The sequence below is a fragment of the Magnolia sinica genome, chromosome 1 (genome assembly GCF_029962835.1).
Source record: "Magnolia sinica isolate HGM2019 chromosome 1, MsV1, whole genome shotgun sequence".
Classification (NCBI taxonomy): Eukaryota; Viridiplantae; Streptophyta; class Magnoliopsida; order Magnoliales; family Magnoliaceae; genus Magnolia; species Magnolia sinica.
The window spans coordinates 126,576,566-126,648,654 of NC_080573.1; the positions used below are offsets into that span (position 1 = coordinate 126,576,566).

General features: G+C 39.2%; 3 protein-coding genes and 1 pseudogene across 6 annotated transcripts in view; 3 read left to right on the plus strand and 1 right to left on the minus strand.

Moving 5' to 3' along the window:
* Window positions 1–14,291: 14,291 nt before the first annotated feature.
* LOC131257716 (E3 ubiquitin-protein ligase ATL42-like) lies at window positions 14,292–15,985 on the plus strand. The gene has a single exon (XM_058258530.1). It carries the CDS (start codon window positions 14,418–14,420, stop codon window positions 15,711–15,713), a length of 1,296 nt encoding a protein of 431 aa, XP_058114513.1. The 5' UTR covers window positions 14,292–14,417; the 3' UTR covers window positions 15,714–15,985.
* A 14,535-nt stretch (window positions 15,986–30,520) lies between these two features.
* Window positions 30,521–37,360, minus strand: LOC131257719 (ninja-family protein mc410). 2 transcript variants are annotated; one of them, XM_058258541.1, is made up of 3 exons: window positions 37,212–37,360; window positions 32,912–34,150; window positions 30,521–31,176 (listed from the first exon to the last, which is right to left on the minus strand). In XM_058258541.1, exons 2-3 carry the CDS (start codon window positions 34,026–34,028, stop codon window positions 30,731–30,733), a joined length of 1,563 nt encoding a protein of 520 aa, XP_058114524.1. In that variant the 5' UTR covers window positions 34,029–34,150; window positions 37,212–37,360; the 3' UTR covers window positions 30,521–30,730. The 2 variants fall into 2 exon arrangements, with proteins under 2 accessions (XP_058114524.1, XP_058114533.1); XM_058258550.1 differs by having other exon boundaries at window positions 37,094–37,244.
* Window positions 37,361–51,603: 14,243 nt separating this feature from the next.
* Window positions 51,604–65,456, plus strand: LOC131257726 (protein MODIFIED TRANSPORT TO THE VACUOLE 1-like; annotated as a pseudogene).
* A 5,376-nt stretch (window positions 65,457–70,832) lies between these two features.
* The window catches only part of LOC131257742 (probable glycosyltransferase At3g07620), an 8,282-nt gene continuing 7,025 nt past the window's right edge, over window positions 70,833–72,089 (plus strand). Inside the window, exons 1-3 of one of the 3 annotated variants that reach the window (XM_058258580.1) lie at window positions 70,981–71,074; window positions 71,628–71,701; window positions 72,054–72,089. The exon at window positions 72,054–72,089 is cut by the window's right edge and continues 990 nt beyond it. The gene's annotated coding sequence lies outside the window, so the exon portion shown is untranslated. Of the gene's footprint in view, window positions 70,895–70,962; window positions 71,075–71,627; window positions 71,702–72,053 lie in introns of those variants that run through there. The other 2 variants (XM_058258586.1, XM_058258572.1) reach the window with 2 other exon arrangements.

Here is a 72,089-nt window from a genome sequence, read left to right on the forward strand (position 1 = left end):
TGGTTATCAAATCCAGCCCATCCATTATGTGTGTCCCACCTGGATGAGGGGTCAGACCAAGTTTCAGCTGCATCCAAACTCAAGTCGACCCCACCAACTGCTTTTATATATTTTTGGCATGTCTTCACATGATTTTATATGGTGTGGCCCATTTGAGCTCTATATATGGCTGATTTTTGGCATATATGATAACTGAGAGGGGACCCATCAAATGCACGGTGTTGATTTTCGACACACATCACGGTGGGGCCCACATAGATCAACCTTATGGGAAGCTTCCATGAGGTCGACCTTACCGTGTGTGTGCGCGTGTGTGTGCATATATATATATATATATATATATATATATATATATATATATATATATATATATATATATATATAAGGTCGAGCTGTGTGGGCCCCACTGTGATGCGTGTCAAACATCAACATTGTGAATTTGATAGGTCCCCTTTAAATGATTGGGATCGATATCTCAAAAATCAGCGTACAAGGAACTCAGGTGGGCCATACCATCTAAAATAATGTGAAGATATGTCTAAAACATATAAAAGTACTTGGTGGGACTCACCTAAAATTTGAATGCGTCTGAAACTTTGTCTGATCCCTTGTCCAAGTGGGACACACGTAATAGATGGGCTGGATTTGTGAACCACACCTCATTGGGCCCAACAAATATATATAGGGAAATGGTTGGAGCTCATGGGAACTTCCCATGAGGTCGAGCTGTGTGGGCCCCACCATGATGTGTGCCGAATATCTACCCCATCAGTCAGATGTAGCATTCCATGGTGGGCCTCAGGCTTAAAAATCAAGTCAATCGATGACTTTTGTGGGCCACACTACATCCAAAAGTTGAGAGGGGTTACCTTCCCAGTAAAACATTCATAATCATTTGTTGGGCCCACAGAGGTGTGGTTCACAAATCCAGCCCATCCATTATGTGTGTCCCACTTGGATGAGGGGTCAAACCAAGTTTCAGATGCATCCAAATTTTAGGTGGGCCCCACCAAATGCTTTTATATTTTTTAGGCATGTCTTTACATGATTTTCGATGGTATGGTCCACCTGAGTTCCGTATATGGCTGATTTTTGGGATATCATATAATTTAAAGGGGACCCATCAAATTCACGGTAGAGCCCACACAGCTGGACCTCATGGGAAGTTCCCATGAGCTCGACCGCATACAGCCATTTCTACCGTCAAACTTCATATTCATATGCCTATTAAATACAATCGGGTTATAGACGATCATTAACTAGGGCCATTTCTTGTTTAATAATCCAGACAATCGGTCTTTGGGTCACAACTGTGGATGGACCTGTACAGTGCGTTCTTGCAAACCTACGGTCTGGGTTGCTCAGCCATGAGGCCCACTTGTAATAAACTAAAACCTGAGTACGCTGTCGAGATTAGAAATTACCGAATACAAGAAACACATGAATATATAAAGAGAGAACTGGGATCTGGTCCACCATAAGGCAACAGTTACCACAACTGGTGAGGCTTTCTGCCAACATGCCACCTTTTTCTTGAATTCTGTACCATGAAAACGGTAGGCCCCACCATCAATGTAACCTGGAACAAAAATAAGATGGCTCAGCTAATAAGATATATAGGCCACACTATTGGAATCTATGGACAACCGAAGGTCTAACTCAAAATTCAGTTCTAGTCGACACAGTCAGTTTATCAGCCTGATTCTCGAGGAAGGTGATCTTGTAGTGGGGCCCAAGTTTTCTGTCGTACAGATCTCTTGATCATTCGTCATATTAGCAGGAACGACGGCACGTAACTGCAAGTGAAACCGCGTGCCGTAGGTGATCAGTTATCAAATTATAATTATTTTTAAAAAATAAAATAAAATGAAGGAATGATTCAGTGGAGCTTGTAGAACCGGAATGTTGTAAAGCTCTCCTCAAAAATTAAATAGGCAGTGCAATCTATAGACCAAGACCATGTAATCAATGAGGATCCATCATGGATGGACTACTTTTCAAAAGTGACCACCTATCAGAGAATCCTATCCATCAATATTCTGCACCCTTCAGTGATGATTGTAGACCTTTAAGGAAATTTGATTTTTTCTGCAGATCGATCAACGTCTAGGATCATCAATGGGGATGTGGTTGTTGGAAAATTTTCTATCCGCTTTATAGGTGACTAGAGAGACGGCTCCATCATTATATACATTTCCCCACCACTGTATGGGGGAGAGAAAACTCTGGTACACCAGGATCTACTGTATCATTTCCCATAAATTACTCTCTTGCTAAAAAAAATAACAAGAGAAAAGGTTTTATATATATATATATATATATATATATATATATATACTGGCAGAACGCGGCAGATGATACACATGCACTTGGAAATTGCATAAAAAATTGAACTTTTTTTATTTTGTGACTATTAGATTGGTGGAACATTTATTGGATAGTTAGGGGCTGTTTAGTCAGCTGTAAATCCATGTAAGTAAATAAATAGTTATAAATATTGCTCCATATTTGGTTTAGCCAACATTATAATAGGTGGGCCCACTATGATGTATATGTTATATCTACACTTTCTATTTATTTTTTTTCTTATCATCTTAGGGATGAACCAAATTAAAGAAAAGGTAAATTCAAATCTCAAATGGACCACACTGATGGGATTTTCTCCACAGGCTTGACCGGTCAGGGGTGCTGGTCGATCAGTTGAGGATTGACTCGACTCAAACTCCAGTGAGTTTGGTTGGAATTTTCCTGTGGTGCTCGACCAATTGAGGGAGGTGCTTGATCGATCGAGTGGGCCGTTCGACCGGTTGAGGACTCTGCTCAACCAGTCGAGCTTACGCAGATTCGTTCAGCAATTTTACGCGAATTGCGAAAATTTGAGGTGATTTTTACACCCATGCGAAAGGGAGTTTCTTAAACTATAAATAGGAGGTACCTAGGGCTTTCTAGGTAATGCAAGAGGATTTTCTAAAGCTTTACAAGGGTTTGTTAAAGAGTTTAGGGCTATCAAAGGTATGAGAGAGAGGAAGCTTGTAGAATAGAGGTTATACTCATATAGGTGATCTATTATGCACTCGACATCTCAGCGCTTATACGTCCTTGTAATCGGTGAGATCTCTCCATTTTTTTCTTTATTCTCTTACTGTTTATCCACTCCTACGTGAGTAAAGAATATTTGATCCAAGCGGTGTGTGCTTGTGATTGGTTGTAATGTTCTACTTCATAGTGAATTATTGATCTGGACGAGGTCCCGTGGTTTTTACCTCTTTAAGGGTTTTCCACGTAAAATTCTCTTGTGTTGTGTGGTTTGTGTTTTGATTTATTTCATTGTTTTATTATCCCATAATTCTAGTGTTTTTGGGAGGCTAGATCCTAAGGTTTTGTGCAACGGCCCCCTAACAAAGTGGTATCAAAGCTAAGTTCATTGAACAGAGTAGGATCAGTTCTGAATTATGGAATGTGGCTCATCAAAAATGATCAGCCTCAATGGTTCTAACTGGACCATATAGAAAGCTAAGATGGAGGACTTGCTTTATTAAAAGAACTTATATTCTCCAATTTAAGGCAGATCAGCAAAGTCAAAGGATATGACAGATGATGATTGAAAAAAATTGAACTAAAAAACGGTGGGGTTTATTAGACAGTAGCTGAATGATTCCGTGTTCCACCATGTGTCTACTGAGACCTCTGCCGCTAGCTTATAGCTGAAACTGTAAGGGCTGTATGAGAGGAAGACAATCGGTAATAAGATTTTTCTGATAAGGCGACTTATGAATCTCAAGTTCAAAGATGGTGGTTCTGTGGCTAAGCACATGAAGTCAATAATATTTTGAACCAACTCCGCTATGAAGATAGTCTTGGATGATGAATTACAGACATTACTATTGCTTAGCTCATTGCCTGATAGTTGGGAGACATTGGTGGTGTCTCTAAGTAACTCTGCGTCAGACAGAAAGCTATCCATGTAACAGGTAATTAGCTGTCTCTTCAATGAGGAGACAATAAGGAAGTCTCAGGGATCCACGCAGCAAGAGGCCCTTATGACACAAGAATGGATGAGAGGAAAGAACAAAAAAGGCAGGAAGACCCGAGATAAATCAAGAGGCAAGTCGAGCATCAGGAAGGATGTTTAATGCTGGAATTATTGCAAGAAGGGCCACTATAAACATGAATGTCGTAAGAATAAGAACGATAAGAAAGGAAAAGAAAAGGAGAAGGAAAATGAATCAGATTCCACTGCAGTCGCTTCAGATGGCGACGTTGTATTTATTCTTTCAGCAGATCATGATGTTTGTCTCACAGCTACGAGTCAGAACACTGGCTGGGTGATAGACTCGGGAGTCTTGTTTCATGCGACTTCACGTAGGGACTTCTTCACAAGCTGTAAGTCAGGTGACTTTGGGACCGTGAAGATGAGAAATTCCGGCGTATCGAAGATCGTAGGAGTCGATGATATTTGTGTGAAGACCGATATGGGCTGCATATTGGTTCTCAGGGATGTGAGGCATATCCCAAACCTTCGCCTCAACTTAATATCGACGGGAAGGTTGGATGATGATGACTATGAAAGCCATTTTGCTAGTGGGCGTTGGAAGCTTATCAAGGGTTCGTTGATCGCAGCCAGAGGAAAGAAGTGCTCCATTCTTTACAAGGCAAGTGTTAGTGTGCGTAAGGGTGGGTTGAATGTAGTAGAATATTCAGCTATTAACATGTAGCACAGGCGTCTAGGCCACATGAGTAAAAAAGGGCTTCAGGTACTAGCGAGGAAGCGGCTCCTTCTAGACGTGACAGGTATACCTCTCAAAACCTGTATTGATTGTTTAACATGGAAACAGCATAGAATTTCATTTGTTAAAACTGATTCTCATGTTAATAAGATGTATACATTAAATTTGGTTTATTCTGATGTTTGTGGTCCTATGAGGATAAAACCTTGGGTGAGGCATTGTATTTTGTCACTTTTATAGATGATACATCTAGGAGGGTTTATGTTTATGCTTTAAAATTCAAGGACTAGGTCTTTGATGTGTTTAAATTGTTTCATGCTATGGTCGAGAAAGAGACAGGTAGATCATTGAAGTGCATCTGCACTGACAATAGTGGTAAATACATCGGTGACTTTTATGAGTATTGTAAGTTCTTAATTATACGACATGAACAGACAGTTCCCAAGACCCCCCCGTATAATGGTGTGGAGTTGAATGAATCACACCATTGTAAAGGGAATCAGATGCATGTTATCCCATGTAAAGTTGCTCAAGATATTCTGGGGAAAAGCAATACACACAGCAGTGTATTTGATAAACATGTCTTCATCAGCCCCGTTGAATGGAGAAGTACCCGAGAAGGTGTGGACTGGACAGGATCCATCGTGCAGTCATCTCAAGGTGTTTGGATGCAGGGCATCCACTCACGTACCAAAGGACGAGAGGTTCAAGCTCGATATGAAGATCAGGCAGTGTGTATTCTTAGGGTACGATGATGAAAAGTTCGGTTACAGATTATGGGATCTGACCGAGAAGAAGCTCGTCAGGAGCAGAGGGTTTTCTTTGAAGACCAGTATATAGAAGACATTGGTAAGCCAGAGAAGAACCAGCCTAGTTCAGGTGAGCTAGATGACATGGATCTGGTTATTCCTCCCGTGGTGCCTGATAACGGGAGATTACAACAAGGTACAGAGGATGAGCGAGTTCCTACAGAAGATGGACCGGGGGAGCAGCCCCAACTTGATCCACCTGTTGAGCCACAGGTGAGGAGGTTATCTAGGGACAAACAGCCATACAAGAGGTACTCTCCGTATGAGTACATTATGCTCATTGATTGGGGAGAGACAGAAGACTATTCTGAGACCCTAGCCGACGAGCATAAGGGAGAGTGGTTGAAAGCTATGCAAGAGGAGATTGAATCCTTACATAAGAACCACACTTATAATATGGTGAAATTACCTAAGGGTAAGAAATCTCTGAGCAACAAGTGGGTGTTCAGAAAAAAAAATTGAACAGAAAAATTCACAAATGAGGTTCAAGGCCAAATTTGTGGTGAAAGGGTTTGGTTAAAGGAAATGTATAAACTTCAATGAGATATTCTCACCAGTGGTGAAGATGACATCCATACGGGTGTTGCTTGGGTTGGTGGCTAGCATGAATCTGAAGATAGATATTAAAACTGTCTTTCTCTATGGTGACTTAGAAGAAGAGATCTATATGCACCAACCAGAGAGGTTCGAAATCAAGGACAAAAAGCATATGGTGTGTAGGCTGAGGAAGAGCTTGTATGTGCTGAAACAAGCTCCATGACAATGGTACAAGAAGTTTGACTCGTTCATGTTAAAGCATGGGTATGATAGAACGGAGTCGGACTACTGTGTGTTCACTAGTAAGTTCTCAGATTGTGATTTCTTAGTTCTGCTATTATACATTGATGACATGCTCATCATGGAAAAAGACATCAAGAAGATTGACAGGCTGAAACAGGAGTTGAGCAAGTCGTTTACAATGAAAGACTTAGGCCCAGCTAAGCAGATCCTAGGAATGAAGATAAACCATAATACAAGCAGCAAGAAGCTTTGGTTGTCACAAGAGCAGGATATTGAGAAAGTCATAGAGCGGTTCAATATGAATGCAGCGAAGCCGGTCAGTACTCCACTGGATGGTCACTTCAGATTGAGCGACATGCAGTGTCCTAAGACAAAGGCAGAGGTGGATGAGATCTAGAAGATACCTTATGCGTCAGCAGAAGGAAGTTTAATGTATGTTATGGTGTGTACACACCCAAACATAGCATATGCGGTTGGTGTTGTCAGCCAGTATCTTGTCAATCCTGGTAAAAAGCATTGGACAGCGGTGAAGTGGATACTGAGGCATGTAAGAGGTTCATCCAGGTTGAGCTTATGCTATGTTGACGGAAAACCTGGGTTAGAGGGTTACACAGATGCAAATATGGCAAGTGACAGACTCCAAGAAGTTTACATCGGGGTTCATGTTCATGTCTGAAGGGGGAGCGGTCTCTTAGCAGAGCAGGCTACAGAAGGTCGTAGCATTGTCGATGACAGAGGCCGAGTACATTGCGGTCACAAAAGCATGTAATTAAAGAGATCTTTTGGATGAAGAGGTTCCTATGGGAACTTAGCTTGAAGCAGGAATAGCACGTAGTCTAGTGCGATATTCAAAGTGTTATACACTTGAGCAAGAATCCAAGTCACCATTTCAAGTCAAAACACATAGAGATTCGGTATCATTGGATTAGGGATACTTTGGAACAGAAGGTATTATAGCTTGAAAAGGTCCACACGGATGATAATGGGTCAAACATAATGACCAAGGCACTGCTTAAGGGCAAGTTTGAGGTTTGTATAAACCTGACTGGCTTGAAGAAGGTGGATCTTTCCTAAATAGAAAAGGGAGAGATTTGATGGGGTTTTCTCCCTAGGCTTGACCGGTCCGGTCGAGCGTGCTAGTCGACCAGTCGAGGACTGGTTCGACTCAAACTCTAGCGAGCTTGGTTAGAAATTTTCCATGGTGCTCGACTAGTCGAGGGAGGTGCTTGACCGGTCGAGTGGGCCGCTCGACCGGTTGAGGACTCTGCTCGACCAATCAAGCTTACGCGGATTCATTCTGCAATTTTGTGTGGATTGCGAAAATTTAAGGCGGTTTTCGCACCCATCGAAAGGGAGTTTCCTAAACTATAAATAGGAGGTACCTATGACTTTCTAGGTAATGCAAAAAGATTTTCTAAAGCTTTACATGGGTTTGTTAAAGGGTTTAGGGCTATCAAAGGTGTAAGAGAGAGAGAGAAAGAAAGAGAGGAAGCTTGTGGAAGGGATGTTATGCTCATATAGGTGATTTATTGTGCACTGGACATCTCAGCGCTTCTACGTCCTCGTAATCGGTGAGATCTCTCTATTTTTTTTTATTCTCTTATTGTTTATCCACTTCTGCATGAGTTAATAAGGTTTGATCCAGGCAGTGTGTATTTGTGATTGATTGTAACATTCTACTTCATAGTGGATTGTTGATCTGGACGATGTCCCGTAGTTTTTACCTCTTTGAGGGTTTTCTACGTAAAATTCTCTTGTGTTGTGTGGTTTGTGATTTGATTTATTTCATTGCTTTATTATTCCAAAATTCTGATGTTTTTGGGAGGCTAGATCCTAAGGTTTTGTGTAACGGCCCCCAACAAATACTACAAAATATAATGAGAATTAAATATTTACTATTGAAAACTTCTCGAGGACCGTGGAAGATATGGATCTACTTCATTTTTAGCCCATGCCTTAAAATGATACGAGAAAATGAATGGACAGTGAAGATGAAACACATAGATTGTAGTGAAGTATATATAACTTATGTGAGATTCTTTCAAAAATTGTATTTAGTAAATATCAACTAAGTCATCATTACTTATTTATCATATTTTACATGCATTTATAGCTAATTAAATGAGCTCTTAGGAATTAAAAATAAAAAAATAAAAAATCTATTCTATTTCTATAAACAAGTGTCCATTAGCTGTTCCGAACTTGGGAGACAGTGTGCCCCACACTCCAATGAATTTTGTTTGAGTGTCTATCCATCAAGCGTCAAACGGAGCCCTAGGAATTTTATAGCTCCTCAGCTAACAAGAAATTGTTTTAAAAAATCAGCAAAATTAGAGAATCTTGGCAAGTTTTATTCTGCCATGGAATCTAAGCTTTGGAGTAAAAAAAAAAAAAAAAAAGTCTTTTATACTATGGAAGAATATGCTTAATCATGCGCAGGACCTTGGAAATTAATTGCATAAGAAGCATACAAATAATTAAAACTACTGTCCAGATAATGGGCCCCAATTTCTATCATGAACCAAAAATTAATAATACTTGATTACCTAACCATCATATCAGGGACATTCATTAGACGGTCGAAGAGTAAAATTATCCTTGTCCCATTTTAATAAACACGTGTCCACAACTCAGAGGCTGTGATTGTTCAACCAACCTTATTCTGGAAAGGTGAATTATAGACTGTGAGTGCTACATTGAGGGCTTGTTCGGTAAAAATATTCAGTTATTTTTCTTAATTTAGATTGTTCGATAAATCTAAAAAATCAAGCATTTAATTTTGATTTCATTGAAAAAAATAAAAATATTCGCCTTCCCTTGTTTTACTTAACATGCAACGCAAAATGTGAATGACTTTGAGTTAAATTTTTATGTAAACGGCAACTTTAGTCTTTTTCCAATAACCTCCTGGCACGATTAGGCAGGGCTAATTGGTAGGGTGGAAGACTTGTTGATGTGGCAAAGTTCTTTTACCCCCATTATGATGTGTGTTATATCCATGTTGTTCATCCATTTTGCCAAATCAGCTGCCCCAAAGCTGGAGTGGACCGCACCAAAGAAAGTTGTGGGGATGATGACGCCCACCATTGAAACCTTCCTAAGGCCATCATGATATTTATTTGACATTAAATCTCTTCATAAGACATTCAATCCCCACTGTTTTTTGAGATGTGGTTCATTGAGCTTTGGATTTGTCTCATTTTTTGGCTCATTACCTAATTGATCAGAAAACATTGATGTACGGTATGGATATAACACATACATCATGGTGGGGCCCACCATGATGTCTGTGAGAAATTTAATATGTCCATCCAATTTTTAGCTTGTTTTAAGACTTGAGACAAAAAATGAGGTAGATATAACGCGTGCTTAAGTCGGCCATACAAGAGGGAAAAAGTGGCGAGAGAAATGTCTACCATTGAGCTTTAGGATCTACCTCATTTTTTAAGCTCATGATCTATAATGATCTAAAAAAATGGATGGATAGTGTGGATCTAACACAAACATCATGGCGGGACCCACAAAACTTTAGAGTTGGCTAGATTGCGAACCAGAAAGTTTTGCACGGTATGCTAGGTGGGGCCATCATAATGTTTGTGAGAAATCCACCCCATCCATCTATTTTTCCATATCATTTTAGTACAGGAAACAAAAAATGAGGTGGATCCAAAACTCGAGTGAGCCACACGAGAGGAAAAATTGGGGATTCAATGTCCACCAATGAAATATTCATATGGCCACAAAAGTTTTGTATTAGGCTAAGTTTTTGGCGTTTTCACTTCATTCCTGTGGGAATGACCTAATAAACGGTTTGGATGGCATATAATCATCAAGGTGGAGGAGCCTAAGAAGGTTCCAACGGTTGGCATTTCTTTCCCCAAATTTCCCTCATGAATGGCCTTGTTCAATTTTAAATCCACCACCTTATTTTTGGTCCCATGTCTTAAAATAATCTCCCAAAAAGGATGGATGCGGTGGATTTCTCTCAAACATGCATCAGGATGGGCCCACATAACTTCTCAGCATGGGAATTTTTTTTGAATGAAATCTCCCTTCGATTGGAGGTGTTACCTAAGTAAAACTTTTGCAAGCGTTACCCTAACTGTATGGGGCCCACCTTGATGAATGTATTATATATTCATGCTATCCATCTATTTTTACATCTTATTTTAGGACTTTATCTATAAACTTAAGCATATCCAATTTTTATATAATCTCTTCAGCATGGTTTATTTGACCTTATCAATAGGATGGATGAAAAATGAACATTACATTGGACCCTAGGTAGTTTTTAATGTTCGGGAATTCAATCATCACTATTTCATGTGGTGTGGTCTACCTGAGATTTGGATCTGCTTAATTTTTAGGACCACAACCTTAAATGATTTGAAAAAATAAAAATTTGATGAACAACGTGGATATATAACACATTAATTGAAGTGGGCCCTATGGTCAAAGTAACACCCACTAACATATTACTCGAATAACACCTAATCCTCTCCCATTAATGTGAGTCATCTTTCAGCAAGAGAGTTATACGATGCATCACCTAAGTATGAGTTATACCTTAGGTTATGTACTTATAAGTGGGCTTATTGATTTCATGATCAATAATGTTGTCAACATGAGCTCGCTATGGATGGACTGTGTAATCAAGGACACCAATGAAAAGGTTATAATTATTTTATTAAAAAAATATAGTACACAGTTTATCAATTGAAAACTTATGTTTAAGGGATATATATATATATATATATATATATATATATAGAGAGAGAGAGAGAGAGAGAGAGAGAGAGAGAGAGAGATTGTCATGCTCACTTGTGCACCGACCCACGTGCACACCTTTGCACACGTGGCATGGGCGTCTAATTCGAACAGTCCATGTGATGCAAAATCCCATGAAACCGAAGAGACAAGTTTTCACCATAATCTAAAATTTTGGTGGTCCATAGTAACGAGAAATGCAAATCAAAAGACGAGACTGTTTTCATTTTCATGGCTCACCAATGTTTTGGATCAAAGTAAAAATTGAGCTCGGGAGGTTTCATGAGGTGGTGCTTTACATGGACCGTTTAGATTTTTGATTTCACATCACTAATTATGAGTACTCAAAAAAGTTGGCACGAGTTGTCTACGAAGTTGTGCACGGATATATATATATATATATATATATATATATATATATAAAAGTTTGGTGTAGGTGTGCCAAATTTAGTGGCATGAAAATAACAAGTTTTATCTCATACTATAAAATATAGGAATTGAGACAGCGTAGACAAATTACTAACTTTTAGATATCTATAGTTTTTATTTATGGAATATTTTTTCTTACAAGTGTTTAATTTTGCACATCCCTTTTTCTAGACAAATTACTAAATAAAATTTTCAATACTTTTTAAGTATTTAAATTATTATTTTTGCTTTAATTTTCAGTTTATCAAACAGCGCCTCAGTTGGTCTACTTTGAATTAATGTATGACACGTGTATAATTTTTTATTCCTGCCAGAGTATGAAGGAACTCCTCACCGTATTTGTAAACGCCTCAAATCTTATATAAAATTACCACTATACCAGTTGACAAAAGCCGCGCCCAAAATGTTTGTTAAAGATGCATTGTTTAGATCTTTTGGCATGAAATGGCTAGTTCTCATCTCTGGTGAGGCACGGCATAAAAACAAATGAATAGCCAGAAAAAAAAAATTTCAACCGTCAAATTTACTGTCTGCATTGTGGCCCACCTCAATAGTGAAACTGCCTTATTTTCTAGGCAGAAGATTTGAGCATTATTTTCAACCATATGGGAAGCTAGATCTACCAAATGTGTTTTAATTTGCACTTGTCATGAACATGTGTGAATGTACAAGGATCTACACGTGGAATTAGCAAAGCTCATCACTGAAGCATGATTATTGAACAATACTTGTTTATGATAGTACCGGGAGAATGGACGGTTGAAATCACTAACCATCTCAGCATGTGGGCCACAATGGAGCGACAGGCAAAACGAAGTAACGAATTCATGATAGCTAGTATGCTAAGCATATCAAAATCTCAGGTGGACCACACCACAAGAAATAATAATGATTGAATAGTCACCCTTAAAAACTAACCAGGGCCTACTTTAAGCATATCTATAATATTTATCTTCCATCTAACTTATTGATAAGGTCAATAAAAAATTAATGAAAAAAAGAAATACAAAGATGATCTTGATCCAAAACTTGTGTGGCCTACAATAAAGTGTTTAATGATTATTCACCACTTTTTTTCAGTTGTATGGTCCACGAGATTTGGATCTAGTTAAATTTTGGGATAACCACCTTAAATGAGCTGAGAACGGATAGACAGCATGAATGTTATAAACGAACTCATCAAGGTGGGCCTAAACGATAAGGAAAAAATATACCCACTAAGCTGCTACCCAAATAACAGCTAATCTGCTCCCAATTCCAAAATATTCAACTTTCTTCATGTGGCCCCATGCTGGGTATCCTAAGTTGCCACGTAGGCAAAATGAAATCTTCAGTGAACCAAAAGTCTTGGGAGGAACTTCATACCAGGCAGTTTTGAGCGGATGACAAGCAAGCACTTAAAATTTACTTACGGCCCATTTGAAATGACTGATTAGGTGAACTTAGATGACATTAAATTGTATTTGGTCTATGTAAATTCTATCGATGAGAAGAATTGAATTAATTCAAGTATCATTCCATCCCGTTCTGCTATAAGATGTGAGATACATTCACTATATCTGCGAGCCTCATGTACTTGTATATATTTTTTTTTTCATGCTATCCATCCATATACACTGCTAATATGTGACTTACAATCAAGTTGTATATACATATAAGTGATTAACATGATTGTGAAATCTTGTCCATTGATTATAATTGGATGGTCCAACAAGAACAGATATTACTTAATACAGTTTTTTTTTTCTTTCCCTGAGAAATAAGAATTTTATTAAAAACTAGGATTAGACTATCAAAACACCGTGGTATTTACAAAGATGTAATCATTGTGCATCAATGATCGTTAATTCTACCTGATGCAATTTATATTAATATCATTAGTCCCCCCTTCTAAAAAGGCTCAGAAATTACATTAGTGACATCATTTCATTCTTATTAAGCTGTACAAACTATGGGTATCAGTTTAGATGTACAGTAGAAGATTATTCTTACTTGATTTATCAGATTAGTGGACACTTGTTGGACAGTTTTTTTTTTTTTTAAATAATAATAATAATCAATGATCCTATTCCAACAAACTAGTGTCTATGAATCAGACTTCATGATTATTCAGCAAATCTCACTTTTGAATGTAACTTAGTCAAGGTGGGTTCCACAATTTAGATGGTCTGATTTAAGTTATTATCGATCCAACGTAAGATATATAAATGCATGCGTGTCAAGCGTCATATGCCGCCAGCGTATCAAATGATATTTCAAATTAATTTTTTATACGACATTTTCTATCCATCGAGATGGATAGATACTCATCCATTCCATCCCTCATGAGGTGTCCTGCTATAAGCTTATCTGATACTTCCATCCGGCTCGACCCACCAGTAATGCGCGTAAACAAGAAATATCACTGAGCGGACAATCCTAACCGTTCACTAGTTGGTCCGCCAATAGCACCATCGTAAATTAAAAATAGCCGTTCGATGGGCAAGAATCCACATTATCTGAAAACCTTACAGTTAGAATAATCCAATGGTTGGATTCTCGGGAATTTCCGGTGGACAATCCTAACCGTTCATTAGTTGGTCCTGCGATGTATCGATAGTCCACCAAGTTAGCAGTTTTATTTAAATTCCCCCTATTCCACCACTTTCCGCCATTTGATTAATGAATTCAGCAAAAATAATAATAAATAGAAAATAGAAACTCACAACGACCCGCAAAAAACAAGAAGGAAGAAGCCCCAAAAAACCGACAGACCAGATGAACCCAACCATGTGGGGCCCACTTTCCTTCCATTTAAAACCATAATCCTAACAAACCCAGATCCGCCCATCATTCCCAGGAAAAAACAACTCGTCGGAGGAGCTGTCTGAAATTTCCGGCACCGTCTCACTCGATCCATCCACCGATGAATCCGCTCGATCTCTTCCTCTTTCTAATCATCTTCTTCATCTCCGACGTAGAAGCTCAGAACAATCAACTAGCTACACCCAGCAATAGCGACGACATCGCGACGGCCTTCCGTCCAAGCATGGCTGTTGTAATCGGAGTCCTCTCCATCTTCTTCTCTCTCACCTGCATCCTCCTCATGTATGCGAAATTCTGCCACACCACTACTTCCGATCTCTTCAACCGAGGCGTGGATCCACATCACCAGCTAGGCCTACTACAGCCAAGATCACGGTTCTCAGGCATCGATAAAACAGTCATCGAATCCCTTCCTTTCTTCACATTCTCTTCCCTAAAAGGATCGAAAGAAGGTCTCGAATGCTCCGTCTGTCTATCGAAATTCGAAGATACCGAAATCCTCCGCCTTCTACCTAAGTGTAAGCACGCATTCCACATAAACTGCGTCGACCAATGGCTGGAAAGCCACTCAAGCTGCCCGTTGTGCCGATGCAAGGTCAACGCAAACGATCCAACTATATTTACATACTCAAACAGCCTTCGATTCTCGAACGTCGACCCGTCCGATCTAAGGGAGGATCCCGATCTAGAGCTCTTTGTCCATAGGGAGCCTGACAACGAGGGTTCATCGCGGTTTAGTATCGGAGGCAGCTTTCGGAAGGCCTATAAGGGTAAGAAGGACGAATTGCTTGTGGCGGAGAGGAGCGAAGATCAACGACTATTGCATAAATTCAAGCATCGTATCATAGTCTCCGATGTGGTTTTCAAGAACCGATGGAGTGATGTGAATTCTTCCGATCTGATGTTCTTGAATTCAGAAATGCTTAATGTTTCTTCGAGTAAGAGATTTTCTTGCTTGGATTCAAATAGCGAGCGGTTTAGCACGAGAAAAACGGGCTTCGATGGTAATGGATCTTCTTCAAGTGATCGGATTATGACTCTCAAGGAAGAAATGGAGAAGAAGCGATCACTCGAAAGTAAGGCTAGTAAGATGAGAAGAAGTCTTTCAGTTTCGGTTCCTGGTTTTCCTTCTACTTCGGATTCGGATGCGAATTCAAGGGCTGAATTCTTGATACCGCCGGGGAAGCGATCTATGTCGGAGATTACGAATTTTTCAAGGTTTGCTGATTTTGGAGGTAAGAACAGGATTAAGGAATCGTCAATGGCAGGAAATAATGGCAAGGAGGAGAAGATGAGGAAGCTTTGGCTGCCGATCGCTCGGCGGACTGTCATGTGGTTGGCGGGCCGTGAAAGAAGATCGCAATCTCATCATGCAAGACAGGCTTCGAACGTCTGAAGTCGTTTAGGTATCTGTTGATGCTGCAATTTTCTGCCATTAATGCTGCAGTCTTGAAGATCTTGAGCAATGCCTGCTGGAGTTTTAACGGCGGAGATGGTGAATGTAGAAAACTCTCCGTTACACTTTCATGTAGATATATCTCCTCGCAAGACTGACTCTAATCCGGTGATCCAGACCTTAGATCTGATGGGGCCCACTGTATATGACGGGTGGTTCAAAATTCTTCAGATTGAAAGACAAGTGGCGGAGTAAATATCACGGTCGAGGAACTCAAGCAATGGCCCACATTCAATGGGATCATCCAATCTTTTTTTTTCTTTTTCCTTTTTTTTAAAAGAGGTATCCCACACCCAATGTGGGGTTCATCAGATCAACGGTCCAGATCATCAAACCATGGCCCACATGCACGTAGACTAAGGACTCAATACCTCCTTATCTTTAGAAATAAATTATTTACCTGTAATTCATTCTGTATTTTCTGAAATTACATAAATGCCCTTATTGAATGGATTTTACACTACTCGGAAGTTATTTCATCAGCTATAAAATAGCCAATTTCCTTCAAAATCAAGCAATTTTTCATGTGATGATCTTCAAGGAAAAACATGCCAGTATGCTACACAGCGCATGAGCCATCAGGTGGGCAATAAAGTTTAAATCTTGGTGGGCCACGATGTACAACATAAATGGATGGCTAGAAAATCTATTTTAACCGTCCGTTTGTTCACTACACGGTGGCCCACGTTATGGTTTTTTAATTTGACAGAGTAGTTGATTGTTTGTATGTTTTACACCGTATAATCATCAAACGATTTACACCCAGATCCATAGCTCAACTGCCAGACTGAGTGGAGATACCTCGTTTCAATACTTGAGGTCATGGGATCGATCCGTAGCGGGGGTGGCTAACATGGAGTGTGTGTACTGACATGGGTGTGTGCTAACAAGCTAACCTAAAAAAAAAAAAAAATTCAAACGATTTTTAAAAAATAAAAATAAAAATAAAAATTTCTTGCTTAAAAGCATATGTTTTGCGTATTTGATGAGTTCTTCCCTATGACTTTTCTATTTTATATTATTTTCCATCTTATTTATTCAGTGTGCTACACCTACTGTTGATGATTTGCATACAAGTGGATCATTTGCCATACCTGTTGCAGGGACAGCGTGCAACAAAAAGGACAGTGGGGCCCACTGTGATGTATGTGTGACGTCCACTCTATTCATCAATTACGCCAGCTGATATTAGGACTTTCTCTGGATGATTAAAAATTCAAGTTGCGACAACTTACGTAACAGCTGGACTTGGAGCAACCACTTTCCTGGGTCCACATCTTATGGTGTTTATATGCCATCGTGATTTGCAGCTGGATGAAAGGAAAATCAAAATATCATACTGATTCAAAACTTCAGTGGGCCCTAATAAGGTTTCAATGGTAGGATGTGGACGTCCCTACATAGACTCTTAGCTATGGTGTGACCAACTTGATTTTTGGACCGACCTATTTTTAGGATCTGCCAGCTATTGCAAACGATGGAATGGATGTCATACACACGTCAGTGGCCCTACAAAGCAAATGGTGCACAGGGATGCGTCTTAGGTGAAGGCGGGGTAATATCTTATTGGACGAGGAACCTGACCGTGGGGCCCACCTTAATGTATTTGTTGTATATCCACGCCATCCATCCGTTTTTTCATATCATTTTAATGCATGAGACAGAGAAAAAATAAAATAAAATGAAGAAGGCGGTCCACACGGAAGGTAGTGGTGATTGACAATTAAAAACTTCTTGTGGGCCAAAGAAGTTTTGGATCGAGCTTATATCTGAGTTTTCCCTTCATCAAGGTCTATGTGAGATTATCAACTGGTTGGATGGAAAACAAACATTACAGTGGCCCTAGGAAGTTTTCAATGGTGGGCGTTCACTCACCACTCAATCAGGATCTTCACCCACTAAGCTGTCACTCCGCCCTCACCTAATCCGCGTCCGGTATGCAGATGATTCCATTCGCATCCAATCTCCATGAAATTCAAACAGTACACTTCTGTTCGATATCAATTCTCAAGAGTCGAATATGTGGAATATGCAATTGAATAGGACGGGCGTAGATATCAACTCGTTTGTTTATTTCCGTTGCGACTGAAGTATCGAAGATACCTTCCTTGTTGCTAACATCACCGGGCGGTCGGTGTATCATCATATAGGTTGCTTATGATTAGTTGATTTTGTTAGAAAATCCTAACCATCCCATCCATGGCCCAGAAAAAGGATGGCTATAAAATTAAGGAGAAATCAGGGATGAATTCTATCAATGTGATTTTTTGCATGATAATTAACCCATAGAATGTGCTGTGGACTCAATAGACGGTTTAGATCCATTGATTGGACTGCCTAAGTAAAAGATGCAACTAGGAAAACATTTTTCCAAATCACTGCTCCTATTGCATTGCTACACTTAGACAATCCAATCGCTTGATCTGCACCGTAGATTTTATGGCTACCTTGCAAATATCATACCAATCTGACAATCGTAACTATCTAATCATTAGCCTTTAATTTGGACGGTCCAAATCATTTATACAAAACTACTTCCAATATCTATCTGTTGGACCTCATTATAGGTTGCTTATGACTCTAAAAGTCACTTTGTCGGGAAATCCAGACCATCCCATCCATAGCTACAAAAATAAGGACAAATCAGGGATAGATTGGAACCTCTGATCAGTGTATTTTTGCATAATAACCTATAAATGTGTTGTGGAGTTAATAGACGGTTCAGATCAATCCATTGTACTGTCTTAGGTGACCGATGCAACTAGGAGGCTAGGAGCGATATAACTCCGAGAGCACCGGAGGATTTCTCTTCCTAAATAAATAGGTTAGAATCTTACAGTTCAGGTGCTATTTTATAAATCATGGTGACTCCCAATCCGGTCACACGGCATAGTTGTATGGAAATCCAGACCGTAAAAATCGCTGTCCCATATATTGATGGACCACAAGTAGAAATTTACTATGTTGACCATCTGATTTTATCCTTGGAATTTTGAATACTCAATATTTTACTATTGACCATCCATTTGATAGAAACATCAATTGGATGGTTAGGATTTCTTGAACAGATTAAATTTTTAAAATTGGTTCATCCACAATGTATCCTACTATTAGATGTCTGGATAGCTCTAAGTTCGATATATGAAGGCTGGTATTCTGCCTTTTCTCTTTAAAACCAGGGAAGTGCAATTTGTGGTTGTGCCACAATTTAATAAATGGTGGCAACCACCGGTCAACGTACATCGCCAATACATCAAATACACATCAATCAGACAACTTCAACCTTGTGATTTTATCAGTTGAATTTGAATTTGGACCATTTATTTTTAACTGTCCACTTAATTGATACCAATTGGATGATTAATTAGGACTTTCCAAATATTTGTACTCCATATGGGTTGCCAAGGGCCCAGCTAGGGTCCGGTGATGATCAGATATCCCGGATTGATGCAGATCTATGACACATGTACGGTGGAGCCATCACCACGTATTAACGAACATTGACAAACACACCCCTTTCAGTTCGTGAGATTACGGCCCATCTATAATTCAATAATCAAGGCCCTTTCGGTAATCATCGCCCATTTTTTTTATGTAGAAGAAATTCCAAAGCGTGGATTCTAGCTTGCCTCGATATCTCATGTACAGACCAGCCATACAACACAAGCATTTCCACACGTGACTACATGTGCCAACTTGGACGAGTACATAAAATCTGAGCCATTCATCAGGTGGGGACGACTAGAGATGGATAATATGACCAAAAACTCAGGCGGTTAAACCATCAGGTGAGCCACGCAAGAAACAAAGATTGGACGGTCTAAAAAAATGGAAAATCTTATAGAGCGTCCGTTGTTTTTATTCATGTGTGGTCTGTCCATCAATTGAACGGTCCGATGCAATTGGCATGTGCAGTGATGGAACTTTAAAGATGGTTTATGCACCCAGCTTCAGTGCTGTTTACACTACCGGCATTACCCTCGGAAATAATTTCATGGATCTAGATGAGAAGTGAGTGGCCCACATCATTGAAGTGTGGCCCATCTGATGAGTGGATCCGTCTGATTTTAGTAGCTGGTAATCTTCATGATGTGGCCCACCTTTTTAAATGGCTCAGATTTCCTACACACACGGAACATTGGCTGGATAGTTGAGGCTGCATGTCTGTCTGTGAACGTTCAAATGCAGTGGTTGTTTGTGATCATTTCGCGTACGTATGTGACTTCGTCAATGTCCGCATTTTTTGTGGGTCACTTGAATGGGTGTTGTCTTTTCCACCATTTCTTAGATGGTGGTGACTCATTGACCTTACATGTGGCATGCACGTACGTCACCCCAAACCACCAAATGGTTCGCTCGTTCGTAGGACAATATCATCCGTTGAATTTGGATCAGTGGGGCATTTTAAATGTCCATATGATGGCCACAATTGGATACTTAGGACCGTCCAGTCAATGTGATTTTTGGGGAAACACTCATAACGCAGTAGGGCCAACATTTTGAACGCTCTGGATTGAAGTATAATGCCACGTTTAACAACCTAGAAATTGTGATGAAAAAAAATATATATGTATATAGTTCATCTTGCCATTTTTCCTATGTCATGGCCCAAGATCATCAGCATGTGTGGCTTCATGGGTGCCACGTGAAGAGATGGTCCGATGATCTGAACTGTCCATCCTATTGCCACTACTTTGACTGGCCCATGATCTAATAACAACGCTGAAAATATGACCACAACCGCTTGATTTTCAGGGTTAAATGTAGGCCATGGAACATTTTTTTTTTTTTTTTTTTTACAGTGGTCCATATTCAACTATATCAAAGGTACGTAAAAACCATCCGTTTAGCATAAGTTTCTGGTATTGAGAACTGTAAGTTATTTCCCATGACATGGACGGTTCAGATCAATGTAACATCTCTGCAGCTGGGCGCTACCGTGGGGTGGTGACACATGCTGATGATCACGTGTATGGACGTAAGCAAAACGAACTAAGTGGATGAAAAACGCACAGCCATCTTAGCTGGAACCGAATTTCCTCATGAAGTAGTTGTTGTAGGGAGTCTGTGAAACAAAAGGTAAAGTTCCGTGGGCCCACCATAGTTTGTATGACATCCACTCCATCCAAAAATTTCCACCTCACTTTGAGGACGTAAGAGCAAACATAAGGTAATCCAAACCTTTGATCAGTTGGCCACACCAGAGGTTAAAATGGGATGAGAACGCTAATAAAACCCTTTTTAGGCCAACCGAAGTCCCGGTTCATGCTGGCATTTGGTTTTTTCCTTTCATCATGGTGGAACACACCATATGAACGGGTTGGATGGCATATAAACATCAGTCCGGCCCCAAGAAGGTTTCAATGGTGGATGTCCCCTGCCCCACTTTTCCTGTGGTGTGGCCTATAGGCGTATTAGATCACCCTGATTTTTGGAATCATGCCCTAAAATTACGTAGCTCAAATGATGGACAGAATAGATTTCACCCACGGATTATGGTGGGCCCCACAAGGCTTTTTTCGCACAGGCTCGGTTTGTTGCAGGAAATTCGCTTCCCCAATAGGGAAACATGGGAAGTGGATGTCATCAATCCAATTACAAGCTTATCTTCGTAATTTAAAATTAATCATGTCTAAGTCATGTCACATGCGTGAAGCCATCGTGCTCAGCTTTACAATATAGAGCTTTGCTAATTCCACACGCAAGTCCAAGTACACCACCATCATATATCCCACTGCACCGTATAGGATGCAATATCCAAGCCATCCATCAGAAGGGTACTACTATGGAGATTTCTCATTTCATGAATTAGGTTGGCCCACTAGTTACGTGGGCCACAATTAATTGAACAAATGTACACTTGTGAAAAATCAGCCAATGTTTTTTAACCTGTTAGCTTATTTCTAATATCATGGCACGCCTATGAAATGGACCATGTTTATTTTTGGGTAGTGATGTCTAAACGGTGAGACCTACCTGATGGATGGCCTGGATATTTCACCAATCTGCCACGCTGGAATATGTGGCGTGATTTCCATGAGCTGACTTGTACACGCGTATGGGCTTAGCAAAGCCCTGGTATATAAGACAGTTAGAAATTAAGTGGTCCACTTCAACACAGAGACATATTAATTGGGACGTCCCCTAGATAAATAAGCAAGGACATGTTTGTCAGGCCATGACCCATCTCTCTTTGTATAAGAAAATGAGTTTTGCAGCCCTGTGCATTGCCCAATCCCAATATCTACACCGTTGCATGGGCCAGATTAGCCCAGATGGATGGACAACAACTAATATTGGACATATTAGAATAACTAGGCAGGCCTGTTTGGAAGCATGGATTTGGAACCTCTGGATTCAGAACCCCCTGATTTCAAATCCAGAAATCTTCCTGTTTGCACCTTGGATTCCGAATCCCTGTAATCCAAAAGTAGCTATGTATAGTGATTTATAGGGTTTGAATTTAATTACTAAATCAACTTTAATATCTTTAATTTGTGTAAATATACAATGTTTGACAAAATGGTTGTAATAAGCCCATTGAAATATATACTTTGCCAGAAAATAATTAAATTTCTTGTCTCAGATGGGCCACAAGCACAAGATCACATCCAAATGGCTAACCAACGATTTTTAACCATTGATCTATATGGTCAATGTTTGGACAGTGTAGATCATCATATTAAAGTAATTATAGTGATGCAATTGATAATTTGATTGTTTTGGGATATCATCAGTGGGCCATGTCCCCAACAACATGTTACACATGCCACTCTTGGGGGGGATTTGAGGTGCCAAAGGGATTTGAAATCTCCTCAAATCGCTTCATACTCCAAATCCATGGTGCCAAACGACCCTAAGTTTTTATTCATTGGTTCTCTTTTGAATGTTGTACAAGTAAATCTACACCATTCATTGGGTGCCGTCTTAGTTTCTAGGGAAGCATGTGGTGGGGTTGGGTTGTACTCAGATACAGCATTAGCAAATCTGTCCAATAGGAATGCTGTCTTTAATCAAGGCTAGTGAAGTTCTTCCTGAGCCATTACTCTGCTGTTGCTAAGATATCTGACTATTCCTTGTGGAGAATTTTAATTTCCAGATCATCGTTTGGGGGCAGCAATGGAGTTGAACTTAGTAAGCATGGAATTCAAAATAAATAAATGTAATATAATATTATATAAACATTAGCTTAATTGTTTTCGATATGTGTATACTGTAAGAAACCTAGATTAATGAAAAACCGGTATTCCTAACCCCGTGCATGGACGACCAGCTCAATAACCATCTGTTAGGTGGGCCCAACTTGTGGATTCCCTAGCCAAAGTATTAACATGATCTGCTGTACACATGCCTAGGTGGAATATCTACCTTTGACTTTCTTTCAGCCATCCTTTTGTTGCGTCTAATATCTACTCATTGTAGTCCACCTAATGGACGGGTTGGACCTCAAACGTGTGGACCAAATTGGCACATGATGAGGCAGGTATAAGGAGTGAATCAGTAGGCCTCATCGATCCTTACTCTTGCCCCGACTCACTAGAGTTTCAACACAGAGGTCAAGGGTTCGAATACTCCCCAATGAAGCAGACCGAGTAAACTCTATGGGGCCACCATCATGTATGTATCTTATCCACACTATTCATTTGTTTTTCCATACCATTTTAAAGCATAGGCCCTAAATTGAAGCATACAAAGCTCAGGTGACCACATCAGAGGAAACAATGGGAATTGAACGCCTATTGTTGAAAACTTTTTGGGGGACCACGGATCAAGCTGATATTTGAGTTTTCCCTTCATTCATGTCTCTACCTTATGAATGAGTTGGATAAAAAAATAAACGTCACTGTGGGCCCTAAAAAGGTTTCAACGGTGGAGGTCATTATCCCCACTATTTCGTGTGGTGTAGTCTACTTAAGATTTGGATATGCTTCTATTTTGGGCTAAGACCCTAAAATAAGCTGGTAGAATGAATGAACGGCGTGGATAACACACATACATTACTTGTTGCATTGAGACACTTTGTCTAATCCATTAATGCAATGACCAGGACTTTTTTTTTTTTTTAATTTAAATTGAGATAGAGAGTGGATACCCTTATCTCTCTTACCTAACAACTCCTTAGAGAAGGCGACCTGAGAAGGAAAGAGTCCTAAACTTAACTAAAAGAGAGCTAAGAAAACCTTACGCAAAAGGGGAGAGAGAGAGAGAGAGAGAGAGAGAGAGAGTAAACGATGGGAGGCTTTGATGGATAGTTGATTTCAATCGATCAAGGTTAATAGGATGGTTATTTTCCTTTGTTCTTTTTGAAATACGAGTACATTTGTGCTGATTTACACGATGGACGGCTTAGATTAGCCTAACGTCCATAGTGTACAACTACATTATCCTTCCAGAGAGATCTAAATACCTGCACAATGATTTTTTTGGCTTTGTGCAAAGAATTGATTCTTGTGGCATGGACAATGACTGATTTGATATATAGGATCCATAGGCTTTTTCGGCCAAAATATGCAGAGACCTCAGGCCAATCCAATCATTCAATGGACGGCAGTGATCAATAGAGGACCAAGAGTTCTTCCTTTATTTTAATCATATAAATTAATTACTACCAGATTGTTTCGGATTAGCTGCCCGTATGTTATGTTGAAGTAATTGAAATTTAAAGTAGGAAGTACAATCCTCTATGCAAGTGTTCTTGCGACTTGGCACAAAGAATCATATTGGGCTGTTCTAAGTAGTATGATTAAATCCACACCGATTAACATCTTTGTAAGATCTAAATATGCTAGAACCTCAAATTTCATATCGATCGGACCATCGGATGGGTCACATCGATCTAAGGAGGTTCTAGATAGTGAATCATGTAATGAATGTTGTGTGGAATCATGTAACGAATGTTGCGTGGGATCATGGAGCAAACTACATTGAGATCCCAACAATCATATCCACGTAACCGTCTGTTGGGCTGCATTGATCGAGTTGATTAGCAGTCGTCTCTTTTAATTGAGTAAGAGAAGATCAATAATTGGTTTGCATCCATTCATCAAGTTTAATTGAACTATGAATCATTAAAATAGAAAGATTCTCAATTTTCTGAATCAATCTGTCGAAAACATATCGAATCCGACTTCTATCGATTCGACTTTCGATCGGAGTCAATTCGATCGAAAGAGTCGAAAACTATATCGAATCCAACTTCTGTCGATTCGACTTTCGGTCGGAGTCAATTCGATCGAAAGAGTCGAAACCTATATCGAATCCAACTTCTGTCGATTCGACTTTCGATTGGAGTCAATTCGATCAAAAGAGTCCAAAATTGTCCAGAGACTAGAACCTCGAATTTCTGATTTTATCGATTCAATCAAAAGGTGATTGATTCGATCGACAATCCAATTAATTTGATTGACAGTGTTGTTGATCCGATTCACATACACTTGGACAGATCCGTTTAATTATGAACCTTAATATTTGGATAAATAAACTTAGAATACATATACGTTAGACCAATTATAATTTTTTGGAAAGTGATCAACCACTTTAATGTGATCAAGTGGGTCCTACACTGACTTATAATGATTGAAAACCCTATGTTAAGGGTTGGGGTTGAAAGAATTTAATTTGACAACGTACGGTCTTGCTTGTGAACCCCACTGTGGGAACTTGATCAATCAAAGGTGGGCCAGACCGCGTGAATCAATAGGATCAGTCAATGAATTCATTTAAATGATCATTAAGGAACTCTAATTCTAACTAATCCAACTGTTTTACAGAATCATTTCCACCAGATACAGGTGACTAATCCCAACATGTTTGCCCTCCATTAGAATTAAAGTAGTTAATTGTTTTAATGCGCTTACTTTGATCTTACTATCATATTCTTTTATTTTAAAATTATTTGATTTAACGATGGTTGAATTCATTATTTGACTTGCTATATTGATGTAACTCATAAATTGATTTGTTGTATTGATGCCATCGGATCACATGTAATTTGCATTGACTTAAATTTGAGAATCATAATGATGTATACAATCCATAGTTTACAACTACGTTGCTATAATTGTGCATTCATCTCTTCCTTGCACAATATGTGCCTAGAGGATCTTCTCCTGGAAGGTGTACCTAGTAGAATCATTACAGGATGCCTATCATTTGGTGGAAGCCTACTCAAAGAGTAGATGCGGGCCTTTCTCATGCCTACCAAATTGGTAAAAGCCTGCCAAGCAACACGTGCGAGTTGACGAGTTTTCAACTCAAGCAAATGGATGGTTTCCCACTTAATGTATCCATCCATTCACGCATTACACAATGTGTGTGTGTGTGTGTGCGTTCATCTTCTACATTCACATTATCAGATGATTATTTGTGTGTTATTGCATTGTTCTATTAAAATTTTTGATGCGACAAACCATGTTAAGAATTCTATATAGGCATGGTCAGCTTACCCTCTATTGATGAAAAACCATACAAATGTTATTGAGACTGAACCATTGGTACAAAAACAAGAAGAAACAATCGAGTCAATGAATGACCCACAGAATATGTGGCCCTAGTTGATTGAGGAAGAGTTAGCTGCTTTAGACTAAATGTTGATTTCACTACTTTATTTCATAGGATTTTATTTAATTATTCGGAATGGGTTGGATATTAACTTTGATAATTGTTGAGTTTATTAATTATTATTTACTTTGAGTAAGACCCCAAATGGATGGATCCTTAGTTAAATTTAATTTTGATGAGTTACAATGGGTATTGCTTTCATATATATGGTTTGTGAGTGTGTTTGAACTTAGAGCTTGCATTACAAAGATTAAAATTATATCTAAGAGCTTGCATTAAAAAGATTAAAATTATATCTATGCGTAAATGCATTGAGTAGATTAAGTACACTTCATGTACAAGTCACTATGCAAATCTCGGGTCCAAAATGTGCGCTTGGTAACTGAAATTAGGGTCGTGAACAATTGATCTAGGCTGTTCATCAGGTCAGGCATACACTTAGTAGACTACCTCGAGCACAAATATCAAACTCATCCGGCAAATGTTAGCCATTTGATCAATGGCCTTTAATATGGATGACTGAGATCATTTTTATAAAAATAGACCCAACCAACAAGTGCATCCATCTATTTTGTTTAGGACCCATCATGAATTGCTTTTTATTTTAAAGAATCAATTTTCATAGGCAATTGTAACCATCCCCATTCATGGCTTCGAAAACATACATCTATAGAAAATAAGGTAAAATTGAGAATAGATTGGATCATCCCATCAGTGTAATATTTCCACAGTAGCCTATGAAATTTGTTCTAGACTTAATGGACAGTTCAGATTGATGGATTAGACGGTCCAAGTGAACCTATGCAACTAGGAGCACTCCTGAGCAATGGAGCATCTCTCTTTAAGTGAGACCTTCCCTTTTCTCTTTCTCATATTTAAGATTGATATTATTGATGAGATTTCTGATTTGTAAGACTTGAAAAGGTCTTCGGCAGAACGTGGGGTCCGCGTCACATCTTATGAAACAAATAAAACAAACGGTCCAAATTCAAAGTGCATATATGGCTCACTTGATGCGCACTACCTTTATTTTTGGTATATGAAATGTTATGAGTGTGAGTTAACTGATGAATGGTTCGATGGATCAAAAATCCACAAACGATGGGAGGGACGGAGACTGACCCAGACAGGGGTGTCAACGGGCCGAGCAAGCTCTGTCCAAGAGCTGCTCGCATTATTCAAAGTAGACCTGAGTCCAGTCAGGCCCATGACCGGCTAAAATAGTTCAGCTCCGAGTGCTTCTCTGATAGAGGAGGGAGGAGGGGAGTGGATTAGGTACAGCCGCGTCTCACCGAACACGATGTGGCACTGATCGTGGGGCCCACCTTGATATATGTGTAATATATCCATGCCGACCATCCGTTTTGCCCCTCATTTTAAGGCACGACTTGCAAAATCAAGCATATACAAATCTCAGGTGGACTGCAGTAGAGGAAACAACGGTGATTGAACGCCCAACCTAATTGTTGATAAGGTCATGCAGACTTGGATGAAGGAAAAAGTAAAACAAATATCATCTTGATCTAAAACTTTTATGGCCCTCAAAAAATTTTTAATGGTCAGTGGTTTCGATCTGCTTCGTTTGTTTTGTTTTGTTTTTTTTCTCTCACGCCCTAAAATAATCTAGAAAAATGGACAGATGGTGTTGACATAATTCACATACATTAAGGTCGCCCCAGGGTTAGAGCTGCTCTATACTGGGTGAGACCAGGCCACACCTATGGAGACGTGAGTGATCCTTTGGATGCCTATAAAGTTTTTTAGTTGTAATCTGATTACAGGGGCTGTAAACATTTTACAGCTTTTAGTTGTAATCTAAACCCGGTAAAAAGTCATATTTCATATTATAGGTAAATTCTTGACGGCTAGAAAGGCATTATATATGTTAGAATACAATAGTTAATATACACTCATGATATGTGGGGTCCACTTTAATGTGCATGGTACATCCAATCTATCCATCATGTTCTTCCCTTGATGCTCTTTTGTGGCCCTAGAAAAATAGTTATCTATTATCTAATGGATCACACAGGGGAAGGATAGGACGTCCACCATTAAAAACTTTTAGATTTTAATGGTGATAGGTAGAAGACATTCAATCATTTTAGTGTGCGCATGCTTTAATGCTATCTTAGGGCCTTAAAAAAATCAAGTCAATTTTATGTAATTGTGGAATTTGGAAAGTTCACCACCCAAGACCTATGGTATGAATACCTACTTTATTCATCGTAAGCTAGCTAAACACAATTTATTTACCTGTAAAAAATTTATCACTGAAAGCCAAACGAAATATCTTGTAAACCGAGGTGTAATATGTTTACAACTAAAAAATTACAGGCATCCAAATGACCCCTAAGGATCTATGGAAGGCAGGAATGGCATAAGATTCGGCGTGAATTCTGGCCAATATCTGGCAAAGGTGATGATTGAAGTAAGGTGGGAAGAGACTAAAGAGCTCCCAAGAGAGACAGAGAGAGAGAGAGAGAGAGAGATTTGGGAGCTTGAAAGATGAGAAAGAGAGTGGGTTACAGCTTGGAAGATGAGAGAGATGTGAGTATGCTAACAAAGGAGTCTGCGGCACAAGTGGGCCCCACCAAAATATTTAGGAGAGACTTACACCCTTGATTTTTATAGAGCTCAACTCCAACCATTAAATGCCACACCAAAATTTAGGCATGGAGCCGAAATTCAGGCCGGTATGTGATTCATGTGTGCCACACCATGGGAAGCAGTTTAGAGGGCAAATGTTGCCCTCTACAACGTGTGGTCCACCTAAATCATGGATGGGACCAATATTTGGGCTCTGGGCCTGAAATGGGGAGATGCACCTAGTGATCAGGGTGGATTTCACATATAAATTACAACCTGCCAATCATTAGTCTCCCTTACAGTAGTTTTTCCTTTAAATAAATTCCCCTGCAAACCTAATGGCTGGGTTGTATAGGGTTAAAGCCCCGCCGCCCAATCCCAGCCCGTTGACAACCCTATACCGAGTCCAACCCATCCTCCTGTTAGGCTTGAAAAGTAGACCCATCCAACAGACCTAGACAGTTGAATGGGCCCAGGCATCAACAGAAAACCCTTAACCCGTTTATTTTGAAGCCAATCCGTTCCGACAGCTGGGTCTAAACATGATACTTGAGACTGGCCCCCTAACAGTCCATTTTTCAAATATTGTATTGACCTATTATGCTGGTACAGGGCTCAGTAGTAAACATTGGTAAATATAGTTGTGGCCCACTTACGAATCGAGTCTTAACGTTAGGCCTATATAGCAGGTTGAGGCCCAAATGGTTCAACCTAGACCGCAGGTTTTATCAAATAATCATAGCCATCCAAATAGGGGCATGAAAAATGGACATCAGTAGACATGATCTTACCATCTCTTTTACAGGCCCCTCTTGAGTAGTAGTATTCACCCAAACAGAGTGATATGCAAGAGACATTTAAACCTGCCCCCCTGTTGGATGCCTCATATCCAATAGTCCACGTGATAGAGGTGGGCCCACTTGGGCTCCACATATGAAAGTTGACGCTGCAACAAGGTATGAAGAAGGAAAAAAATGAAAGAAGAATTCCCACTAATCATAGCTCAAAACATTTATTTATGGAATTTGTTTACCTTCACCAGGTTGAAGTGTGGAAAGCTCAGATTGCCCTCCGCCGGCACTTATAGCTGTGTCCCCATACCTTCATTGGCAGCAATTGTCCGCCTTCAATCATCAGAACATCTTTGCCTGTGGGCCATACATACTGCTGATCATGAGCAATGACACAGGCAAAATGGATTCTGACAGCATGATTACATAGGAAATAACTGATTTCCTGTTTCATTGCCTATATCCCTCTTGAGTTAAAAGGTTGGCCTACTCATCAAGTGGCCCACAAAGAATAGACAGCTTCAAAAATTATATAAAAACAAATAAATCCAAGAGGCCATATTCAACTACTTCTGGCCCACCTAATAAGCACACCATCTTGATTTTTGCACATCTTCCATCTTCAAAAAGGGATCATATACACCTTTCAGATGTCCCACGCACTTGCCAGATTGGTTCGTGGTGGCTACATGTATACATATTGAGCCCCATGTAATCCTGGAAACCAACCTTCTCAGATGGTATTCACATTATTCAAATCGGTAAACTCTAATTGTAATATAGAGACATTTTTCCGAACAAGTCATATGAAACCGATACTTCCTGTCTTAATAGCACATCAAAATCTTACAGTCAATAAAGATTACATAAACCTAAAATGTTAGCTGTTCAGATAGAAAAAAAAAAAATGAAAATAAGAATACAAACAACATAAACAAGCATATGGCAGCATGCGAGTAGTGAGTGATAAACTGTTTGATCAGTTACTGCAGTCTAGTCCACCAAGAAAATGAGAGATCAGCTTTGTGCTGCCGATGCTGCTGGATTGCCACCAGGAAAGGATGCCAAACCTGCATTATTTTCTTGGTTGGGCGCCTCACTACTAGCATGTTGAACAAACTCTTCTGGGGACATGTGGGAACCATGGCAAGCACAGAGGATTCTGATCTGGTTTTGCCCATATCTGTAGGTGACGCCAGAAATGGTCTTGCCATTTGGGCCAGGTGCCGTGGTTGACACCCATGGCAGATCCGGGTACGATCCAGAGCCTCCAAATTTCAAGTCAGCTGCAATACCCGGCCTTATTGTTGAACCGTCATGAGATATGCTTTCCACACTAGCTGGTCGGTCAGAGATTTCCTTTGACTTGAAGATGGTGTTGTTTCCTTTTGAATAGTCTTCTTTGTGGGATGAGGAAGAGGCACCAGTTTCTTCAGGAGCATGGTGAGGGATTGATACAGCGGCTGCATACACGTATGAGAAAATTGGTAAATGTTAATCCTCATATATGAAGAATGTATAGAAAATTGGATAACCATTAATCCTCGTAGTCAAAGAAATGACATAAAACAGACAAGGACAAGACCACTCATAATTCACCACCATTTTCTAAACGTTGGTGACGCATCCACCATTCACTTGCCATGCATGCATGCACGCAAGTACATCAATCCAAAACCGAACAGATTGTGGGGCCCATTGTGGATGGAGCATACCCTGAAATCACACTGATAAAATGATCTCACCATCCAATTGGTAGCTATAAAATGAAGCACCTAAAATAAATTAGTCACAGTCTAAATGCCACTGGTGAGTTTTTTATTTTTTATTTTTAAATTTTTTTTCCCTGAGATCAGATGAGTAAGAATCTGCATGATCTTTGGGGTATGCTCCATCCTCAATGACACTCACAATTGAGACTTCATAGATCATCATACATACATGTCACATATACAGTGGATGTGTCACCACCATTTCAAAATAGGTGGCAAACTACCACCGTAGTCTAGTGCACAAACAATCATGTACCAACCCGCATCACATGAGCAGATTTAGAAGATGGTCATAAACCTGTCTTATCATAATATAAACATGCATAGATAAGTATCCTGTAAAGCAAACACCAAATAGCTGAGACAAGGCTGTAATGGGGTTGATATCTCACAACCCATGTCCCATACTATTTCATTTCCTTGGAAGAGACAGTACACATCCAAGGACAGGAGCAGTCCAGTAGGCATCGACTTCCTAAATTTATAGGCCACAATCATCAGCTCCACAATGTCTGCAATTTGGGTGCACAGTTATCATATCCATCATTTTAGTTAGAGGAAAACAAACATATCTTCTGCTGTAGTATTGCTAAACCTACATGCAACCTTACACATCATCTGGCATGTGTTTGGGACATTCCATAAGTGCATATGATGGGCACACCATGTAGATGACCTGGCCCAAAAATCAGGCCAACCCCTTATCATGTCCGCCCCATGAAGATCTTGACTGTGGACAATTGGCCATTCTTTTAAGCCAATCATTGTTTTCATATATGTGTGCCCAAGTCATAAGTTGATTGAGCTGAAATTTCAAGATATCTAAATGGTGGTGTCCAACTAATGTATAGCTCAAATGTCTAGTGCATGCCAAGTTGGCAACTTTAGCTGCATGTAGGGGTACATGCGGAGAGACGGGGGCTTTGTAAGGATCATCCCGTGATCGCCCGAAAATGCTCTATCTTTAGGTATACCAACATGACTTCTTTTTCTTTGTTAATAAACATCGCCGTTTCTTGTTCCTGGCACAAAAATAGTTACAGAATGAACAGGCTAATAAATCGTGGTGGTACATATATATGGCCTGATATCAAAAGAAGCATACAAAAGTTAAATAAATACCATTTGCCCATGGGAATACCATGATGTTTGTGTGTTAACTTCTTCCAATGTTTAAAGACAACATGTATGGTGTTAAGCCTTAATGTTATACAATTCAGAGACTTCAGCCGAGTAAGGTAGATCTATCATATTTAAGTTTGTGTGTGTGTGTGTGTGTGTGTATAATTGAATATTTTGGTGGCCGGAATAAATGGTAAAGTGTCATGACTTGCACCAAAATTACCTTTAGCAATAACAAAAAATAAAAATAAAAAATAAAGTCACAGGATATCATAAAAACATGAAAGACAAAAGAACAACAAACCTTGTGAGATCTTTAAATTATCATTGGAATGATCTGCATTTGCTACTCCATTATGAAGGCTCCTGGCAGAAAAGGCAGATAGTTGTTGAGGATGAGAAGCTGATCCCGAAGAGGAATCCGCATTCAAAGTTGGGAGTTGTACAGCAGAGTAACCAAAAGCCATCTGAAAGTTACTCGGGTTGATTGACTGGATGGTGGGGCGTTCACTATTTGTGTTAGGCATAAGTTGCATTACACAAGGAAAAGGAACACCAGCTGAGTTTGATGCAGCAGCGGTAGTTGGAATCTTAACAGGCAAGGCATAAGGTGAAGAAGTTGCAGACTGCTGTTGGAGTGAAAATTGGATCCCATAAGGCAAGTTGCCAAGTTCAAGGCCAGATTCATTTCCAACCACATTTACATGTGATTCGCTGAAACCTTGTTTTTCCTTAAACTGGGAAGCATCAGACCCACTGCCCTTATATTGTTTGGCACCATCATCATGCTGCGAGACCAACTTTGATGTCGAGACCTCAGCTTCAGACTCTGCCACATCCTCATTTTCTGCAAATGACCCATCTTCTGAAACATGTGAACTTTTGACTATCCCGGCAACACCCATGTGTGTCTTACCAAGTGCCTCGGCATGCTCGACTTCCCTTTCGTGCTTCTTTTGGTGCTTCATATCATCGAACGACATCTTACGCTTGTTACCAGTATCTGGCCACAACTTCGACCCGATTTCATGCTGATCCAACTTCTCCTCTACAATTTCAGATGACCTCTTATTTCCACCCCACAGTTCCTGATACCTAGCAAACTGTGAGGAATTACCATGCACGTCACTAGAAACATTTGTTGATTCTTGACCAGAGCACTTTCCAAGGTCTGTCCAGAAGTTCTCTCGTTGTTGTGTTCCCGGCTCACTTCTTTGGCTCCCACTTAATAATTCATGTTTCCCGTGATGTATAAAATGCTTAAATGACGCATCACCAACATTTAAACTGCCACCCATCAATTTGTTCGAAACTCCTTCCTCTGTCTTGGTATCCGAACTGCTATCTTTACCCTTAGATTTTCCACCAGAACTACCACATGAAAGGCCCAAGCTTAGCTCAAGTCCATTCTCGTCCTCCATTATATCAATATAAATAATTTACGTTGCTCCTCTTGCCTATAAATCAAACTCTTACAACGCCATTACCCATGGATCAAATGACCATCTTGACATGGACTCTAGCAGAGATCAGCTTCCAATTTCTAAAAATAGACAAGAACAAGAGGAATCATTTTAATCATATTGCCCTACAAGCATAATTCTTTAAAATCAATAAAACAAAGAGAAATAATAAAACAACACTATTAGAAGTTTTAATAGCAAATGGGTATAACATTTCAATTCAAACAAACATGCATTATGTATATTGTATACCCAAAAAAAATATGTATAATGGAAATGACTGAATATCTTTAAAGTGTTCTCCAAATGGGGTATAGAACAGCAAAGTGTCAATTATTATATGGTATACAACTTTATGTTACCACACAAGCTACGTTAATGCTATTTACTCAATATTTCCAATGAAACAAGATAAAGTAACACTACACATTTCATACACTGACGCATCCCAAATAAAGTATCACAGGGACAAATGCACAATAGTTTAGGCATATATGAAGTTCTTTGGATGAATTGAAATTAAAATGTTACATTAAATACAACAATAATAATTTTTTTTTAAAAATACGTAAACCAGTTTTTGGACAAAATGAAGAAACATTCCAATATACAATACCAAATAGATTGTAAAGACCTACATGTCCAAGGACCCCGAGTCTTTTTACTTCAAATTTGAAGTGAAAAATGAAAAAGAAAAAGAAGAAGAAAATAGAATCATGCTTAGAAAAGCATGCATTTCTTTACATGGAAAAAATGATAGTAGCAAATTGCAAAAACTTTGACACACAAAATAATGACAAGACAAAATATCAATCAGACTGAAGAGTGTATATAATAAGAATGGCGGGTCCATAACAAACTGCAGACTTCCATGTCATGCTTAAATAAAAATCTCCTACACACAATCTGCAGCTATAGTACTTATAGCATTAGTAAAAATTTGAACCCTTAGAATTCAAAACAGAATAAACAGATTCCATGTCATGCTTAAATAAAAATCTCCTACACACAATCTGCATGCCTTAGAATTCAAAACAGAACAAACAGATGCTATAATTTTGTGGTTGTGCCTCCAGTTTCTCAATCATGCTCAAATAGCTCCTATATGACTTTGGCACTTTGAATCCTTAACGGATGATGCTATTGTCTAACAATCTAACAATTCCAATACACTTCATTTACTAAAATAGCTTTTATTCCATGCTTCTTTGTTGTCACTACCACTTATTGCAACTCTGGTAATTGTAATAACGCGTATAACAATTTCGCGTCTTTCTGCAAACTTTTTTGGTGAAGCGAATTCTAAAAGGGCGGTTAATGGATCATTTTGTTGACTCCCTCAAGTCAACATGACATCTCAATCAAAGATGGGTTTCAATGCACGTTAAATGATGCCTTAGTCAAGAGTACAGATTTTAGAGATGTGGATTTGACAAAGTAAAAAAACAAACGGTAATGCAAAATTTAGGAATTTGGAGTTTCGGTTTGTTTTGCAATTCTTCTTTGATTAACAAATCTTTAAGGATGCATTTATGTTACTAAATTGACATTGAGTGAGATTGTATGTTGAAATAGGTTCTTTTAACTTGAATAAACTATCTCAGCCCCTTCGACAATCATTCTCCATTATGCTAATGGTATAATGAGTTTCCAATGTTGGTGTTTAAAATGGTTCAATTTGTCAGTTTTACCCTTTTTCCAAAGGCAGCCTAAATATATATTAAATTAGAAGCTAAAATAGCAAATCATTTTCTTTAAAGATGCAGCATCGACTTTTCACTCATGTGTTGTTTGGGAGTCTGTATTTGGTGGTAATTGGTGTGAATTGCATTTTGTATTTGGTGTGAATTGGATATTTACAGTAAATACACCACAAGCCTCTTGTTTTGAAAACACACCAAGACCTGTGATTTCAATTCACATCAAATCCAATTAGCATGGATTCCAATGCATATCAAATACACGCTCCCAAACGACCCCTTAGAGATATATAAGGTAGTATGTGTCTTGTCATGGTCCTCATATTCCAATGCATATCAAATACACACTCCCAAACGACCCATTAGAGATATGTAAGGTAGTATATGTCTTGTCATGGTCCTCATATTCTATATATGAAATTGCACTCCCTGTATTTGAGGGGTCCTTCGAGAGGTGTATTTGACATGCGACTTGGATTTGATGTGCTCTAGAATCACAGGGTATTAATGTGTTTTCAAAACAAGAGGCTTGTATTTGGTGTTATTCATACCAAATACACTCTATTAAACACACTAATTGCATTGATTCACACCAATTACCACCGAATACAGCCGCCCAAACGAACCCTAATGCAATCAGGTTCAAACGTCTTCACAGTCAAAAGGTGAAGATCTAACAAGCAGTTAAGCATAGTCCAAAACACCGCAGCATTTATCCTGAACAACCAAATAAAAAACCAAACTCCCATACAAACACTTCACAGCATTCCCTTGAAGCAACCATTCGCAGATTTATCTAATACAGAATTTGGGCATCCTGAATTTTTCAATCACCTCAAACGAAAAAACAAAAAGAAATATATTCCATCATAAAAATAATAAACAAAACAAACACCTAATTCAGGATTAAAAATTACAAGAAATAACAGTTGAATCTGCAATTTAATAACCTTAATCCATCAAAATCCTCAAAATTAAGAAGACCCATAAAAAAATTCTCTGATTATCCTTGGAAAATAGCAATACCCAAATTTGAAATCAAATTTCACAATCAAATCAGATTTTTTAAAAACTAAAAATAAATAAAAGCTTAATAATAAGCACGCACCCAAATCACACCCAATCCGAATTTCCAAAAAAAAAAAAAAAAACCAAATGCAAAATCTAATTTTAAGAGGAAAGGAAGTCAAGTACAACTAGAAATTCTTCAAATTCGAACACCCATCTCAAGATTCTTCCATTTCACAACACATATCACAATACCATGAGGCAGAAATTGATATAACAATAAACAGATCAGAAATTTAAAAAATAAATATATACCAGCGAAAATTCATCAGATCCAGACGACCCATCTCAGGAATCTTCTCATTTTCGAAAAAGAAAATTTAAAAAAAAAAAAAAAAAGTAAAAGCACAATAACAAGAATAAAATCGTGCACCTGAGGAGCACCGAATGTACTGAAGGAGAGAGAGGGAGAGAGGAGAATCATTTGGGCCTGTGACTAGGGAAAATAGCAAGTGAATTTTGGGGATGAGAGGAATGGTGAGTGCACTCGAGCGAGTCTACTTTCTCGTAACTCGCCTCTCACACGTAGCATCTTCGCATACGTGTGAAAGATCCATGTCGTCCTGCATGTGGGTCCTACGTTTAGATTCATTATTTTAGAAAAAATAGGAGGAAATGATAATTATATGGTCCATCCATGCCCATTGAATCTGGACAGTTAATCAATTTCAACCAACCACCACTAATTTTTTGCACTTTTGTCTCGCCTCAGATCAAATCTGCTTGATTATTTTAGATAAGGCATCTACACAATAGGGACCACGTGATGAATGGCTCAGATCTCAAATTCATATGCACGTGCGAGCTGCGAGTAGCAACTGCATTGGGAGAACGTGTCAGTCTCAGCCAGGAAAAAAACCACGTGACTCGATCTGCACGTGCCGACGTGGCGTAGTATCCGGGTCCGGGAAGGGGGAGCCACCTCATTCTGCAGTATACTCACCAGATGGGCCATGCGTGTATAATGAATGCATCTGCGGACCAGTGTCTCTTTTTTTTCTAACCGTCCGTTTTTCATTCCACGCAATGACTCACCTGATGAGTGGATCCATCAGGATTTTGGCCAGGAGCATGTCAAATTGGACCCCACTTGATGAACGGTCCCGGATCTTAAACTAGTCTTCCAATTTGGCATGTGTGGAGAGAAGAATCTCCTCTTATCTCATGCGACTTGTCTCATTACAGGTTTCTATGCATCATTTCGGGAGCGGATTAGGTTCGGCACAGGGCTCAACCACGACGGTGCGGCCCTTACTGTGGGGGCCACCTTGATGTATATATTCTATATCCACACCGCACATCCGTTTTTTCAGATCATTTTATGTTTGATTTCAAAATTGAAGAAGAAAAAATTCTTAGGTGGACCATACACTAGGAAAAAGTGGAGATTGACCGTTAATGGGCTACAAAAGTTTTGGATCAAGCTGACATTAGGTTTTTTTTTTTTTTTTACATCGAGGTTTATGTGACCTTATCAACAGGTTGGATGGAAAATAAACATTACGATGCTCCATTGGAATTTTTTTATGGTAGGACAATCAATCGCCACTGTTTCCTATAATATAGTCCACTGGAGAGTTCGATCTTATTCATTTTTGGGTTCTTGGTCTAATATAAACATTAAAAACGGATGGACGGCGTGGATATAGTATAAATACATAAAGGTGGGCCCCACGGTAAGGGCTGCACCGTCTTGATTTAGCTAGCGCCGCACCTAATCCGCTCCCTATCATTCCCTACCCTGTCTGGCCAGTCCATTCATGGATCACACATCCTCTGGGAAAACGGACGGTCAGGAAAAACCCAAAAATCTCTACATAACATCTGTTGGCCCACTTGATGACTGGGCCGGCCTATTTTTGGAGGAAGGAGTGTCATATGGGCCATAGCTGATCTATGGTCAGGATATGGCACACGTGCCCTGAGAGACTTGTTCAATCTTCCACTGTCCATTTTTGCGCCGGCCCTATCTTTCCATTTTTTAAGCTATCTTTTGAGCATGTGATTCTTATGGATTTGTGATTCCACGTTTCCCCATGCGTTTCTTCATTCAACTTTTTTGACCCTTCAAATGAACCGCGTGAATTTGTCCGAAAAAAGGGTTACAAGTGGGCTGGGCTGCCGACAGTCAGGCCCAGACCACCATGGGCCCAGATAGAAGAATTGGGCTTTTAGTTCTGGGCCTGAACTTTGAGGCCAAATGACTAAATGGCTTGGATTTGAGCCTAGCCTGCTAGTTGTCATGGATTGGTGGAACCACACAAGCCAATAAATGAGTTATTTGATACTCCACTTATGTTTTACACTTGATACACAGGCACTCATACATTGGATACCTGTCTATAAATAAACTGAAATTACGCTGATGATATTGTAGGTTTCATTGTGGCTGAGACAGGACGCCTAACCATCTTAACCTCTGTTTGGCGGACACTTGTGTTGGATATGTTTTCGATTTGAACCGTCGGATTATTGTACACTAATATTAATTTTTGGGTCATGTTTCATATAATTGGAATTCATGATCGTGATGGTTTAATTTAAATTATGTATATTCCCAATATGTAACTTCTAAGTTATTTCATAGTATTGCTTAGTCCGGCTTTTATGAAACCTTTAAGCACTTTTAAAATGTGGTGTATGACTAGTATGACTATATTTGTTGAAACATAATAAAAGCATATTGGTACTCTCTAATTCACGTGTCTTTTAATAAAATAGACTGAAAACTCTCTGAAGTCTACCCAACCCAACCCACCTTTGACCTAACTTTTAAATGAATATAGTTTGGACCACTTAAACATTGACCCAACTGGGTGGTCCCTTCTTATTCATTTAGTTACTGCAATTTGGATATATTAACAAAAACCTGAAAAGTTGCATAAAGAAAGCAAGTATCAGTCTCTAAGGTCACGGGTTATTGTGAGGGAATATATTACCGATGCATATTTGCTACTTCCAAATTTTGAACACTTAGAACTTTTTCTTTGATACCATGCCAAACAACTACTTTTTCTAAAAGCCGTTTGGGTTCACTATGTATATTAATTTTCATATTTATGATTTTATTCCTAAAGTGTGTTTGGTTTTCTAATTACAATGGTAAATGGCGCGAAATAAGTAATGATTACTTATTTATGTAATTGTATAGTGACATCACCTGCATTTGATTACAATAATAAATTTGTTATTATTGTTTATTTTACCCTGACATCATTGTGAAAATAATAATTTTACAAAAAAACAGAACACACCCTACCTTAGTCTTTGGCACATGTTTGTAACAAACAAAATGATACCTATTTGTCCACTGAGATTGGACATGTGGTGCCCATTGATTTGACAACCCCTATTTTTTGATGGACCATATCCTAAATAAAACAATAAAAAAATAAAAAATTATCTTCTCAATTGGTCACTCACCATCATATGTGTGAACCTGTTGATAGCTGGAATATCCAACAAATCCATAAGGTGGTTCTAATTATATGAACGTTACGTCTGAAAATAAATCTGGTCCATTCATCATGTGGGCCACTGTCGGAAATAGTTGAATTTTTTATTTTTTATTTTTAAATTCATCAAGTCATTTTTCAGCCATAAATTTGTTTGTAAACTGCGGCCCACCCAGAGATTGGAGTGAGTTAGATTCTTAAGTGAAAGCGTCTAAATAGTTGTTGTCTCTGATGAATGGATCAGATCTTGTACCAATGTGCCAGGCTGGCAAATTTAAGGTGCGTCCATTAGCAGGCTGGACCCACATGAGCTTAGCAAGGCCCACCCAAATCTGACCTGATCGAACTGAAAATTAATCAGGCCCATAGGATTAGACCCATATCTGTATCTGTACACCACTCCAAAAGCCCACCCGCTCCTGTTTTGGTCAACCCTACGTAAAATTACAAGAATACTCTAAGCACTAACAGGCCACTGAATACGGGATATTTAAGTAAGAGAAATGCTCGAGTGCTTTGAGAGCACTATAATTTATAGTATTCCTAGTTGTATTGGGATATATGCAGTCTAATCCATTAATCCAGACCGTTCATTAGGTCCAGCACACATTTCTTTGGTTACCTTGCAAATAACCACACTGATCTGAAAAATATAACCATTTGATCAATAGCCTTTACTATGGACTGTCAAGATCATTCACACAAAAATACGTCCAATTGCTAATTTGATAAATCTATTTGGCCGAGTTAGATAGCTTGCTGGTCCCACCATGATGTATGTGTTTATCATGCTGTCTCCGTCCTTTTTTTTTTTTTCTATATCATTTCAGGGCATAAGCTAAAAATGAGGCATTTCCAAATCTCATGTGGACCACACCATAGGAACCATTGGTGATTAAACACCAACCATTAAAAAGTTTCTTACGGGCCACGAAAGTTTTGAATGAAGCTGATGTTTGTCTCTCCCAGGTCCACATGACCTAATCACACTCTAATCCATAGTTTAAATGATAGACTAAGTGAAAGATACACTGAGGTCTTGATATCAATCCCCAGCGGAGGTGGCTAACAGTGAAGCGTCAACGGACAGGAAGCGGAGGGGGGAAAAAAAATGAAAACAGAAAAGGTCTACGTGACCTAATCAACATAGGGCTTCAAGAAGATTTTAACGGTGGACATTCAACCACCACAATTTTCTTGTGGTATGCTCTACATGAGATTGGATCTATCTCTCTTTTGTTTTTTTTGGCTCATGCCTCAAAATGACATAGAAAAATAAAAGAACCGCATGGATAAAACTCATATTAAATGGTGGGACCCACAGATTAATGTCCAGTGGCCACCTCCCTACTACCGGCAGCGTCGGTGGTTAGTCCACGTCCTAAAAGGGTACACCTATATCTATATCTATACTACAAAAGCCTAGTAACTCCTAATTGGGTCAACCCTGTGTAGAATACTGTAGCCCTAAAGCACAAAAGTGCCATTGATTAGGGGATATTTAAGTAAGATAAATGCTTGAGTGCTTTTAGGGCCCATTTGGCCGGGCAGATTGGAAGGGATTGGATGGTATTGGAAGGGATTGGAAGTTAAATCCCTGGATTGGCCGGGCGTGCCAAACAGACTGGGTGACCTGATCCCGGGATATAGCAATCCCATGGATCTTAAGACAATCCACTGACAACACCGTCATTACCTTTAAATCCCATCCAATCCACCCTAATCCGTTCAAATTTGCCTGGGATTGTGTTTGGTTAGAGGGATTGGAAGGGATGGGAAGGTTTAATCCCGGGATTGGCCGGGCATGCCAAACAGACTCGATATAGCAATCCCGGGATATAGCAATCCCATGGATCTTAAGACAATCCACTGACAACACCACCATTACCTTGAAATCCATGCCATCCACCCTAATACCATTCAATCCCTTCCAATCCACCCGGCCAAACGGGCCCTTAGAGCACTAGTTATGGTACTGTAGTTGTGATGGAATAATTGAAGCGCGAAATATTAAAGTAAGATAAGTGCTTGATTGCTTTTGCAGCACTATGAGTTATGGTAGGGCGCGGATTGGATACTGACAAGGCAGTAGCCAAATCGCTACTGAAGTGACGTCACCAAGCTCTGTGGACCCCACCACGATCAATGTGTTGTATCCATACCGTCCAACCATTTTTAGAGACAGTTTTGTGACATTACAAAGAGAATGAGATAGATCTAAAGTTCAAGTGGACCCCACCATAGAAAATAGTGGGGACAGTGACATCCACCGTTCAAAACTTCTTAGGGGCCATGGTAGTTTCCGATGAAGCTTATATTTTTGTTTTCACTTCATATATATCTATGTTAACTTATGAATAGGATGAATCTCAAAAATACATCACTGTGGGCCCTATGAATGTTTCAACGGTGGGTGTGATGGCTCCCACGGTTTTCTATTGTGGGTCCACTTGAAATTTAGATCTATCTCATTCTCTTTGTAATTCCATAAAATGATCTCTACAAATGGTTGGATGGTGTGGATACAACACATGCATCATGGTGGGGTCCACAGTGCTTGGTGACGTCACTTCAGTTGCGATTTCGGTACTGACCTTGTCAGTATCCAATCGGCCGAGCCCATTACGGTACTCTAGTTGGGATGGAATTACATCTGATCTCACTTCAGGGTATGGTGAGAACTCAAAGGGTTGACATTAGATGGGTCCCTTGAGGGATTTTGGGTGGATTTTGAATCCACTACACATGTAGACACCACATAGTTGTATGTGTTTCATCGATACCATTTATCCATATATGGCCTTTACATGTGACATTCAAGCCATATACTTGTGCAAGTGACCAATATACATTTTAAATTTGATTTGTTTAATACAATTTTATGGTCCACCAAATGGGGTTTTGCTTACTCTTGCTTCGGTGGTACTTTAGGAGTTTCAACACCCGGTCAAGGGTTCGAGTATCATGGGTAGTGAAATCCCACTACAGCATGAGTGTGTGGGGTTGTGTGTGCATGTGTATAAAACAAAAAAAAATACATTTAAAAAAAAAAAAAAAACAATTAGGGTTTTGCTTAATCTATTGTTTTCCCATGGCAAGAATTTCATACCAATCATACAATAATAGTGTTAATCCCATCTATTACAATTTCATGCCATTTAATCCCATGAACTAAACTGGCCTAAAGAATCACTTTTGTTAGTCAGTTGTAATAATCCTATCTATGGCTTAGAAAATAGATGGCTATAAAAATAAGGCCAAATCAAGGATAAATTGGATCATTTAATTAGTGCAATTTTTATGTCATGGCCATGCAATGTTTTTAAGACTTGATGAACAGTTCAGATCCATTGATTTAGTGTTGAGGTGAAGTGATGCAACGAACACTGGCGTATTTCTCTTCTTATGAATGAAAATATCATTATCAAAATACCATCTAGTTTATGTGAAGTTGAGGGTGGGGCCTTGGTGGTATGTATGTAATATCTAATCCGTCCATCAATTTCACCATCTCATGTTAGAAGATGAGATAGAAATTAAATAATAGTGATCCAAAACTCAAGTGAGTCTCTATGAAACGCTCACCATAGAAACATGACTTCTTCTTTTTTTTTTTCTTTGTTTCTCATGATGCAGCATAAGGGAGTTTCTAAATTACGTAATTTTCTGTGCACTCATACTAAAAGGAGTCAACACATCCGATGTTTGGAGTGAATGTCATGGGAGACAACCATGGTATGGAGTGAATGTCAAGGGAGACGTAACTATGACCCCACACAGTTAATTGTTTCATGTATATATTAAGCTTATTTTTATTTTCATCACTCCTATAAATTTATATAACTGTCCTTAGGCCTTAGAAGAAACCAAAGTAGGGTTGAAAATGGTAATTCATCAATCTATTAGGGCCCAAGGAATTAAGAAATCGGGTGCCTAAAGTCTTGGACTGCACTAGCCTGCCCTGCATCAAATCCCAACCATCCATCAGATGTGCCGTCACATTTTCACTATGAATGCTAAATTTTGGATAAATCTACGAGTTAGGTAGAGTACCCTATAGAAAACATAGGAACAATGCAGTTTTATTAAATTCTAAAATTTAGGTGTGACCCACATTCCCTACATTCATCCTTGTGCAGATGAATCTTGTAATGTCCTAATTTAAGGAGAATCACATTAATCCTTATGCAGCAAACCATATGAATGGAATGGATGGCCTATAAACACCATGATAGATCCCACACAAAAATGTATAATTTTAATTGTATATTCCTCACCTAAACTGTTCCATTGCATAGCCCATCAAGAGTGTTGAATGGGCCTATTTTTTCACCTCGAGTCCAAACACAGGGCGACCCTAGTGGATAAAGTTGATATGATTCACATGAAGTCATTCCATCCACATGGGGGAAGGTAATGCCCCTACTAAATTAATTAGAATATGTAACCACTATTGTCTTTTTCACTACCTTAGTGTGTTGTCATGTGCATAGATTCCGTTATGTCACAAGAACATTAGAAAGTGGCCAAATCTGGGGTCACAAAGATAAGATAGAGGAAGATCATAAATGATTGCATGGTGAAGATGATGAATAGGAGACTTATCTAAGAAGCTAGATTAAATATACGGTTGGGTTTTATTTGTAAATAAAATTTTCAATAATTATATACTATTATATTAATATTTTCAAGGACTTTGACTAATCAAGTTTATCAAGATAAAATCAAGTAGGCAAGTGTGTGTGATGATAAGAGCATTAGAATTTATGCAGTTGAAATTAAATGTACTCAATTAAGTATGATCAAATCAACAATTTAAACACAAGTAATTAGAAATTGAGATACATAATTTTTGGTCCGTTAATGGATTCGGTGCAATGGCATTCCCTTGCGGAGGATTATAGTTTCAGAGGTCTTGCACCTGATCTACTTGACTAGAGGATATAGATTGGGTTTTCTTATTGTAGAGGAGGGTAGTAATTCAAAACACACCATTACCACAATATTATAAGAGACATTATAATATCTTTGGCATTAAGGTTTATAAAATATCAGTTTAGGGCTCTAATTTGAAGTACTTATTTCTCTCATCTTTAACCATATAATCCTAGAGAAATCTATCCCTTACAAACTCTAGTCCACCAAATCCAAAGATATCATGGTACGTGTAGTGTTATCTTCCTTTGTAATTAAGAATCTACATCTCTGCTAATCTTTTTTTCACCTCTATATATGTCTTTGTCCAACAAAATAGACTGTTTATAGACACCTCACCCTATGTGAAATGACCAAATGTGCAGTAAAATCCAAACTATGGTTACTTATAATTCTCTCCAAAACTAAGCTCAAAACTCCATAGGAATCTGTCCAACTTGAAACATATCCAAGCTGACCTAGAACTCAATCTACTTGTTACTCGGCTTTTCAAGGTAACATGGCAGATAAATGATCTTTAACTATGGTGATTTATAGATTATTGAAAAAATATCAAATTATCTTTCGAACGTGCCTAAGATTACCAAAATTTGATAAATATCAAGAGAAATACAACCAATTTACCGAAGTTGTATATAATTGAAATTTGCAAGTAATGAGGGATACATTAACAAGTAACTTTGACTCTAGTTTTTAATGCTCAAATGGCCTTCAAATGAGGTGATTCCAATTCTATTGAAAAGCTTATCAAATTATTTTTTTAACAAGAATAAGAACATCGAAAATAGAGCTATAACGCTGAGTGTATGTGTGTGTGTGTGTGTGAACATTTTGGTGAAAGGCACACGGCAGCCGCGTGGTAGGTGACACTTTGAATGTCGCTCACCACCCTATTCAGCACCCAAGTCAATCAAAACAAGTTTGACCCTTTAAAAAAAAATAAAAAATGTTAGCTTGTTAGTACAAGCACTGTCAGTTCACACTTCACGGACCCTATCAGCAGTCAATCAAAACAAGTTTGAGGTTTTTGAGGTCCCACCACGCAGCAGGCAGAACTCTTAAGTGTTGCCCATCAATTGGCACAATTAGAGTTTCTACTACAAGGTTATGTGAGATGAAGAAGCTTCATTTAAGAGAGGTGCATCCGGGAAAGAGCACATCCAAAAGTCAACTCTCTCCAAAATTCTCTTATATTCCTTTTTAATTACATAACCTATCATCTTAAGGATAAATGAGGGGATGCTATGTGGCTCCCAAGCCCCCTTTGCTAATCATAAGTCCCCACACTTGGTATATTTGACATTCACCTAACCTCTAATTATAATTAGAGTTGTACATGAACTGAGTTTAGTTCGGTTAACTCGCTCGACCTGACTCAAAAAAGCTTGATTCGACTCGGTTCGAAACTGAGTTTGAGCCGAGTTGAGCTGATTTTTGGAGCTCAAAAAAATTTCGAACCTAGCTTGGCCGAGCTCGAATTGACTTGGATCAAACCTTAACTTGAATCGAACCAGTTCAGTGACTCAGTTATTTTGATATTGATGTTGGTCACCAAATGTTTGATGAAATGACTCAACAAAGTGTTGTTTTAGGTGCATACATTCTCTGTGGGATCGGCTAGTGCGAGGAAGGTATGGATATGAAATAAATTACTACCAAAAGAAAAACATTACATGATAAAACTACCTTTGGATCTTGATTTTCACGCTGCATACTGAGTGTTTGATGAAATACATGTAAACTATTGCTGTTATTTTGCAACTGTAACAAATTGAAGGTGCACTTCATGTGTTTGAGAAAATATTGCACTGTGTCGAACTCGGCTCGAATTGGCCCGAGTTGTTGACCGAACTGAGCCGAGCTAGCCAGTCAAGCTCGAGGACCGAGCTGGGTTAACTAATGGCCTAGCCAAATCGAGTTGTGCCAAGCTCGACTCGGTTCAACTTGTGTACAACTCTAATTATAAATATTGTTATCCCTTCACCTATATATATATATATAAACCCTCACTCCTCTTATTTCTCAAACAACATCACTCATTTTTTCCTTTTACCCTTAATCCCAAGCCCTCCTTAGCCTTAAGATTAGGTCTTAATCCCTTTAGCCTAGCCCAGGCCAAAGCCCCAAGTCTCTTAGCCTAACTTAAGTCATTTCCCATTCTCTACAATGCATGCCCTCTGCACTCTCTTCCTAGCCTTTAGTTTAGCCCTAGCCATCCTCTCAACACAGTCTCTGCACCATCTTATAAACTCATTCCTTGCACCGTCTTTTAAATCCATTCTCTACACCATTCTTTACATTCATCCTCTTAAACTATTCTTTACATCCACTTTTTCTACACCATTCTCCACCATCACATTTCATTCTCTACAGCTTGGCCTCTATTCTAATCCCAAACCACTCAAACAATTAAAACCATCCATCTAAACTACCTAAACGCTCCAAACCACCAAAACTACCCATCCAAACCACCAAAAACACCCATCCAAACTACCTAAACACTTCAAACCATAGAAACCACCCAAGTCATCCATACCATCTAAACAGCCCAAATAATCATATCTAACATAATCTACCCAAGCCATCCAACCCATTAAGTCTAATATAACCCAATCTAGCCGATTCAAACTACTCATCCAAACCCTAGACCCAATCCAAACCACTCATCTAAGCTTCTAGGTCACAATGTAGCTAACCTAAGCCATCCATCCAAACTTTGTATCACATTTAAGCTAATCTAACCTGTTCAAAGTCAACATCCAATCAATACATGTCATCTCAACGTCACAGATTTTGCAGAGGGTCGGATTGAAGATTTTTGACGATTTCTTATATGAAGAATGTTGGATTTCTTCTTCCCTCTACCACATCTCCATTTGCAGGTCATCTCACATTGCATCCTTTATTGTATTTTACTTCACTTATAATCATTCGCAATATCTTCCCTCTCTCAAACCCCCTGCTCTTCTAGGCGATCTTTAGGCATATTCTCTGTGGCCCGCAGATTTCCCAAATCCCGCCACATCATAAACTTGAGATCGCCTAATTTCCTTTTTTATTTATATAATTACTAGCAATCCTTGAGATCCAGTTGATATGAGCTACAGTTCTCCACTACTACCCAAGTTGAGCCCCCAGTCAGTTTCAGGTCTTATTAGCGGTTGGTTAGATAATAAAACTACTTTCATTCCTTGCATGTTAGCATGAGTATTATCTCATACCTTCTAACACTCCGTTATTTTAAGATTTTGTAGAATATATGCTTTATGACTTACCAAATTCTCAGATCCTGTTACGTCAAAAATTTAAGATTGCATTCTCTACTTTCATCCAAGTTGAGCCCCCTAGTTGGCTTTGGATATTGACCACACGTGACTAAATAATAAAACTTATTGAAAGATTGTAATCCCCATAAAATCTCACCTATCCCACAAAGTAGAGTCAACACTTTCGTGCGAGTAGAGAGGGTGCATAACTCATTTATTCTCTATCACTAAGGTCCCTTACTCAGAATCTCTAGATCACAGACCAATCATAGAAGTAGTTGCACAATAGGGAGTCTTAGATCTCTTAATCTTCATAATTCCATAGGGTCTAGCCAACTATAGAATTCCATGTGAAAATTGGTCAGCGGTGGCTTCAAACTAAATGCATCATATTCCTGAGTCAACCCACTAACGACAAAGTTGCTCTCAAAAGAAAAGAGCTCAAGTTCTTGAAAATATTTACATAGCTCTAACCATCTGTGAAATTTTATATGTTTGTAAAAAAAATTTGAAATTTTTTAAAATTGGTGTATTTTTAGCCTTTCTGCTAACACCTACAAATGCTCTAAGAAAGTTTCAATGATGAGTATCCCATCCCCATTGTGGAATGTGGCGTGGCTCAATTGAGTTTTGGATTGACTGATTTCTGGGTTCAGATGGTAACATTAGCTTGTGCAATTAGTGTACTAAGTAGATGTGTCCCACATATATTAAGTTGTGCTCCACTTAGGGTGGGTTTCTCATATGTTCTCAAGTGAAAGTCTATATTCAAGCCACTCACGAGACTGGTCTCAATCCATAGATGCTACAATCATGGAAGCCGATGGCTAGCGAAAGGCTTTTACAGGAAGTTCTTGCGCTTGGGAAGCTAGGTAGGGCCCTTCTTAATGCTTGTGGTAAATCCACCGCGTTCATCCATTTTGCCAGCTCATTTTAGAACATGAGACTAAAAATGAAGCAAATCTAATACTCAAGGATATCACAGGAGAGGGAAAATTGAGGAAAGAAATGCCTACCATTGAAAACTTCTTGGTCCACCTTAGATGTTTATTTGCCATCCAAACCATTCATAAAGGTAATTTCCACTGGGATGAACTGAAAACATAAAAGATCCTTGATACAAAAACGATATGGCAGTGTGAATGTTTCAATGATGGTCATTCAATTCCCACAGGTTCCTCCTTAGTGTTCTACTTTAGTTTTAGGTCTGCCAAATTATTATTTTTGTCTCATTTTGTAATTTGAGTTGAAAAAATAGATTAACTAGTTGATTTCTAAAGTAGGGCACTGAGTTGAGTTGGATCGAGTTAATGTTGACCTGACTGGATTCGGTTTTGAAATAGGCTTGACTCGAAATCAACCCTACTCGGTGCCAAGTCCAACATGCATGACCCGATCCGAGTCCTAGTCTAGCTTGGACTAACCAGACCGAGTCCGACTTGGTCACAAGTACCGAGTCAAGTCAAGTTGGCACCGATTTGGGCCAGGTGCAGCGGGCATCCACATGCTGAAATCACAACTCAAAACATAGATTCACTTGCTAGAATTGCAACCTCTCCATCAGCTACACGTCATGTTAGATTTGAATGGTTATATCTAAGTTTTTTAAATATATATGTATGAGTTGAGTTTCAAATTGACTTAGGTTATTGGGGGACTCAAATTCAACTCGATTTGAGTTTGAATTGGACCAAGTCAACTCAATTCGGATCGACTTACCCACTTAATTCGGGTTAAGTTAGATATGATCCAATCAAACGAGTCAAGTTTGCCTGGGAACAACTTCCCAGGCAATTCATGCCTATGATAATGCTTGGGTGGATTTCTCACAAACATCAATAGATCCCACTTTGCTTCCTAGCCCAAAAACTTCCTGCCCACGTCTATAATAAGGCTGGATTCGTCACTACCTGAGTAGGACGTGTCCCAAAGCAATGAAAGAAATTGATCAACAGTAAACATTAAGGGCGTGTTTGGGCACTGGGATTAGAAGGGATTGGGTGGGATGGAATTGCATCTGGTCCCGTGCCAATTCCACTCCATGTTTGGGGAGGATGGAAAAGCTGTCGATGGAATTGCATTGGGTCCTATGCCAATTTTACTCAATGTTAGCAAGTTGTGTAGGTCCCGCTATGATGTGTAGGTTAGATCCACACCGTCCACCCATTTTTTGAGATTATTTTAGAGCATGGGCCAAAAAATCAGGTTAATCTAAAGCTCAGGTGGACCCCACCATAGAAAGCAACGGGGATTGAATACTTACCATTGAAAACTTCAATGGGGCTATATAAGTTTTGGATCTACCTCATTTTTAGGCCCATGCCATAAAATGAGGTTACAAAACAAATGAACGGTCTAGATATAACACATGTGTGTTATTCTCAATAACTTCGAATGATGGTTAGTATATCCATTCAATGTACCACCGGATTGCCAACAAAGCATGGAATTATACTTATCCCATGGCAACAGGGTAATTATGTTTTTTGAATTCCATCCCACCGAATCCCTTCCAATCCCAACGCCCAAACACGCCCTAAAGGCATAACCGTCGCCTACCTGGAAGCTTATAATTTCGCCACTTTTAATAGCGAGTGCGGCAGCCCATACGGAATCTCATCTCTAGCAGCCGTTAGAGTCGGCAGGTCATCTATTGTTCTGTAAGATGATTAGATACAGCCGCTGTATCCTAAGACATCCTACCACCATTTTTTTTTTTTTCCACCAGTAGTCCCCACAATGATTATAATTTGATATGAAAATCAATCTGGTCCGCTCATTAAGTGAACCAGATTGGTACATTGCCAATTAGCTACCACAATGATTTTGATGTTACGTCCAAATGGACTATCCACATTGATTTTCGTGTTGTGTCGCAATCAATTAGTGGATAAGCCTAATCTTCATCTCGGTTAATCACCAGTATGTGGTGCACCTTTTTCACGGATTGGATATTCTGTATTGAACATATCACAAAGTGGGGCTGCATTGCAACTTTATGGTACAGTCGTTGCATCTGACCATTAGTCGGTCTACGAGCCATTGGAATTAACGGCCCTGGGATTACAAGAATATCCCGTAATCTCAAGCACTGTGGGGCCCACCATATTTGTGCTATTATCCAATCTGCTCATCCGTTTGGTCAGATCATTTTAGGCATTGTTCAAATTTCAGGTTGGCCTTGGAAACTTTCCTGAGACCTACCTTGATGTTATATCATATATGCAATCCAACCTGTTATGATTCCTACGGGACGAAGGATAAACACAAATATCTGCATGATCCAAGACTTGTGTATCCATAGAGAAATTTTCAAAGGTAGATGTTCAATCCCTAAAAAAATGATCTGTAAGACGAATGGACGGAGAGGATTTAATATTATAATCAAGGTGGGCCCTACATGGCTTCGGTTTGCAGGGAATTCCTGTAATCCCGAGTTACAGACAAGGCAGGTGGCTCGCCTGTGCGCCACCATTTCTTAACGTACGCCGTCCGTCGGTGGCGCAGACCAGTCTGCTGATGTGTCATGTGCACTTGAAGCTCTCCTAATTCCCCATGATATAAAAGCATAGAAAATCCTTAATCCCGTTCATCCAACCGTTCGATCTCGAAAATTTTGGATTTGTAAGGGTCTGTAAAGATAGAAGAGGAGTTAGGGTCTGGATCGAGCCATGGATTCGAGCAGAAGAGCAGTGGAATCGTACTGGAGATCTCGGATGATTGACGGCGTGACGTCGGATGAAGACAAGGTCGCTCCCGACTACAAATTGGAAGAGATCTGCAACCTCCTTCGAACTTCGCACGTTAGCATCGTCAGAGAGTTCTCAGATTTCATCCTGAAACGGCTTGATCACAAGAGCCCAGTCGTCAAACAAAAGGTACGGATTTTTTATTTTTATTTTTTTTAAACAAAAAGAATTCAGTGGTGGATTGTGGTTTTTTGTTGTTTAATAGGGATCTCTGTTTATTGATTTGTAATTCATGCCATCTCTGCATAGGTTAGATGTGCTGCAATGACATAGTTTAGCTAGCTTTCTGATGATCCAGGCCGTTCATCTGATGGGTTCCAATATGGATGGTCCATGCCCCAAAAGTAATCTCCATTGGATATGTTAATTGCCATACTGTGGCTGAAAATCGAGGGTTCAGCTATGTGCATGCATCTGGGGAAAAGTTCGCTGTCAAATAATGTAGATTTTGGATGTAGTTTTGCATTACTCTTACGATTTATGATGGCATTTGCTAATGAATGGCTAGAACTTGATCACGGATATTCAGGGCCCTTAGTACTTTCTTGGCCAAGCAAAAGTGTGAGAAAAAAAACAAATCTTTATTTTATGGTGTCACAAGTCTTTCCATAATTGAAATTTCATGTGAATTACAATATGGATATGTTTTAGGCTGTTTACAGATCTAAAAATAGTTGTTTTTATAAAATTCAGCTAATGGTCATGGATGCATATAACTCTTAGGGCCTGTTTGGATGCCTGTAACTTTTTTAAGTTGTAAGAAAGTTACATGTAACTGACTTACAGGTGTAAGTAAGTTACACGTAATTTTGTTTAGATGTAAGTTGTAACTTAGTTACGGGTAACTTTGTTTTTGTGTTTGGATAACCTGTAACTTTCTTACAAGTAATAAGTTGGATATTCACACTAGATAGAGTTGAAATAGGGAATCATTGAAAAATCATATTGACACATAAAAAAGATGGGATAAAATTATTCCATTTTATTAAGCCCATGTAAATGAATAGTTTGGCCAATGCTTAGGCTAAACTAATCAACGGGTGGGCCATAAAAGTGGGCCCATGTTTTCAAAATGCTAGTAATGTGGCCCACATAAAAGGCACATAAAGGTCAGAAATTGAGGTACTTGCACTAATGTACGGTATGCAGGACAGTAAGTGGAAGATCCAGACTATTGATCTGATGGGCACACACCGGATAACCCAATATTTTCCAGATTGGAAAATCTTGACCTTTGGACCAGCTTCCCACGAATTGATGATTAACACAAAACAAAAGGCAGCAATCCTCATTTAATTGATGAAGGCCAAAGATCAAATGGTCAAGATCTTCCAATGAAACAGATCTTTGGACATTCTCCCATCAGATCAACTGTCTGATCACCACCAAATCAAGAGATCCTATCATTCCTTACCTAGGAAATACCCAAGAAATGGAAAGAAACAAGAACATTAATCTTAAATCATCAGAACCCACAAATGGAAACTGAAAAGTAGATCCTCATTTTTAAAAAAGAAAAAGAAAAGAAGAACATGAAAAAGAAATTCATTACAACAATATCAAGAAACCTAGATCTTCGGATCGATAGCAATACCAAAGAAACAAAAAAACAACAGAAGTCTAACATGTGATTGAAACAAAAGAAGATAACAAATCAACCCAAGAAATTGAATCCAAGATCTTTAAATGATGCTATCATTGTAAAATGGATCAAAATACAAATTCAAGAGCCCTCAATGATAATTGCTTTGGCCTTGTACGGTTTTAAGTAAGCCATGAAGGCTATGTGACGTGTTATGTGGGCCCACTATGATGTATTTCTTTCATCCACACCATCTATCCATTATTCCAGATCATTTTAAGTCATCAGCCCAAACATAAGGTACATCAAAATTTCAGGTGGACCACATCACTGGAAACAATGTTGATTGAACACCCACTAAAAACTTTTGGTGGGCCACCAATGTTTTCGATCAAACTAATATTTGTTTTGTTCCCTTCATCCAGGTCTTTATGACCTAATCAACAGCTTGGATGTGAAACAAACATTACAGTGGGCCCTAGTAGTTTTTTAATGGTGGACTTTCAATCATTATTGTTTTAGGTAGTGTGGTCTACCTGAGATTTAGATATCCCTCCTTTTGGAGTCAAGCCCTAAAATGATCCAAAAGAATGGATGGACAGCATGGATAAAACAAATACAATATGGTGGGCCCCACAGATCATCTGCATTATCCACGCCACATCACCAAGCTGCGTCCGTCAACGCAAAAGCAAAAAAAACAAAAAAGGATGGAAAGGAAAACGCAATAGAAAGAGAGAAAAGGGGTTTCCTACCTTGCGGAAGCTCGATGGGAGAGGGAGAAGTAGACTGAGAGAGGGAGAAGGAGACTTGAGAGAGGGAAACGGAGGTTGAGAGAGGGAAATGCAAGTGCGATTCTTCCCAATGATTTTCATTTCAAAAATTTCAACCGTTACTTGTATCAAAGATACAGGTAACTTGAAAAACGACTCAAGCGCTTCTAAGATTTTCGCCTGTTTCTCCTTTAAGAAAGTCACAGGTTAAGAGAAAGTTACCTGTGACTTTTCTCCCCCAAACACCAATTGTAACAAAGTCACCTGTAACTTTGTTACATTTTAGAAAAGTTACAAGCATCCAAACAGGCCCTTAGTTTTGCATTGTCAAGCACTTCTTGAAAATGTCATTTGCATTTTGAACTTGGATTAATTGGATTTTTCAAAAAAAAAAAAAAACCGAAGAAGAAAAATAGTGTATGGTACCCCTCCTAAGGTTGCAGCTTTGGCTTGGTTGGTGGGCAGAAATAGAAAGCTCACAATTGACAACTTCCAAAGGAGATTGGTGACTATCCCCAATATGTGTTCCATGTGTCGTAGTAATGCGGAATCGCTAAACTGCTTGTTTATGCACTGTCTGCAGGCTAGATCAATGGCGAGAGATTCTTGGGGATTTTCAAGATTTATTTGGTGATGCCATGAATGATTTAAATGCTATTGTTGGTATGGCGTGGTGGACTGGTGGCTCCGGGAAGGAAGGAAAGATTTTGTGGAGGCTTTCCTTGTTGGCAGGTCTCTGCACCATTTGGGGTGAGAGAAGCAATCGGTGCTTTAGGGATTAGTGTGGGTTGATTCCAAAGTTGTTTGAGTGGGTTAAGGCTGTGTAATATAATGGGCTTCTAGTTTGAATATTCCTCTAGATTGTCTCTCTTCATCACCTTTGAGGCCCCTTTGTAGCTTTTGTGCACCTTGCCACGCTTTTAATAAAACTTTTGTTATCTTAAAAAAAAAGGTGGATATTTCAAAATCCTTTCTATTTGTATTTATGTAGGCTTTAAGGCTTATCAAGTACTCGGTGGGAAAATCCGGTGTGGAATTCAAGAGGGAAATGCAACGGAACTCTGCTGCTATACGCCAGTTATTTCATTATAAGGGCCATTTGGATCCATTGAAAGGAGATGCCCTCAATAAGGCTGTTCGTGACACTGCTCAGGAAGCGATCTCTGCAATATTTGCTTCCAACAACAACCCACCAGCACCGATGGAAGATATTAATAGGCAGATTGAAGGTTTTGGGAATATGTATTTTGAGATGCAGACAGAAGATAAGAAATCATTTCTTAGTGAGGTGGTTGGTCTTGGAAGCGCTTCAATTAGGCAGGGACTGACTACTATAACTACATCTCATTCGCTGAGGAAAAATGATAATGGGAGTTACAAGAGTTGAATACTACATAGGTCACCAACGACAGGAGTAGCTGGCCCGGATAGAGGTGAGAAAGAAGAAGACACCAACGATAGTTGGGGCTCTTTTGGAGTCTCAAAGAATGTGGGTGCTAGACATTGGAGCCAAGATTCAAGAGCAAGCACAGCAGAAATGACACATGGGGGTACTGTTTCTGGTCATACAGGGGGAAAGAGTTGCGAGGAGAGGCTCTTGGAGACCATTGTTACATCGGGTGGAGTGCGTTTGCAGCCCACTCGTGATGCCCTTCAAGTTTTCCTCATGGAGGCTGCAAAACTGGATGCTATGGCTTTGAGTCTGGCGCTCGAGTCGAAGTCCAATCTCATCTATGGCAGGCAAGCTCTCTTTTCATATTTTCTTACATAAATTATTGCTCATTTGCATATTCTCATGTATTTCTTATGGAGTTTGTTGTGCAAGTTAGTTTTACCCTCACTAATATCATATCTGGGTTTCTGTACTCCAACCCTTAATCTAAATAATGAGGACGAGATAGATGATCTTGTTGTGTGGCAAGATATGCTTTTTGTCACTGGTGAACCATCTACCTAGTAATGCAAACTTTTATAACCTACCAGCAGAAGGTTGCTAAAGTTGATGGCAATTGCAATTGCTTTGCTTCTTTCTCCAAATTGTCATTGTTAAAGGAATGGACAAGTTTTGGATTTTATCCAGAAATAGGATGTTGAAGCACCAATTATGGGCCTTTGATTGTGGCACTTTTAGCATGCTTAGAATGGATATGAATGGATATGAGATGTTCTTATGGGCCTTTGATTGTGGCACTTTTAGCATGCCTAGAATGGATATGAGATGTTCTTTTTACATTGTGAATCTCTCTCTCTCTCTCTCTCTCTCTCTCTCTCTCTCTCTCTCTCTCCTAGAAAGTGACAATTTCATTAAAGCAGAAGGGTCAGCAACATAACAGGAAACAACTGTGGAAGGTGGCCCTATCATCACTCCACGTCAAGACAAAGACGTGCAAAGCAAGTTGCCCAGGCAGACCTTCCAGGCAAATCATCCAAAGACCACTGACTCCCAATCACTTCTTACAGATGCCATAGTGGATCCTGAGGAATCATGGAGACCAATGACCCACCACCCCAACACCATAGATACAATGGAGGAGAGCGCCACCATTGAGACAAATTAGTTCGAAAATTCTAGTATTCCTCGTTCCAAGTGCTCCATATAATAGCGAGGGGCATGGTTGTCAAAATCCTATGACTTGCGATTTACGATTTAAGATTTGAGTCAAATCTTAAGCAAAATAATTTCAATCCCACCTTGAATCTGTTTTTTATGAATCCTATGATTCTATGATTTGAATCCTACAATTTGCGATTCAAAGTACACTTGTTATCTTCTTTTATTTTATGTTTTTAAATTGGTGGGGGGGTTTAAGAATTATTTTAAAAAGGGCAATCTTTTTTTATATTCTTTATTAGAGAGAAGATTTGTGATTTTGATATTCAAAGGTAGAGCTGGGCACCGGACGACTTGACTTGCCTGACTTGACTCGTTTGACTCGTTCAAACCCGACTTGATCCGAACCAAGTAGGCTTCGCCCAATCCGAACTCAAACCAAGTCGAGTTCGAGTTACCCAGTAACTTGACCCGAAACTCGATCCGGTAAGACCCGACTTGATTTGAAACCGACTCGACTCGGATTTGGGTATATATATTATAAAAAAACCCTAATTTCTAAGTATTTCTAACCTTATACGCCGACCACGAACTCACTCCGACCCGATCCCTCCCTCCCTCATCCTCCTCTTCCAAGCCCGGCAACCACCCATCACCCTCTCTCTCTCTCTCTCTCTCTCTCTCTCCCTCCTCTTCCAAACTCGGCAGCCACCCACCACCATCACCACCCTCTCTCTCTCTCTCTCTCTCTCCCCCTCCCCCCCCCTCTCTCTCATCTCTCAATCCGAATCGGTGCCAACTCGAACCTATTCGGTACTTTTTATCGGGTTGGACTCAGTCCGGATTAGTCCATGCCAGATCTAGACTCGGATCGGTTCATGCATGCTGGACTTGGTACTGAGTCGAGTGAGTTCGGGTCAGGCCTATTTCAAAACCGGATCGAGTCGGGTCAGCCCTAACTCGATCCGACTCGATTTGATGCCCAGCTCTATTCAAAAGGCCTAACCAAAGAAATCAAAATATGTTTTTCTTCTGTCAACAAAATCAGGTGTTGGTATTCCCAACGTAATCCTAAACTCAATAAAGTTAAAATTATTGAAGGACACTTGTATATTTTTTAAGTTTCTTGAAATAAGAATCATAAAGGAAAAAACAAGATTTTTTTAATCATAATAAGTAGATCGTGTAAGAGTTCTCAATTGGCAATATCATGACATGTATTACTTTTCATGGTGCAAACTGATGGGAAATAGATGATTGATGTGTTTTTAATATATATATATATATATATATATATATATATATATATATATATATATATATATATATATATATATATATATATATATATATATATATTCTGTTTTATTCATATTTTTCAGATTTTTTTATATTTTAAGAAAATCAGTAAAAACAAAATCTTACGATTTGTGATTCGTTACGATTCAACCTCTATTATTATTTGTTGTACAATAACAATTTTGACAACATTCTGGGGGAACAATGCCCATGGCCCATACTCCCTTGCCATCTTTCAAAAACAGGCTGGAAGTCCCGCTAGCAGTGACCTCAAAAAGTATTTTCCCAAAACCTGGCTGACTTTAAACATCTTTAAAAAGTGGTCCTAGGGATCACCTGCTGCTTTGCAATGCAAAAAGAGATGGTCACTGATTCCTCTCTTTGCCTACACATGACCCACATATTAACCATTGCCATCTTTCTCGTTTTTAAATTGTCCACTGTAAGGATTTTGTCCACACAAAAGCTTGAACCCCAGGAGGAATGGGGGCTCTCCAAATGTTGGCGCATGGGTGATAAAGAGTGCCCTGAGTCACAAAGTTTAGCAAAGACTGATTTGGAGGAAAAGCACCCATTTACCGCCTGCTTCCAAAACTTGGTATCCTCACTCGAGGTATCAAGACATGAAGAATGCTCATAAGGCTGGTGAAATCCCCAGTATCATTCACATTCAAGTTGTACTCTGTAGTCTATTGTTGCAATCCTCAACGGTACCAGACTTCCCTTTCTATGGGTATCATCAAACCCTTTATCATTCTTTAAGTGTTATTATAAGTTTGTTATCAAGCCTTTATTCACCATTGTATGGAGCTTGTGGTCCTGGGTGCTGTCACTGAAGCCACTTAGTTTACATGATTGTGGTACCGGTTTAAGTGTTAACTGGAGCTACTAAGTTCACTCCCGCATCTGTTTAACACATATTCCGTTCCTGATGGAAGGTTTAGTCAAGCCAGCGAATTAAACTTATCAGTTTCTCTGCAGTTAGTTTTGTTTGTGTTCTATTTGCAAGGACCAATGTCTATTGGTGGATTTACCAATAAGAAAAGAAGTCCTATGTTGCAATTCTCCATTAACATGGCATTATGATTCCTTGTTTTCCAAATGGTCTTTTGAGGCTTTTTTTGGATTTTTTTCTTAGGTCCGCATGAACGCTGTGTGTGTTCTTGAGTCAATTTTGAGGAAAAGTGATGATGCACATTTTTCAACTGTAACTTCTTATTTTAGTTAAAATAGAGACGTTGTAGTCAAATGTTCCGAGTCACCTCAAGCTTCGCTAAGGGAAAAAGCGAACAAAGTATGTATCATTTCTCTTTTATGTTGATTTTGTTTGATGCATTAAATTTGCTGGAGTCTATTTCACATAATTCTTTAGATAAATTTTTCTTGTATTAAGAAATAGTGCTTACCTTTTTCTTTTTTTTTTGCTTGTCATTTAATAAACTTGTAATGCTGTTGCAGATTTGTGTAGTTAATTTGGGATGCCGGTTGTAAAGCATGCTAGTCAAAACAAAAGGGATGGGGTATCGCATTCTTGTTGATCGCTTCGTCCTATTCATTTTCTTACAATGGATAGCTTTTTTATTTGCTTTCTTTTTATTCATCATCATCATTATCATCTAAGCCTCATTCCAATTAATTGTGGTTGGCTACATGAATCATGTTCCACCATTCCACTCTATCGAGGGCCATACCTTATAGTTAGACCATAGGCTATCAATGCTTTTCTTACTACCTCCATCCATGTCCCTTTGGGCCTTCCCCTTGCACTTTTAAGCCTCCAACTTGTACCAGCTCACTCCTAACCAGCGTGGTTCTTGGTCTCCATTGCACATGGCCAAACATGTAAGCCCAGTGTTTTAAATATCTACAATATCGGCCGATATATCCCACGATATATCTTGTATCCCATCTGTGTGATACGAAATGCATAGGTAGTGCCGATATATCCCACATATTTGATCCAATGAGCATATACGATTTTTTATCCCTTTTTTTTTTTTTTTTTTGCCGCTGTAAATCACATTAAATCAATGTCAAATGGCTACAAATCTATGATTCTTCATGTTTTCCATGAAAAATCATGGATTTGGAGCTTCGATTTCGAGATTTGGGGGAGATGGGGCAAGTTGCGGAAAATTGGGAAAAATTGAAACTTCTCAATTTCTCTCAAATCAGTTGCAATCTTTGTATCCAAACACAAAATCAAACATTAACCTGATCTAGTGATTCTTCTTTTGCTTTTGAATGTATTGCTTGTGTTTCCATACATGTCTTCTTACGTTTATAAATTATATGAATAGACTTTAAATATACTTGCATCAGTTCAGTTGTACAGTGCATGTATTAGGACCTCATACAAAGGAAACCCCTGTTATATGCACTTGTTTTGTAATGTTTTGATTTCGAAGTGTGTATTGATGTCTTTTTCAACAATCCTTGTAGTTTCCTTGAAAAAATCGATCAATTTCCCAAAGTTCCCATGTTTCCCAACAACAACGATACATTACGTGATACAACCGACACATCCTATGCAATAACCAATACGTATCCGTATCCCAAGGGTGCGATACATTACGTGATAACGACATTTAAAACATTGTGTAAGCCTACTTTCCCTCATCTTATTACTTATTGGTGCTACTCCTAAGTTCCCTTGAATGGATTCATTTCTAATTCTATCCTTCCTCATCTTTCCACTCATCCATCTCAACATCTTCATTTCAGCTATACTCATCCTATAAACATGTTTTTCCTTAACTGCCCAACATTCTATACCATAAAGCATGGCTAGTCTTATGGCTATCCTATAAGATTTCCCTTTCAGTTTCAGTTGTAAATGACGATCGCATAAAACTCTCTTTTCTTTTGATTAATGAATCATTTCGGATTAAAAGGAAAGAAAAGCAAAAGAAAAGTTAAGTATACTAGTCAAGAAACAAATGGGACTGGTTCAAACAGTAATCTTATGTTCTCCTTTTGGATTTATAAGGAATGGCTTTTGTATCTGTACCAAACCTCAGTTTTGCTATGCTGGATGGCAAGAACTCATGATTTGTAATTTTTCCCATGGCCGTGCATAGCTTCGATTCACACATCACTATATTCTGGATAATGAATCATTTCGGATTAAAAGGAAAGAAAAGCAAAAGAAAAAGTTAAGTATACTAGTCAAGAAACAAATGAGACTGGTTCAAACATTAATCTTATGTTCTCCTTTTGGATTTATAAGGAATGTCTTTTGTATCTGTACCAAACCTCAGTTTTGCTATGCTGGATGGCAAGAACTCATGATTTGTAATTTTTCCCATGGCCATGCACAGCTTCAATTCACACATCACTATATTCTGGATATGCAGACCATGTAGCATGCAGATGCATCTCTAAGCTTTTAAGTTACTAAGAATTGAAACAAAAGAAAAAGAAGAAAAAGTCAAAAAAAAATTACTGAAGAATTCTGTTGGAATCCAAGACAAATCAGTCTCAGTGGTTTAGTTCAATAACATAAAATCTTTTCCATTTTGAGATTGAACACGCTGGCAGATTTAAAGAAGTCAGCCGAATGGTTGGTGGAAACCATGTTTGTTCCTGGTTGTTGGTTTCTTTTGAATCTTTCAATTCTCTACAATTGGTCTTAAGGTGATGGCATATTGAAAGTTGCTACTGGGTTATTAGAAGTAGAAAAGATGATCCGCCAAAACGGCTGCCATTTACTTTGCTCAAATTCTAGCCATGTGTTGTGGATTAGAGGTCGATAATAGGATTCTCAAGCCCCTCAATGAGTCAGAGATCTGGATTTTTCTTTGACCAAGATTTGTGTGATGTATATGCAAGATGTAGAGTTGATCGACCATCTATTTATCCACTGCCCATTTGCTAGAGGGGTGTGGGTGAATTTCTTTAAAGAGTTCGGAACTTCATGGGTGATGCCTGGGTCTATTGAAGGCCTTCTAGCGTGGCATGGGAGCAGGATCAGGAAAAAGGGGAGGGCACTTTGGAGGTTAGCCCTTCTAGCAGGATTTTGGGCTTTGTGTGGGGAGAGAAATAATCAGTCCTTCCAAAATCGCAGCGGGTCAGTGATGGAAATTTTCAGAAGGGCTAAACCTAATGTTTTGTGTTGGGCCTCTTGTGTACTGATCCTTGTCAAGTGTTCTCTTTCTTCTTTGGTTTAGCCCTCGTGGTTGAATTTTGCCTTTAGAGTTTCCTATTTGGCTTTTGCTTCTAATAAAAACTTCTCTTCTTTCAAAAAGGAAATAAATTTCAGAAGGATATGATCCTTAAAAAATTATAAAAGGCTCTAAAAGGGCAAGGGGAAGGCCCAAAATGATGTGGGTGGAAGTAGTAATAAAAGAATTGAGAACCTATGGTTTAACTGAGGATACGGTCCGTGATAGAGTGGAATGGTGTAACAAGACTCATGGAGCTGACTCCAATTGGTTGGGATAGGCTTAGACGATGATGACGATATAAAAATGACCTTTCTAATCTTGCAAATCTTGGAGCAAAAGTTGCCACACTCTGCTGATTTGTGTGGTGTTTGTTCATTGGCATTACTTATGTAATGTAGCATATAGTTTTTACTCAAATGATTTCGTATTTTACAGTGTTGTATATGCTTATATCCATCTAATATCTGCTGGTTAGGACCCATCTGTGTGAGCTTTATTCAGATAATACACAAAATGGTTTTGCTTTCTAGATTGGCTAAGCTTTTACTGCCAATTTGAATAACTCTATTCGAAATGTGCTAACGCTGAAATTTATGTAACACATTTGTTTTCTGTAATGGGTAGGTCTTAAGCCTTCTGGTCAGTGAGCAGACTGCTGAAGCAGTGGGTCTTTCAGGGAAGCCATCTACTACTAAAGCTGAGATGGCTCCTGTATTTCAGATGCCTGACTTGATAGACACTGGTGTACTGGATGATTATGGAACAGAAGATTCTAGTCAAAAGCAAATTGATTTGAGCATTGCAAATCTGAAAACATCAGCAACACCATTAGTTGATGACCTATTTGGGGATAGCTTGATCACTGGCATTAGCCTCAGTGCAAATAAAAGTGAAGATGACCTGTTTGCTGATGTATCATTTCACACTACTGAAGACAGGGAATGTAACAATGACCTTTTTTTCTGGATTGACAATTGATGACAAGCAGGCTGGTAATGAGCTGAATATGCCTACGAGCTGGTATGGTCCCGAACTATTTGATACTTTCAGCTCCAATTCTGAAAACCTTGCACGGGAATCAACCAGACATAAAAGTGATGTCAGTGATTTGATGGACGGCTTGTCCATCAATGTAACCACGCCAGAGCAAAAGCAGCAAGGAAGCTCTGGAGGGGCCTTTCTGCAAGCTAACCTCTTAGATTCAAGCAGTCAATCAAGCTGTCCTACCCCAGATGAAGCTCTGAGTGGATTATTTGGTTCTCAGACAGTCAGCGCAAACCCCTCGAACCTGAATTCTTTGTTTCCTTTGGGTCCGTACAATATCCCTCCTAATTTCATGTTCAATCAAGCTCTTGCTTCCCAGCCAATAAATTACAGTGTGATGGCAAGTCTTCTTGCCCAGCAGCAGCTGCTAGCCACCCTGTCCAACTTTCAACATCTTGGAAATCTTGGCACTCAAGGAAACACTGGACTTGGTCATGCTGCTGGTATTTCTGTGGAAGGAGGAAACTCTTCACCCCTGCCCGATATTTTTCAGCTTACAAACAGACCCGTCCAAAGTCTTGGTACAGCAACAAACAGCTCAAAAGAGAGAGGAAATGAAAGCCTTTGATTTTATCTCGGTACACGATCAATATCATATGCTACTTTGAGATGTAATTTTTGACACTATATTTGTCATCTTTTTTGACACTACATTTGTCATCTTTGTTTGTCAAAATGATCATCTTTGTTTGTCAAAATGAGAGAGAGAGAGAGAGAGAGGGAGGGAGGGAGGGAGGGAGGGAGGGAGGCCCACTCCTTGAACAGGTTGGATGTTGCATGCACTTGAAAGTTATCTGCAGGGAGGACACATAATGTATACTTGGGTGTTCAGTTTGTACCAGTGGGGCCCATGGTTTGTCGCTTTTGACCATTGGTTTGTTTGGGCCCACTGTGCAGGGACCAAGCCTCAAGGATTCCCTCAATTGGAATAATCCTAACCTTTCAATGCAAATGCACGGCTGAGAAGAGATGCAGCAAAGCTCTACCTTCAACTATGAAAGGTACATGACTTGTTGCTAGGATATTCCAATCTGTGAGATGTTTGGGGCATGGCCCATACCATCAGTATTGTTCACTGAACCAGTCAAGGGTCATATAATTCCTCCTCTGAAATTATCTTTTATGACACAACCAATTTGTACTAATTTTCTATTACCATCTGCATCTTGCAGGATCATTTATCCGTGGCCCGGGTTCCAAAGAGAGTGGTTTGAACTTCAAGAGCTTCACCTGTCGATTACTCATTCATGAAGGCCCATATTGATTATTTGTGACATTCTTCAATCATGGGGGTGAGTCAATTAAAGCAAGTTTAGTTTCTCCAATGGGAACTGCATAAATATTCTTTCACAATAATTAGGCTTTTCAGCCAAAATAAACAATATCAGGTAGTGGAAAACACTCCTTATGAGCTCTCTTGTTGCATTGTGATTTTGATAGAGGCAGAAAACATGCAAAAGGGAGAAAAAGAAGGGGAAGAACTAAATGGCAGGGCATTGTATCATAACAAATGTATAAAAAAAGGTTAACATGTATTTGGTTGCTGTGTTGGTATTTTTGGCTTCATACGCTCGTTCTGGCATAGTAGATACTAGAATTCCAGACTGTAAGAACTGAGAAATGCTATGAATGATATAACACTATGCAAAGATGCGGGCCCAGTGTCATACCATGTAATTCATCATGATTCAAACGTTGTCTGAGAATGCGGCTATGTATAGGAAACTATTGGTTTTATTCATCTTCTTCAAACATACATACTCAAATAGGATTTTCCCATTGGGATATTTTAAATGCATGTGCCATTTGTCGTGGACTGTGATATCAATGGTTTGGATTACATGACCATGAACCTACTTGTGTGTTTGCTTATTTCCAAGAACGCATAATTTTTTAGGTAAATTCTAGGACCCCACAATTTGATAAAGAAAAAAGCCATGCAACATACTGTAATTAAAAGAAAAAGAAGAAGAAGGAAAAAAAAAAAACCTAATTAGAATAACCAAAAATCCAGAAACAGGTTCAAGTTGATTTTTTTCTATTTCGTTGCTTTCTTTTTCTTCTTCTCCCCCCCCCCCCCCCCGCCCCCCTCCGCCGCCTTTTGTTTGTACCAATTTTTTTCTTTGGCCTTTGGCCCTAACAAAATTGCATCGTCTTAAAAATAAAAAATAAAAAAAAAAATAATCCAAGAACAGCTTACCAATTCAATCCCCTAAGCCCCTCTTGATGGTGATAATAAAACGCAAATTCTCAGTTAGAGATGTGTTCTAGCAGGGCAAAAAATCCTTTCGCTGACATAATCTGTATGAGCTCTCAACCTGTGAGCTTCACAGAATGTGCTTGTTTTGGAACTCCATAAAATCAACCTCATGTCGAACTTATTCTCCTATTGATCATAGACAACTACATTAATTCCATTCTTCCGATTCTCCCCATCTATTAATAAAGGAAGGAGTTTTGTTTGGATGTTCCTGCTTAGATGAGATTGGCTTGGGTTAACATTGCTGACTTGCAACAACTTCTCGAAAGAGCCAACAAGGCTGTGTGCTTTTTTATCGACTTTGTAATCATTGTCCTTGGAAGTTCCGGTAGTGTGAATTGATGGAAGCACGTCTTCTAGGGACATCAGCTTTTTTCGGAGGAACTTGTTTGCTCGATTCTCCAAATTCATGATGCTTGAGCCTCCTTAACTTCAACCCATTGCATTGATTAATAACATGTGTCTTTTTTACGTCGGATCCCCTTCATTCACTCAGTTCTCCAAAATCCTTGCTGGTTATCTTCTTCTTCTCATCATTCTTCATTGTGATTGGTTTCTTGTGAGGATCATCACACGCATGATGTTTTGAGTACTTACAATGATTATCCACGGCTTGGTCTTCTGGGAGCATTGTTGCAAGTGGAGGGGCCCATGCACTTGCTTGGGACATTTCCATGCATTCTCTCAATTTTTTACCTTCTTCAATATCCAAAGATTTTGGACTCATATCAACGAGGATCTTAGCTGTTATGATTTGATCTTGGTATTCATCCATATCCAAATTCTTCTTTTCTGTGTTTCTCAGATTCTTTTCTTTTCTTTTCTTTTTTTAAGTAACTTCGCTTTCGATTTTATTCTTCCATAGCTGCTTCTAATATTCTGTATATTCCTCCCTTCACTTGTGAGTTGATTTTTGAATGTCCCTTCTCGGTGCAGAAGCCCATTCCGGCAACTTTTTCCAAAAATGTTACAGTTCCTTCCGTTATTAGATTTCTTACGAGGGGTCATTGTTAGATTTCTCAGGGGCCGCTGGGGTGGCAGATGGGACGAAAGTCGTCAGCCACCCGGGTGGTCCCCAACTTATGTTGATGTGAAATCTACCCTGACCACTGGGTGTGTCACCCCCTGTTAGGCCATGGGCTCAAAACTTGCGGACCGCACGATTGGAAACAGTGTGCAGGGCCAAACTGTTTTCCTCGATGTGGCCCACCTGATCACAGATGAGCCTATTTTTGAGCCCAGGCCTAAATTTTGGTGTGCCATTTAATGGTTGGAGTAGATTTTATATAATTATCACGGTGGGTGCTCCTATTTTTTAGTCCCAAATATTTCCGTTATATATATATATATATATATATATATATATATATATATATATATATATATATATATATATCTCATTCCAGACTTACCCTTGATTTTTTTACGAGGCCATGGTAAAAAAGGACCGGCTGAACTGTAATTCAGGTGGGCCACAACTGAAGGAAGGCGTTACTAAAGGAGTTGAAAGAGAGACGTCCACTCCTGTTTTTTTACAGCCTCAGCGTGTTGTATGAAATCCTAATCCACTCCACGTCCAGCTTCACCCACGAAGTTTTATTTGATCAAGGGAGGAAACAGTTTCCTTTTTCCATGGCCCACCAAAGTTTTGGATCAGAGTGAAAATCGGGCCCAGGAGAGTTTCATGGGTTGCTGCATCACATGGATGGTTTAGATTTTGGGCCCACATCACGTATGATAAGTTGTGAAAAAGTTCTCACCAGTTCATGTGAGAACTCGTGTGAACTTTTTTGGAAATCATACGGTATGTGAGTCCAAGTTCAGTCCAAAATCTGAACTGTCCACGTGATGCGGCACCCTATGAAACTCCCAAGTCCCAACTTTTACTTTGATCCAAAACTTTGGTGGGCCATGGAAAAAATAAAACAGTTTTCCTCCCTTGATTAGCATCTTTCTTTGTTACGGTCCACAAGAGTTTCAGATCAGGGTGAAAAATTGTCCCCTGTGGTTTCATGGGATGCTGTATCACATGGACCAACTTTTTGAGAACTAATCATATGTAATGTGAGTCCCAAATCTCAGCGGTCCATGTGATGCAACACCCTATGAAATCTTAGGGTCCAACTTTTAATTTGACCCAAAACTTTGGTGGGATACGAAAAAAGAAAACAGTTTCCTCCCTTGATTTGCATCTCTCTTACTATGGCCCACTAGAGTTTTAGATTAGGGTGAAAACTTGTCCCATGAGGTTTCATGTGATGCCAGATCATATGGACTATTTGGATTAGACCTCCATGACAGTGCGCAAAGGTGCGGACGTGAGTAGGTCAGCATCTCTCTCTCTCTCTCTCTCTCTCTCTCTCTCTCTCTCTCTCTCTCTCTCTATATATATATATATATATATATATATATATATGATCACCTGTGCACACGTTCGCACCTCATCCACGACTGTTAGATTAAGGAATGGTGGAAAGATTTGGGCGAAATTCTCATTGGAGCTTCTTTTTTCTTTTTCTTTTTTTTTTTAAATGCTACAGATAGTTCGAGAGAGGGGCCGTGACATGGATATCTTGGTAAAGCTTTTAACCGAAGTTACTGCGTTGGAAACTCAGGTGGGGCTCCCTATGATGTTTATGAGAAATTCAACCTGCTCATCCATTTTGTGAGCTTATTTTAAGACATGGGTACAAAAATGAGCTGGATCTAATACTCAAGTGGGCCAAAACATGAGGATTTAACGTCTACAGTTAAAATATTCATGGGATCGTAGAAGTTCTGAATCAGGCTAATGTTTTTGTTCTCCGTTCATCCTGAATTAAGATATAAAAAAACGGATGAACAGAATAGATTTCTCACAAACATCATCGTACCCCCACTTAGGTTCCCGGGTGGGAACTTCCTACCGAAGGTTTTCACGGAAATCGGCTTCGAGATAATCATAGAAGCATCCGGAAAATATGGAGGCCGAAGGTGGCTACTGAGAGTAGCCTACTGGCTCGCATGATATATATGTGTTTTATAGAAGCTATTCATTTATTTTTTTCAGATCATTATATATTACTAGCCGGAAATGAGGGATATCCAGATCTCGAGTGAACCACGCCACAAGAAAATAGTGGCGAATGAATGCCTACTGTTAAAAACTTCTTAAGGCTCATTGTAATGTTTATTTGTCATCCAACCTGTTGATTAAGTCACGCAAATCTGGATGAAGAGAAAATGGAAATATCAGCTTAATCCAAAACTATTGTATCCCCTAAGAAATTTTTAATGGTAACTGTTCAATCACCACTCTTTCCCGTGGTGTGGTCTATATAAGATATGAATCTTACTCATATTTTGGGCTCTGGAAAATGGATGAAAGGTGTGGATAGGATACATACATCATGCGCGCCAACAGAGCACCCTCGGTAACATCTCGCTACAGACGGCACGCTGTCAGCACGAAATTGGCCCCCAGGATTTCTGCAATGTGGTGCATTAATCCAACCAAATAGTTGATTTTTGAAAATTGGGTGAAGTTCTCTTGCAATGGCAGATCCTAGCCATAAATCTGGGGCCTATCTTCAGTTGGCTCTGAACCATCCCTGAATTTTGTTTCTTAAAGATCCATGCACTGGAACTGAAGGGTTAAGCTTTTCCCATCTAGGAGATTCAGGCCTCTAAGGTGGGGCCCACCGCATGTATGGTTCGTATCACCCTACCAAGGGTCGACCTTGACGAAATGAGAAACCAGACAGTGTAGATATTCTCCGGTCAATGATTGTATAACGAGAGACTCGTCGTGGCAATTGCCCAACTAAGGCTAGGGCCGAACCGGTTCGCTCTGGCCCAGATCTAGGCCCCAGCTCTAGCCCTTGAGCGTTGGGCTGGGCTAGGACCGAGAAAAGACTGTTGTATCAGTCACAACATTCTACTAGTATATTAATACTAATCCATACAATACAAACTGTGAGAAAGCTGCCTGCGTGTGGCTACCGAATCCAACGCTCCCCACACTCACCGTTATGGCACGTGTATAGCGATCCAGATCAGTGATCTAGTGGGCCAGGGGTGCACCGTTTATGTTCCTTAGCCCGAAACTCAGATCACACCGATAACGTCATCTGGGCTATCCATGTACGAAAAAATATGGATGGTTTATATAAAAAATTGCCACATGTAAATAGACGGACCCGATCCACTAATCTCTCCACACGTACGGTTGGAGATTGGTGGTAAGACGATTTCCCTTTCATATGGCACTTTTGGAATTCTGAATTTAAAAATCTGCAGTGGCACTTTTGTAATTCTCTGTAACCACAGTGGCAGTTTAAAGTACAGCACCAGCATGTTTAAAAGCTTTATTATCAGCGGATTGCGTCCTGTCCCCGCTGGACTAAAATGGGTCCATGCAGGGGCTCTGTGAGGTTCATCTTGATGTATGGGTTTTATCCACTCGGTTCATCCGTTTTTCTAGTTCATTTAAAGGTTATAAAACAAAAATTGAGGCAGATCAAAGGCTCAAATTGACCATACCACAGGAAGCAGTGGTGATAATGACTCTCACTGTTGAAACCTTCCTAGGGCCTATCAGGATATTTATTTTCCATCTAAACTGTTAATAAGGTCACATAAATATCTATGAAGGGGAAAAAATAAATATTATCTTGATCCAAGACTTCTGTAGTTCCCAAAATCTTTTAACGGTGGAAGTCCAATATCTACTGTATGACCCACTCGTGCCTTGTATCTGTCTAATTTTTGGTATCATATAATTAAATTATCTAGAAAATTTTATGAACGGTGTGGATAAAATTCATAAATCATGGAGGGCCCCACAGAGCCCCTGTCTGGACCAAATCCGTTCAGGCGGGGGCAGGACGCAATCCGCTTCCATTATTTGCGCATGCTACCGCTGCTACTGGAGCTGCAAAAAAGAAGGGTCGCTAGCTCCAAAATCTCTCAATCACGGAGAAATACGAAGCCCACAGGTAGTTTTTTTAATATTAAAAAATAAATATTAAAATGGCATTCATTCTCTCTCTCTCTCTCTCTGCAGCTTCTGCTCTTCTGTAATTTTCCATCTTAGGGTTTCGAGAATGCACAAAAGAAAAAGAGGGTCTGAAATTCCATGAAGAAATGCTCTACCTTCATATGTCAGTGTCTTGTTGGTAATTTTCTCAAAAACCAGATCTTATTTATACAAATTTGTGTAGTACATTGGAGATTTTCTACCTAAAATTAAGCAGTTCTGCTTTCTCCTGAAATGTACGTTTGGATTTTCTGAATTGCTTGTTAGAAAGTATTTATTTTCCGTTCTCTATGAATGTGTTTGGATGCACAAGTGAATTGAATTGTGAATATGTTCGACTTGATAAAGAGGAATTGCAAAAGATAATGATTTTTCATGGCAACAATCGAATTTAGTTGTTTCTTAGGGCTCCAGCTTGAAAGTAAGGCAAAGCTATTCAGAGATCAGGAAATTACAATTCAATTCGCTAGTTCATCCAAACAGACCCTTTATGGAGTTGGTTTCTCTTGTGAGAAGATGTGGATGGCTATTGATTTTTTCATTTCTGCGTGTTTGAGTTCTTGCGAGTGGTGCCGTAGATGCTTTATTTTAGATTTTCTGAGTGGCTGGACAGTTAATTACTTGAAATTAAAATGCTCTTAGTATGTTCTCTATCCATACTTCTCATTTTGTGTATGGATTATGTTACCCAGATATTTTCAGGTACAGACATTTGAAGTTCAAACACGATGTAACTTGGATGCATTACCTATTTTGAAGTATTTGGGTATCATTTTATTTTTTTCCAGAGAAAATAGGATGGCTAGGATATTTTATTTTATTTTTTCCTTCTACTTTTTGTACATTAAATATCCAAGATTTATAGTATTGTCCGAAACCAGAAATCAGTATGTATCACTTGATGGTACTGGTTTCATTTACGAATATGGCTGTATCAGCTCGTATCGACCCAATTCGGTACACCAAAACTGATTTTCAGTCCTTCGCTGTAACTGCTTTTGGATTAGGTTTGTTCTGTACATTTCAGGATTGGATGAAGTAAATCGGTAGATTCCTACTTATTTATGGCTGATTCTTTTTCTTCTGACTGATGTCTTGGGTTTCTGGTAAATTTGCAGGGCTGAAAGAGAGGATAGAGGTTCTGATATGTCAGT

Excerpts from the sequence above, each read along its gene's own strand:
- LOC131257716 (XM_058258530.1), top strand. The coding sequence starts at position 14,418 with ATGAATCCGCTCGATCTCTTCCTCTTTCTAATCATCTTCTTCATCTCC.
- LOC131257719 (XM_058258541.1), bottom strand. The coding sequence starts at position 34,028 with ATGGAGGACGAGAATGGACTTGAGCTAAGCTTGGGCCTTTCATGTGGT. Across the intron at positions 31,177-32,911 it reads TAATTTAAAGATCTCACAAG|CCGCTGTATCAATCCCTCAC; the intron begins GTTTGTTGTTCT and ends ACGTGTATGCAG.